The sequence below is a fragment of the Filicampus tigris genome, chromosome 13 (genome assembly GCF_054856515.1).
Source record: "Filicampus tigris isolate MCC_2025a chromosome 13, RoL_Ftig_1.0, whole genome shotgun sequence".
Taxonomy (NCBI): Eukaryota; Metazoa; Chordata; class Actinopteri; order Syngnathiformes; family Syngnathidae; genus Filicampus; species Filicampus tigris.
The window spans coordinates 16,672,419-16,744,507 of record NC_141229.1 but is presented as its reverse complement, the minus strand read 5'-3'; the positions used below and the strand labels follow the sequence as shown (position 1 = coordinate 16,744,507).

Below are 72,089 nucleotides of genomic sequence, written 5' to 3'. Positions count from 1 at the left end.
TGTGAGCCCAGGAGTGCTTGTTGATATATGTCTGTGTGTATGTTTGGAGGGAGGGAGGGGGCAGGCCTTCTTTTTATGTTGTATTTTGGATGTTTTCATTGCACAGCACTTTGAGTTTCATTTTGTGTATGAAAAGCGCTATATAAATAACATTTGATTGATTGATCGATTGATTGATTGCCATTGACTGTCAAGGATCAAGCGCCCTTTATTAACAACAGATTTTATATTCAGATCAATTGTAAATGTTATTCGATACATATACAGTTAAGATAAGAGCATTGTGGCAGGCGGAGTGTCAAGGAATCGAAGAATACTGCATCCATGTGGAAATGATCATAAAGTCTCAAGTATCAAAAATTTTCCCGAGATGTGGGGTGGCCAGACAGTGACCACCCCTGGCCACCATGTAGCTCCGCCCTATGTGTGTGCGTGTGTGTGTGGGTGTGTGTGTGCTTGCGTCAAGATGGACGGTGCGTTCTGTAACCTTCACTTAACATGTTTCATGGAAGCTCGCAAAATATGATTTCAGTGTAAAACTGTAAAAAGCCTCGGAAATGACCAGCCAGGGACACAGAGAATGACTGCTGCTCTTTTTTATACATCTGGCTTATACTTGTTAACTGCAGGAGCATGGTCCGAATTAGAAGCCAGTCTTCTTGGATTATTCATCCCATCTTCTAATTTAGCAAACCTGCTACTAATATTGTGCTTTGTTGGTTTTTTTTGTTTTTTTTGGAGTCATGCACACATGCAAACCATCGAATAAAATCAAAAGATCAATTTGCTGCGGTCCTGTAGGTGGCAGTAATGCACATAACAAAACAACTGGTGCAATCTTATTTCACTGGTGGGACACAAGCCCACATGACCCAGACAAAGTAGATGATGCACACTTTTATTCTCTTCTTCACACAAAATGAATGGATTCTTGCATACCTTGTCCGATGCACCACCTGTCTACTCAACTTGTCTAACACTACTGACTAAAAATAAACATGACCAGTCATCAAGTGTAATTCAACCATATGCTCAGTTTTGGTTGACACTGTAAACTGAGAGATGTTAATTAACTAACTAGTTTTAAGTCTTTTTGAGTTCAGATCAAACTGAGAGGGTACATGAGTGAATATTACATAAAATCTCAGTATTATTTTGCATCCCTAATGCTTCTTCAAGCAATGTGAGCAGGTTCCGCCAAACTTGCGATGAGTTTGGCTTTGAGAAATTTGATTGAAGTTGTCCACACAAATCATCTCTCGTGGTTCCCAGAACTGCAGGCTTTTCCCGTCCTCTCACGGACATTCACAGACACCGCTGGGACTTGAGTCACAGTCTTTTGGGGGGGTGGGGGTCAGAGGTCATAACGAAGGCTGCTCTACCAGTTGCTGAAGCCTTGGGGGAGGAGGAAACTCGAGTGGGTCTTTTTCAAGTTGCCGTGCAAGGAAGGAGTGACTCAGCGTAATGCGGAACCCTAGCAAGCATTTTTCCTCACTTGCTTCATGGTGAGCAAAGTGCTGACTGTCCCGGCCCACACACAGCATCACCCGTACAAATATGTAGTTGAAAACCAATGTGGAAGCTCTGCTCTTCATCTCATCACTTGTTATTTTCTCGTTCAATTTGTTGATTGGAAATGTTCCATACACCAAAGACTTTCATGATGATTGAGAGTTTCATAATGATCTCATGAACCTCTTATTCTCCTGATTGTTGGCATAAAGTATTACTTACAATTTCAATGGCTGGGATCATAAGTCTCTGATGGTTACATTTTACCATTGCTGCAATTTTAATTTAATTTTTTTTTTCTCTAAGATTGCTTCTCCGGGGATTTACTGTTTGCCATAAAAGGACACTACCTTGTTTATAAGGATGTTGAACATACCACAAGCAATCTTGTTGCTCGGTGGGAGAGGAAGAAATGTCAAGATCACTAATAACTGAGCTGGAATTTCCTTTTGGCATTTCTTATTTAAGCTTTAGTGGATGTGAAATAAACATATGATGTAGCGCCAGTTGAAATAAAGAATGTTGTCTGGAGCTTTCATAAGCAAAAGCACAGCTGACCTGTTTTGTGAAGTTGAGCCATGATTGGTCCTTATCTGAGTCCTGAGCATCTGTGATGTCATTTCCAGTCGACATAAGTGACAAAATGGCTGACCCTTGAGATGGCTAAAAATGGGTCGATTTTGCTGCTAACTCATATTCCACAAACACAATACTAATCAGAATGCCGTGTTTCAACTAGTGGGCCTGCATAGAACATATTCTTGAAAAAAATATGTTTTGGTTGATTTCCCCCTTTAAGTAACATTTAAACATACAATGTAATCTTTGAACTGTTTATTGAAGAGGGTGCAATAGAAGAGGAAACCTCACATCACAAGTATGAAATACTTGAACCATCACTGTAATATAAACTTCCAAACAGAAAACACTACCTAATTCTCTACACTCTATTCACACATAGTGTCTTACTATTTTAATTTTGTGCATCTTATTTTGCTTAACTATTGTTATAGTTTTTATTTGTTTGTATTTTCTCTTGATCTTATTCGTTCTTGGCTCTTAACATTACTTGCCGCGGATGTTTTGAAATAAGTGTAGCCTACTAAAAAAAAAAGAAACAAAGTGCCAAAGACAAATCAAAACGCGTGTGTGCCAGCGTTATTACTTAGATGGCGGACTAACTGGGCTATTATGAAGGAAGCCAAGATTTTGGAAGATTTGCTGAGTTCTCTCACAATTTGCGTGATAGCAGAGGTCTCCCAAATATTTTGGTCAGTTTCCAAATTGCACCTTTATAAATGTATGTACAGTATACACTGCAGCGCCAACTAATGTTAAACATTATCTCAAGACATTTTGAAATATGGAGCCGGTCCCACACGCGTTGAAGAGAACCAACAGAACCCCACATGAGCAAGCACTTTGGCAAGAGAGGCAAGGAAAATTGGAAGTCTAAGGAAGAAACCTTGAATAGAACCAAGACATAAAGGCCTGACTATTTTTTTTTGCCAATATCTGTGGAGACTTTTACAATTTAACAGACAACTTGAAGAGAGATGAGAAAGATCACTTGACAGATATGTTCCTATCCGATATGTTTGATGAAAAAAAGCCAACTCTGCAGCAACACTAACCTTGATATCAGCACACTGGAAAAAGTGACGAAATAGTTGACTTCTAGTAAAAGCAAATGAACTATTTTAAAAGCTGGAAAGGACTGTTTCAAGTAAGCTTTGTGGGGAGTCCAAAATGCACTCATGGGGAAGGACTGGTTAGCTGACTAACAGAAATGATGTCTAATGTTTGAGTTAGGAGCAAGGGTAAAGGCAAAGACAAAGGGATGACATAACTTCATATTGCACCGCCTACCCATAATGTTCACCCACTGTTTCATGTTTACGTGGGCGTCGCCCCACAAACCCTAACAAACAAAGCATCTGAGACCACCCTCATCTCACAATAAATACAATTTCCCAGCCGACGACCTTAAAAGGTCAAACATTTTGCAAACTCTGCACTGTTGCGGGCTCGGGCGAGCAAACACTTGTTGGCCCGCAAGCAAGCAAGCATCTCCACAGCTGCTTTCTTCATGTGATACTTCCCGTTGCAATGGGCAGAGTTGTGAAGTGACCAAGAAACCTCACAGAGCTTAATGGATACCCGACCCAAGATGTCGACATTAAGAAAGGGTTGAAGGTCGGATGAGGCAGGACTTGAGCTTGTCAGCTCCCTGCTGGTTGCTGCTTTTGACTGATCTTCAAAACTTTGGGGTAAAGCAAGAAAACAGTCTTTTGAAAAAAGTAAACTTTCAGTTATGTTTTTTCGTAATGACAAAACAGGAACCTTCTGGATCTTGTATACAATAAATGGGATATAATCAAAGTACATATTTACTATATATATATATATATATATATATATGCAGTATATATATATATGCAGTATATATATATATATATATATATATATATATATATATATATATATATATATATATATATATATATATATATATATATGTGCATGTGTGCGTGTGTGTGTGTGTGTGTGTAGGCGTGTGTGTGTTTGTGTCTGTGTAAAGGGGCCATACATTTGTGTGCAATACATAAGGTTTAAAAGCGTTTTGGATTTTTATTTCGTTTTGACTCGTTTTTTCAATTAGTTTGAAATAGTTTTTAGAGCGTCCACTGATAGTGTAGTGGTACACACGCCTGAGTTGTGTGTGGGCAGCGTGGGATCGATTCCCGCTCAGTGACGGTGTCTATGTGTGCCCTGCGACTGGCTGGCGACCAGTTCGGGGTGTAGTCTGCCTTCGCCCATTGACGGCTGGGATAGGCTCCAGCAACTCCCCGCGACCCTATATAGGATAAGCGGTTTGGAAGATGACATGACATGACATGTCCTCTAGTATAGTATAGTTTTTAGAGCAACTTTGTTAGTTTGTATAAGTTTATCTTTTTCAAAAATGCTTCATTTAAGTTCAGTTTTCATTCGTTTAAGTTTGTTTTTTTGTATTAGTTTTAGATTTTTTTTAAATATATGGAATATAAGTATTGTGTAATGAAGTAAACCAAACAATTCTCAAACAACAGTTTGGCCTTCCTTTTTCTGTACGGATGTGCAGCCACACCGAAATACAAAGAAAAAGATGAAAACTAAGGACATTTGCGCTGTAATTAGAGATAGTTTTAGTTAGTTTTATAAACAAAAGATATAGTTTCAGTTATATTTCTATTTTAACAGCATTTTTGTTTTTATTTTATTTTGTTAACGACAATTTTAACTTTAGTTTTGCTTCATTAGTTTTCTGTTTTTTGTTGCCTCAATTCGTTTAAGATGACTTACAAAAAAAACCATTAACATTACATTATATAAAAAATGCAAACCTTTGAAAGTGTAATATTGTACAACAGGTTCCCTCGTTTTTCTTTTCTTCTGCATAATGCAGGTTGTTTGTAGAGCCTGCCTTATAGCATTTTAATTTAGCAAAGTGAATTTAGCAAATCTTTTTACTGAAAAATGTGTCCAATTGTACTTTGAATTTTGATGCTCATTTTTTAACCTCATAGCTGCAGTCTCTCACTATATAGCAATGCTCTCTTGCGCTCTCTTGTCTCTCCCTTGTTCCAACATTGTGTGCCCGTTACCTCCATCTTCCTCCTTCTGATTAGTGAGAACATACAGGCGCCACCACACTTGAGCAATCGTATGCGCTTTCAACAGAAAAAAAGAAATGAAATAGACACCATCCTATTGTCATTATTTCACACATTTACATGCTTGCGTGCTTTAATTATTTGAAAATGAATCCAAGTGTAACTAAATTTGATGGCACCACTGCCAAGCCACTATGCTGTTAAATGTACTGTGCATATACAATACGAGAGTGTATGTAATGTCAAGGAATCAACACATAAAGGTGTGTTGTTTGGTTCATTTAAAACAAACTCTAGTGTGATTCCTTTGACATCATGCTTTGTTTTCTCAAGCGTGAACACAATTATATGATGTCATCCTGGTGTGCGCCAAACAAGTGGACCAGGGCCACCTTTTCCTCTTCAAACATTCTAAAACGAACTCTGATGCAGTTCAGATCACTTCTGTGCAAGTGTGAATGCTGCAAGGACCAAAGACAGGTACTGTGATTCAAAAGACAGCTTTTAAACGGCCGTCCGTTGGCGAATCCGACGAAACAGTCACTGGCACCAAACGTACATAATGACTAACTACGCCTAACATCTGCAACTAAAAAAAAACACAACAAAAACTGAAGGAGGGAATGCTACGCTATTAACTATTTGCTCATACACCGAATTTACGCAGAAAATACAAAACCACAAGAGCACCGACCTGAGAATGCGTGATTGTATTTCTAGTCAGAGAAAAAAAAAACATCCTCTCTCAGTGAGCAGCCTAGGTTTGCACAACTTGGACAAGCGGGGAAAGTTGTCCTTAACATGGGTTCCCCTCTTCATTCAGTTCGCACTCAAATAGTCAACATTTAAGATAAACAAAACGTCACAACAAATACCATGGCATCAGATTCTTCTCTTATTGTCGGCAAAAATATAAACATGAAGAAGATGTGACCTATGGCCTATATACTGAGTGCCACAGTGTAAATAAACCAAACGCGACCACAAAAATAGCAGCCTTTAAGGCAAGAGTGGGCAATTAATTGTGTAAAGGGACCACATGTGAAAGTGGAACTCTTGCTGAGGGCCAAGCCAATATGCTGACCTCAACTTTGTCTATAATATTTTCAATGTATTTAGAAAATATCTTGAGTTTAAATTTGACTTCGTGGTCACTGTGGGGGCTGGTCACTGTGGGTGGTCCCCGGGCCGTACTTTGCCCAGGTCTGCTTTAAGGGAACAGCACAAGCAGATGAAAAGACTTGTTGCTTTAATATATATACTGTATAACATTAGCCTCGACTTTTTCCCCTCGTGTCAGGCTTATCAAAAATGGCATGTTTCATGAGTCTCATCTTCATTGTGACATGAGTGGGCTGTAATTTGGTTTTGCGTTCATAGAAAGTCATCTTCAGTTAGGAGATCCAGGTTTGAATCTGAGTTGTTATCACATCATCATTCACACATATCTGTGTGCACGTTTCATCTCCTCTTCGTGTTTTGATGGGTTTTGTTTGGTTCTTGGGTTAAATAATGACTGAATTGTCCATAGGTATAAATGTGAGTGTTGGTTGTTTGTGTTACGTTACCTGTCTAGTGTGTCACATAGGATAGAGTCTCTTGTGACCCAAATGAGTACAATCACTGTAGAAACTGAATGGATGGGTGTTGTGTCACTATGCACTAGTATAGGCTGAAGGGCAAATTGATGAGCATAACACACCGGAGCACAGTTTCGGCTTTGTGTGAACACGACACAACAACTTGGCTTGATGAACAAGGAAGAAATTGATTCTAGAATGTGTACTAGTATATTATCATAGTAAGACCATATTGGTCCCCCAAAAAAGGAAATCATTCTATGATTTTTTTTTTTTTTTTTTCAGTTTGGCAGCTACACGTACATACACAGATACAGAAAAGCCCTTTTGTGAATGGCAATATGTTGTAAACTAGTACAAAAAGTGTATTGGATTACGAATGCTGACTGCCCCCTATTTCACAATGGGAAAATTCACACCCACTGGTATTTTTTTTTTCTTACGAGGTCAGCTGGAGTTGTTGGCGCCCCTTTCCGACACATTCAAAGGGGAGTCCTGCTCTGCTGTTGTTCTTGGCATCAGGCAAGATGGAAACCTACTGTATTGTCTGCATTCAGCTTGAATACTTGCCCATTGGCCATTTCACTCCCCTTTATGTTCAAAAGGGCATTCCTTCTCTGGTTTTGATTGGAATCAATCTGCTTCAGGCACGTCAAATCTTATACAATTATATACTGTTTATTTGACGCCCATAACCCATTGTAAATTGTCTATGGATATTTGGATGGGCTATTGTACTGACTTTGTACTGATTATCAGAAAATATGTGTTGTATTGTCAATTGTATGTCTAGAGTAAACATATCCATCCATCCATATTCAATAGTACGTTGTGCTCATTTGGGTAATGAGTGAGCAGCTGATTTTGAGCTGAGGGGTGAGATACACCCTGGACTGGTCACCAGCCAAACACAGGGCTCGCATAAACAGATACTCATTCACACTCATATTCACACCTACGGACAATTTAGAGTCTTGATGAAGCCTACAATGCATGTTTTTGGAATGTGGGAGAAAGGCAGATAAGAAAATCCACGCATGCACAGGGAGAATAAACTCCACACAGAAAGGTTGGACTCGAGATTCAAACACTGAACCGCAGAACTGTGAGGTAGACGTGCTCACCACAAGTCCACCGTTCTGCCCCATTAAAACTATATGAACTACATACTGTACAGTAGATCAGCCAAGGACATATTTTGGAATTATTTTTAAATATGAATGCACAGCAAAATGCACGCTCAATCAGGATGCAATGCCTCAACTAAATTTATGTCTGACATGACAGGATGTGTGCTATTGCAGTTGTCATTGCACACGATTGGCATTGTATTCCATCAGCCTGAAATGGTGCGTAAAAGTTGAGTAAGAGTTGACACTAAATCTTGATTATATGCTTACAGTGGATCATACATAGTTTGACAGTGATACAAAATCAAATGTCCTGCAGTGCCTTTTAACTCGGTAACAACGTAGCTTGACAGTCAATTAAACCGCTGTAGATCATTTTCTGTATTTAGACGTGCCAGTGCATATATCCCGTCACAGAGATGATATGAATCTACTTACACATGAAACATTGTGTAATAACCCTCCATTACACTAAAATCTTATCAATATATCAAGCCAAACACTAAAACACATGATATCAATGTATTATCACACTACCTCAGGTGTATCTTGTAAATTGAATGTAACTTTTAACTGTGCACGTCGCTCAAATTTACCTTTATCTGTTTTAATGTATATGTCAACACAACCCAAACATATTTTTTTAAGAATATGCAGGCCCACTAGTTGTAACACCGCATTCTGAATAATTTTGTGTTTGTGGAATGTGAGTTAAGCAACAAAATCCACCCGTTTTTCGCCATCTCTGGGCGCGGCCATTTTGTCACTTCTGTCGACTGAAAATGACATCACACACCCTCAGGGGTCAGATAACGACCAATCATAGCACAGCTTCAGAAAACCGGTGAGCCGTGATTGGTCATTATCTGAGCCCTGAGTAGTTGTGTTGTCATTTTCAGACAACAGAAATCACAAAATGGCTAAAAACGGGTGGATTTTGCTACTTAACTCATATTTCATATTAATCATATTGCCTTGTTTCAACTAGTGGCCCTGCATGGAACATATTCTTGAATAAAATATGTTTGGTTTGACTTCCCCTTTAAAGCGGAAGTCAAACCAAACATATTTTTTTCAAGAATTTGTTCCCAGCAGGCCCACTAGTTGAAACACGGCATTCTGATAAATTTTGCGTTTGTGGAATATAAATTAAGCAGCAAAATGCACTGTTTTTAGCCATCTCTAGGGGCGGCCATTTTGTCTTCTGTCGACTGAAAATGACATCACAACTGCTCACAACGACCAATCACGGCTGACCTGTTTTCTGACTCTGAGCCGTGATTGGTCATTGTGAGCAGTTGTCATGTCATTTTCAGTCGACAGAAGAGAAAATGGCCGTCCCCAGAGATGGCTAAAAACGAGTGGATTAATACTTATTCCACAAACGCAATATTTATCAGAATGCCCTGTTTCAACTAATGGGCTTGTATAGAACATGTTCTTGAAAAAAATATGTTTGGGTTGACCTTCGCTTTAAAGAGATCACATAACTGGGTGACAGAAAAAAACACTCCTCTTTTCCAGTATTGTAACAACGATGAACGGATGGAGCCTACTTGGATGAGCGGCAAAACATCTTTTAAGACCAACAGAGCAGTCTAATTGAGATCAATTCGATGCCCTGAGAGCAGCACATCAGTACCTCCAGCCTCTGAGATTTAGCTTCACAACCGGCACCGAGTGATGCATTGAAACGACACTAATAAGATATGTTTCCCCACAAGATGTTTGTTTCAACTGTGAATTACAGACATGGCGGCCGCGGAAGGGACGTGTGGTCTGCTGTTTGTGAGGGAACAAATCAAGATAAAACAAGGAGTTCCAACCGCAGACTCTTAAGTGGCACGATTGAATCCGCCTGCCACAAAGTGATCGCAGATGCATTGTGGATTGTCAGCAAAGAAGTCCGCAAAAATGAAGCACCAATGAAGAATATTACTTTCTAGGGAAACACGACATAATTGGTTCAGATGGAAAACGGTGACAACAGCATTCTAGGAAGGACAATATATTTCCAAACGATGACATCATCATCAGCTTTTAACAATCAACAACTTGCTTTATATGGATTTAGAGCGGAACCCAAAAGAAACATGATTACATTCTGAGATGTTGGTCAACCTGTGATTTGTTCAGATTTAGAAACAATTGTTCCTCAAATAATAATAATAATAATAATAATAAGAAGAAGAAGAAGAAGAAGAAGAAGAAGAAGAAGAAGAACAATCAGTTCCAACTGCCACCGGCATATTTTACTATGTTACAGGTAACATTTCAGCTTTCGTAACTTTCAGACAACTGTAAATATGATTTAAATGTGAAGTGCTCTTTTGGGATGTATTTCCTCTTATATTGTACTGAGTACAATACTGACTTTGTGGTAGTGGTGTCTTAAAAATGTTGGTCAGTCTGTCCAAATTTTCTCCTTAAGTAATTAATGCAGATATCTTCATTCGTTTATCAATAAATGCGCTTCGATGAGTTTCTGTCAACGAGTCTTCACGTGAATGGAAGCTAAATGCAAAGGTCGAACTTACAACTCCTCTGGCGGAGTGGCCAGGTGTCCTAATATTAGTATAGAGTCTCTCCCGTGTATTATTTCTTTGATCACAGTAACATACTGTCATGTGGTCCAAGTCAACCCGATTGGACACATCTCATGATGTTACACCATAGGCTTTGTTAAGCGTGTCTCATTCAATTCCTTTACTTTTGAGGCGTGCCAAAAAGAGAGTTTTTTGCTGTTTCATAGTACATATCATACTTTCTTGTCCATTAATCCATTTGAAACACTGCTAATCAGTGTGTGTGCATGTGAGCGTGAATGGTTGCGTGAGCGGTCCTTGGTGCAGTCGACCTTTTACCCGAAGTAAGCCTGGATACACTGAATAAAATAAGTGGTAGAGAAAATAAATGGATGATTTAGTTAGGTGATTCATGAGATTTGTTGGAAACTACTACCGACTGGTTTTGTTACACTTAGTTAAGAGGTGGACCGTGAAGTCACGACCAATCTCAGACAAATAGAACAAATTGGATGGAGGAAATGTAATTGTTGCCACATGTGTTGGTGATGATAGGCTCACTTATACTTGAAAGTTGAAGTCAACCCAAACATATTTTTTCCAGAATATGTTCTATGCAGGCATACCAGTTGAAACAAGGCATTCTGATAAATATTGCGTTTGTGGAATAAGTTAATCCACCCGTGTTTAGCCAGCTCTGGGGGCGGCCATTTTCTCACTTCTGTTGACTGAAAATGACATCACAACTACGCAGGTCTCAGGTAACGACCAATCACGGCTCAGCTTCAGAAAACAGGTCAGCCGTGATTGGTCGTTACATGAGCCCTGAGTGGTTGTGATGTCATTTTCAGTTGACAAAAGTGACAAAATGGCCGCCCCAGAGATGGATAAAAATGGGTGGATTAACTCTTATTCCACAAACGCAATATTAATCAGAATGCCGTTTTTCAATTAGTGGGCCTGCTGGGAACATATTCTTTAAAAAAATATGTTTGGGTTGATGACCCCTTTAATGGGTCTCCATTAAAACTCTCAGATGGGTCGAACATCTTCCTCAGGTCGAAGTCGTGCATTTCAGCATTGTACTTTGCACGAGCACATGGTTGTCTATATAGCAATGTAATCTCTGATGGCCAATATGTGTTTGTCGTCACTCCTGTATGTATTTAGAAAGTGATAGCCTGCCTCGGAGGCCTGTTTGGGTTACATGAATGTTGTTTCAAGATACTGAATTGATATCAGACTACAGACCCATGGCAGTCAGTTTTTCTTGACTGTTATTTTCACATCAGCCTCTTCTTTATACGGCAAGTGTTTTGACAGATTTTCGTCCTCCTGTGTTATGTCTAATATGAACCAGCTGTACACACTCCTACTGTACTGTACCTGCAAGTGATACCGGCTACTAGGAATAAAAGCCCTTTCAAAAAGATCTACTTCATATTTCCAGTCCGGTAATGGACATAATATTTCAGAGTGTGAAAATCTGAGGTTGGCAACTTTTTCACGAACTCTCTCTAATTTAGAAAAAAAAACCCACCATTATTATCTTCAAATAAGACTGAATGAAAAAGAAACTTTAAATCCAATGTCATCACACAGTAGTGTGCTACCAGGCCACTGACCATCATGAAGGCTGTGTAAAAAATGGTAATGTTCCCCACACACCTACTGTACAAAGAGATCACGTGGCGTTGACTTCTTTCAGTGCGCGAAAAGAGGCAAGTGTCAGGGCAACTGGTGGCTGCTGACAACGCACTTGCCCTGAGCATCTGACAGCTCCTGGCCAAGAAGAACATCTGGATCAACCTCTCTCCTCACTCGGACTGACTTTGTGAGTTTTTATTCTTTCCCAAGCTCAAGAGGGTCACCAAGGTGGCCTGTTTTGAAGACGTTGACGACAGCAAGTTGGCCTTGATGACAGAGCGTCAGAGGATCCTGGAAGAATCCTCCCAGTGTTGCTTGAAGGCGTGGTCGAGATGGCTGGGAAAGTGTGTTAGACTCCAGAGGGATTTCTTCTAAGGGGAAAACTTGTAGTTTGGATTTGAAAGATATCTTTAATGACAACAGTCTTGGAATTTTTTTGAGACACCTGATACAAATCCATATTCCTTATAAAAGACATCTTGTAAATGTGAAAAAAAACGACTTTTAATATAGTTTACTAGATATTTCTAAGTAAGTTTCTACAGTAAGGAACTAAGTTTTTGCTAAAAAGTTTCAGTGTCCTCATCAGAAAATAATGCAAATAATTAGGACTGGTATTTTTGGTAGTGACTTTGATACTTGACTCCATTCTTTATCGCGAGCGCAATTTGGTTTTATCGTACTTTAATCTGGATAGGAACTGCATCAATTGTTCCTTCCCTCATGTATCTCATATTCCATCTATTAGATATGGATGATTTGAGAAAATTTTAACAGGTTGTGCGTCAGCTCCATCTAATTTCTGTGGTGTCCTCATGTGAGTCTGTGCTTATTCGCTAAAAAGACTGAAAGCTGCTCTGACGACTGTGAAGCAAGTCAGAACAGTTAGGACTATTTATTTTCACACTCCCGCTTCTCTTTTCCTGTTGCACTGACATGACCTGACATTTGGGGTGGCTGAATATGTCTTTGGCTATCAAAATAAAGCATAGTTCTTAAGGCTTGAATGAACATGTTATGTCACTCAAACTGAATACTCATAACAATTAAACCTGTATAAGAGAACTCCCACTAGAGGAATTTGTAATCCCAGCACAAGATAAAAATCAGATGACACAAAAGCTACATTTTCAGTAGTTTTATTGAAAAATGCCTCTTCAGTTTTTCAGAAATAAATAAGAAAATAAGGCTGTGGGGAATTCACAACATATGTGCAGTTAAAACATGAGAACAGCAAATCTATGACCCATAGTCTTGCATCCAAATCTAACTGCATTGATAGAACACAAATATATTCTGACTTACAAATTCTCAGTAAATTATACAACACAAACATGCAAATTACACATCTGGTAGCAGAAACAAAAACATTTGTTGGAAAAGTTTGGCGCATTACACGTCAGACTGTTATCTGTTTTTATAGGCCAAAACATGATGCAGAACAAACAGATAAAATTAAAGAATTGTTTAATCCCATGGATTTCCTACATCTTTACATGAAAAGACCAGCTGGTGGTTGAATTTCTTTCTGCATTTTTTGTTTTCACAAGATTAGTGCATTCAACACGGGATTCGGATAGTACAAGCAGATATTAAAAGGAGCACTAAGTGTGATGAGCGAGCTTGTATTGCTAAGTTCTCATGTCAAAACAATATATGTTCAATATAACTATGGGTATCAAACCCATATACATATGTTCTGAATAGCACTTTATCCTCACATAAATGGATCATCAAAGTTATGTAAATACTACACGCTAAGAACTCCTCGTGGTAGCTATGATGCTAGTGTCTCTGTTTCGCCTCTTGGTAGCGATCGCTTTCTTCGCTGGTTTCGCGTGTAACCTGATGATTGTATTGTCTCAATTGCTCCAGCGGGCTCCGCGGGTAAAGACGCTATCTCCGGTTCAGGCTGGTAGTTGTTGGCTATAGAACATATGCGGCCAAATCAAACAAGTGCTGCACAATTTCAAATGGTATTGCACATAGTTTTTTTTCCCCTAAAATGCCTTGTGTTACACTTTTGCTTTAACACAAAGGAGTATTAGCCGTATTTAAAACAAATGAAATAAAAATAAAATATGATACTATGAGAATAAAGTCAAAATATTACAATAAAAATGCAATATGTGAAAAAATGTTGCAATTTGTGAGAATAAAGTCATAATTTTAGCATAAAGTCATTTTTGCAGGAATAAAGTTGTAAAATTACAAACAAATATCACTGTTGGGGATATTGTCAAGTTACACTTTCATAAAAGTTTGACCAACAAAGAAGAAGTCAATGTTTGGCACATTAACAACCTCATATCAGTACATGGACTAAAACACTTTTTTTTTTTGTTGTTGGGTTGTTTGTTTGGGTTTTGTTTTTTTGTTTTTTGAGGGGGGGGGGGGGGGTCCAATCATCAATCTGAAGTAATTGTAAATATTTAATGACTTGATCCAATTAATATATGTCTGATCTCTAAAGAACGCTGGTCATTCTATAAACTTTTGGGTTTAAGTTGATGTATCATTCCCTCAATAATATTACAACTTTATTCCTTAATACTTTTAATCCTTTCCTTTTTTGCCCTTCTCCTGCTATTATGACTTTATTCTTAACTCAAGTCCTTGCATCAAAAAAGATAAAAACAAAACAAAAAAAAAACAATGACAACTGCGCTCCAATAAACTGGCAGGAGAGCAACACTGAGCACCGATTTGTCCAACAGACGCACAAAATAAAACGATAATGGTTAAAGTACAAATGGAACATGCTTCAGTCTGGTCACTTTGTAAACAGAGGTTATTGCTGGTGTAAGTAAGTTAGCGGGGTTGGGGGGGTTATAAGGCACAAGCTCAGTACAGACGTTAACTTTGATTTAGTGAAGTGTCCGGGATCATACATCATTTACATAGCACAACATTAGTTTTATTTACAGTCTCACCTCTACATGTACACAGTTATGAAATCCTCTTTGTTAGTAGTTGTGTTGGATGGTGTTTGTACATGCTCCTTCCTTGGTAGGAATGCTCTGTCTCTGTTTTTGTGTTCCCAGCGGTTTTGTGGTTCAAGATGCAAACAGGCCAGCAGGTTGCCATCATGGTAGCTTATAGCTGTGAGATGATGTTAGTGCCAGTCCACTTCCATTTTGGTTTTTGGCTTTTTGTAATGTTTGTTTTAATGTTCATTAGTCATGTCCACGGTGCTTATCCTTTATTAATGCCCTGTAACAAATGGGCAAAGGTCTCAGAAACAGGACTTCAAACTTTAAAGATGCATAGTAGACTCAGAGAATTTACTATGCCAAACCTGCAAATATTCATATGGGGTGAGTTGTCTCTGTGGAAAAAAGGTACTATACCGTATGTAAGGAATTATACACTGCTAGATAGCTGGAGTGAATTACATGCATGTTTTAAATAGAACATCAAACAAATGCAGGTGGTGGAAAGTGGTGAGTCCCAACTGACCGATCGCTAAACACATCCCAGTAGGGATTGTCCAATCCAGGCTTGGCTAGGCACAGCTGGACTACTAAACTTTGCATTTAAATATTGGCTTGAGTGAGAGTGAAATGAAGAATTCCAAGTTGGCAATCATGAAGATACAGTGGAGTTAGTTTCCATGTGAGGAAGTCCATGTTTTTCTACCTGCGTCCAAAATCATTGAATGGACCATTGTTCACCAAACAGTGAAACCTCAAACGTCAAATGGCCCTAAAGTTGTTCAATTTGGAATTTGACCCAAATTTTAGGACCCCATCAAATACAGCAAAAAGGAAAATTGGGATGATAACCATAGAATCCCATTTTAGCACACAATATTATAAAAATAAAAATATTATCTACAGTTGGATCTGGAACTGATTTTATTTCAATGTTCATTATTTCCTATAAACATTGTTTTAAAAAGAAAATGCATTGGAGGTTGACCAGTATCCTGGAAAGCATAGTAACTAGTTCAACCTTAGAGGTTTCACTGTATTCGAATAATTCAATCATTGCGCATTAAGGGATAGAGTTTAGTGACTGGTCAGTTTTCTCGCATTAATGTTTTGTTTTCACTACCACAGAACATGCATGTTTCTAAATGTTATCACAGAAAGTAGTGCACTTGGCTGCGTGTAATTAGTGCGCTATGTCATGTAGCAGCATGCATCATCGTGACATTTTCAGCCTTACCTGGATATCCTTGTCCGTTGTAAGGGATGCCAACACACTGAGAGGAGTCGCAGTATCCTTGGGGTCCTGGTGGTCCTCTCACCCCGGGATTACCATTGCGACCTGGAGGGCCGCGTGGCCCGGAAGAGCCAGTTGGACCCGGGGGTCCCGTTCTTGACTCTCCTTGTAGTCCTGATACAAGAGCGAGCGAGAGAGAGCGTGTTTCGGATGGGTGCGCACAATTATGACATCACTCGTAAATATTGAATGGAAAGGGTTGTCAGCCCTGTAATTTCACAATTCCAGTTGCTCAATTATAAAGCTTGATCCACCCCCCCACCCACCCCCCGAAAAAAAACAAAAAGTTGTGTAGAACTTTTTGTAGGTACCAGCCCGACCCACCCGCCCCGCTCCCCCAAGCTCCATCTGTCTAGAGTCTAGACAGTGAAAACACAGCATGGAATTTTCCCCCTCGCTCTCTCTGCCTTAAGTGAACCCATGTGTTGTCAATGAAGCCACCAAAGAAAGCTCATTGTGCAACAAGCTGATTCTCTCTCCTTCACGCACACATTATAACCCCCCCCACATGCGCACGCACACACACCTAGACACTCTCATATTGGATTGAGTCATCAGAGTGGACTTCCTCCCACAGGCCTTTAGTTGTGTCTCACATCATTCAGCATTTGGTCTCGTGAGGCCGGCGGGATTCAACAGAACACATGGTTTACAAATGTCTTCCTCTGACCAAAAGCAAATCTTAAAAAGTGATGAGCTGTTTATACTACTCATGTTGAGATTGCACTATTTGTAGCGTTACAATGAAGACACTGTAACTCTACAAGTAATCTAGAAGTGTGCCATGACCATGACTGACATCTGGAACTTGTCAAAATGTATAGACAAGTAAAATGCTAAATTTAAATGCAGGCTACGGTATGTAATATTTCAGATGTGCACAATGTTTGGAGAAGCTCGATGCACATAAATCCTATGAAAGCTTCAAGAATATCCTAGGTGTTTTTCCAAGATTTTATGTGATGCAGCTGCCCAACAAAGGTGCCGGCAACACATACATTTTTGGTCAAAATGTTCACTTTTTTTTGTAAGGCCATTTTAATTTCACAAAGGGGACTAGTCCTTGTGTTCAAAAGCTTGGTGAAAAGAAAAATGTGAGAGTGTGAGTGGGATTTAGTGTAAACATCAAGTCGCACGACTGTAGTCGACCACTAGTCTGTCTGCAGCTGCTAAGGAGGGATGTTAAACAGAGACCCTACACGCTTATGCTCCTTACCTCATTGGGCGGAAGATTCAACAATGAAGGCCATTGTCAGATTAAGGGAGAGGAAGGAAGGAGAGCCTTACCTGGTGGTCCAGTTGCTCCTCTTTGTCCTCTGACGCCTGTGCCTGGAGATCCTCTCTCTCCCTTCTCACCTGGCGAACCTACACAAAGAGTGAAATCAGTTTTGTAATGATGAAACATTGGTGGGAAAAAAACGCATCCTGTAATGAGCTGGAATTTAAAGCTCACAAATACTTCAATTGAGCCATGTGCAGTCTACACTAGGTTGCTACGTAATTTAATCCCAATTAACATGACCTTAAAGTCAACTTTTAAATAGCTCAAGTACCTCTTTCTCCTTGACTTCCAGGTAAACCGGGACCTCCTGGGAAGCCGGGTCGTCCACTTTGTCCGGGCTCTCCGCGGGTTCCCGGTTCGCCGGCTGGGCCAGGTGGGCCCGGTGGCCCTGGATTGTTGCTACGGTAGCCAGAAGGAATCTGGTTGAGCATCTGGTCAATTCTGCTCATCTGACCTGGAACAAATAACAACACATGTTTAGAGTGGGATGATCAAAGGCGAACATAATAGGGTGAAGAATTTGCTCACTGTTCACAAGCTGTTCGCAAACTTGTCTCGCGATGGAACGCATCATGTTTTGGGATGCAAAGTCGCCCTGCGAACACAAAGTATGATTAAATCAATGTGACAGTGTTGTTCGTAAATGACCGATTCGATGAAAGCGTACATACCCGCTCGCCCTTTTCTCCTTTAATGCCAACTGGTCCCTGTTAATGAGAGGAACATCACGTTAACTCGTGCACCAAAAAGCTGTCCTTCTATAAGCCATGCGGCATATGACATGTTGGTGTCGTTCTCACATACCTGGCGTCCTGCGTCTCCTGGTTTTCCTGGTTTGCCTGTAACTCCTGGTACACCTGGAGTGCCAGGATTTCCCTGAAGCAGGGACGAAGAAAACAGCGATGCATAATGAATGAAAATTCATCTTTAACTGGAGCACAAGAAATATAGCAGTATTAAACAGAGGCGGGGGACTAAAGTCACATGACTCGAGTCAGACTTGAAACGGCCATTTTTAGGACTTGCGACAGTTTGGTTTCAACATATCAAAACCTCAACTTGATTCGGACAACATCATTGACAAGGCATTGTGTTTATAGTTAAAAATCGACTGCTTATTTTCAACATAGCGGTAGTGTTCCATGTTTTTCTAAGAACAACTATTTTTGTGCGTCATTCATGCAACCTGGCAAGCCACTGTATGCTATATCATGCGTGCGCAGAGGCCATCGGAACACGTGCAGTTCTGCATTAACCCATTAAGGCCGGGAGAGCATAGCAGCGTTTCTACCACTAGCTCTTGCGTCTTTCTACCTTTGAAACCGGGAGGGCATATACATCATTTTCTTTCTTTTTTTATCCAATTCTCAGTCTCTTAGCCAATGAAATGCATCAGAATATATACGTGACGGTGTCGTGAGCCCCGTAGTGTGTCCTGGAATTTTGATTAAGACAGGAGCTCCAATGAACGTTGTATTTGGATATAAAGATTAAGTTTTTAGTAAAATCTAGAAAACAGAATGGACCAATGCAGGCTTGCAATTTAAAGATAAGACACACAACAACTACTACATCTAACTTCATCCGTCTGTGAAAGACAATACAGAGACAGATTTGGGACCATTCAAAAACGATGCAATTCTGAATGTGGCAGTATAGACATGCATACATGCACACCTTGCTACAATGTCTGCACGTACGCCATATTGGATGTGGCAGATCTGCCCGTAATCTAATGAAAGTAAATGCACTGAATTTAAAGTGACAACATATAAATGAATGCCTCTCATTCACCAATTCACACACACACACACACACCCACGCACGCACACGCACACACACGCACACACACGCACTAATATGTTATATTTACTTCCATTTATATTTTAATATTTATCATCACACTACTACTATTACATGCATTAGTAGCTGTTAACACTCATGCAAACATGAGAAAAACAGCATATGTATTTTCCCAAATATCCATCCATTTTCTTCCACTTATTTTTCTATATAATAATAAGTAGATATTTATTTTATTGCATAATCACTTGACTTTTTAGACATAAATATGTTTTTTTCGGTTATTATGAGTGAAAAGCTATTGAATTATCAATCCAATTGCGACTGAGCAAAGTTGTACAACTTGACTTATAACTTGCTTAACTGATCGAATTGCTTGAAATTTAGTTGGGGCCCTAACTTGCTTCAATTTTGCCACAGAAACTTGGGACTTGCTTGAAATTTAAAAGTTAAGACTTGAGACTTGTGACTTGCACATATGTGACTTACTCTTACGTCCGCTATTAAAGTCCGTTCCATGTTAACCGTTGCATGAATTAATTTAAATTGGGATCTACACTTGGAACAACTGCATTAGAGGCCACATGTTGCTAAGGGCCCAAAGCGGAGATGGAAACACTCCCATTTCAAAACATCCTCTGCTAATAGCACTCATGAAATATACTGTGTATACTTATTTATTTATTGTATGGTGGCATGACGCCCGTCCTCGGCAGGGCTGGATTAATTACTTTCAGACATCCCCTAACCGCAGTGAAAAGAAATGGGACGACACATGCGGCATCATTCTGGCAGCCAAGCATGAAGAGGCGACAGTAGGAAAGCAACGGTTACACATCAATCAGGTTTTCTAAGCACATTTCATGCAACACACACTTACCATTGGTCCTGGCGGACCTCTGGGTCCAGATGATCCGTCCTTTCCTGGTGGCCCCTGCGGAGAAACAACAAACAATCATGCATGGGCTACAACACACTAGGGACACTCTCCATGCAATACGTCAGTATCATGACTTTATATTGCTTTCAGTCTTCAGTCTGTCTTATTCAATGATTTTTTTTCACCTAAAAACGAGCGCCTTGAATATCATTGCTGACACTAGTTAGAACATGCTGTGTCAGAAACTCATTACAACAGCCTTTTGGTATGCACAGTGAGTTCAGGAAGTGTGTGATCAACTTAAGACAAAACAAGTGAAGGATGCATCCATTTGTGACCACGCCAAGAGTGCACACTAAGCGGGTCTGGAGGTGGACCTTACCCGCGCTCCGCTTGGCCCAACAGCGCCCAGAGAACCACGTGGTCCAGGAGGACCCTGGGAGGAAAAAGCAGACACAGTCAATCAATGTGCAATGATCAAGAGCAACCTATTCATGCAGTTAGCAAATAGCTCTGCTTAAATGGACTATAAAGATAAAAAACTCATGCCTTTTCTGTTATTGCTCCAAAGTCAACATACTAACTTCTAAAAAACCTTTATTCTTAACTATACTTAACTACTGATGGTCTCTGCAGCCAACAACCTCTCAATTCCATTCCAGTGTTAGGTACCATGTGTTTTAATCTAAATCTCCTAATGGAAGTAACTTTGGACTGGTAATGTATTATGATAAAGAAGAAAGTGAGTGAAAACTCAATGTTAAGTTCAACACTTTTGACAGAGCCCAAATTATCTTCAGATACAAGGCTGGGAAAAGAACATGTTCCATTGCCGTTTTTCCCGTTTGGTAACCCGAGTCCACACTTAATAGTTTAACTGCATCACTGGTCTACCGTTTGTCAATCATGGCGCCCCTTTGAGAGTGTAGGTGTCCCTGAGGATGGAGGGTAATCCTCCCATTCCTGAGTGCGGTTTCCCTGCTTGCCGTGTCAACTGAATCTAGGCTCCAGAAGCAGCCATTCACTCGATGAATACTCTCTTACTTCCGGTTCATAAGCCACAAGAAGAAAGAGGAGGTACTTACTTGCAGACCAGCTAGGCCGGAGTCGCCACGATCTCCCTTTGGTCCGGGGCGACCCTGAATGTGGAGGAGAAAATACTTATTTTTACTTTTGCTGATGGTTGTGGAATTGAAATATTCCAGCCATTTGAGAATTGTTGCTCAGTGCTGTGTTTAACACTGATAATGAAGTCTATAGAACTTTGTGGTGTACATGAACTTACAGGTGATCCAGGTATAGACAGTCCGTTAGGACCTTGAGGACCTGGTGGTCCCATTGGGCCGACAAGTCCTGGCTCACCACGTGAACCCACTGGACCCTGACGAGATATAGAACACAACCCAAAACCTTTAAAAGAAAACAACCCTAAGCAATGAATAATGAATTTGAAAATAGAAAACTGATTTTATCATTTTGTGGTTGAAGAAAATTTCAGATCCTCGACCCCTATTAGACTGAGCTGAATGAGAATAAACGGCCACAGTGTGTAACTACATTCAGATGTTGCGCCTTCTGTTGGTGTGATTGAACATATTGTTGCAGCGCACTAATAGCTGCTTCTGGAAAACCACAGCAATGAGAATTGGTGTCTCAAATCTGGGAATTGTCTTTGTCACTGGCCTTTGTTGACTTGAAAACAGTTAAGGATTAAATGACAATAAAAACATTACAAGATGATGAAAAGTGAAGCAAGGTTTCGCTCACAGGTTTGCCCGGGTCGCCTCGATCTCCTCGTGGTCCCTTAGATCCTGGGCCGCCCTAGAAAGGCAAGCAATCAAAAGACACAGTGTGAGTGCAACAACGGGAGTACATTCCAACAGCCCCAAAATGCACAGCCACGCAAATAATCCTCACACGAGATGAGCGGGGTTATGAGCGCACATTATCCAGTCATTTTTCCAACAGGCATTTATCTTTTGACGCTACCCCGTAAACCCACATTTCATTGCATGTGACTGGCTTCATGCTCAATTGCTCTGCTTAGAGGAAAAGAAAATATCTCCTGAGGCGAGGGACATCCTCAGACTTCTTGAGATCAAACTGTATCGCAGGCAAATGTCAAGCTGCTCTTTATAGTCGCACCATCATAAGAATCTATGGCATTGTCATCATTGTCATAACACGTTTGACATATGAGAGAAGTATTTTATCAGCAGTAGAAGAGTTGAAGACAGGTCGGAGGAAAGTGGGATGTGAAGTGATTTTACCGAAGGACCGGGAGGCCCCTGGGGGCCGATGCTATCCTGTGTGCATGTGCAGGAGTGGGGGAGGGCCGGGCACTTTGCCTCATCTCGCTGGAAACAGAAGAAAAAGCATTAGATGAGGGAAATACACGTGTAGATAAGACCAGCAATTAGCGGTCCAAAAAACGAGCGGATGCCATCAGGATTGTTTCATACTAATCAGAGAGAGGTCGTGCTGCAAAACCTCACAATCAATGGAAATTAGGGATTATAATTGGGAAAACGTGTACGCATACTCCTGGTAGGAGCAACAGAATCTTAAGAAATGAGTTCAAGTGCCAGATGTATAAAGATCTATGATTGCAGAAGCACTCATTTTCTTATTACTTGATGTCAAAAGTTTCTTCTCACGTCAGCTTTGAATTTCACAAACATTTTCAGAAAAGTAGTCCGCCATGGTCGCACTGCAGAGTTGCAAGCACTGAATGATAATGTTACTGAACACAACTGTTTTTCAAATGAAACTTACTGTGGCGGGCAGGTCGCAGCATTTGTCTCGGCTGATCCAGCTCAAGCTGCAGATAATATCGAACATCTGGAGCTGGAACTAGACAGCGGTAGACAAAAACATTGAAAGGTGTTAAAAATGGCTTCCATACATGATGAAAATGCACAGTGGTTAAAAACAGACAGCAGAATACTGGAAACCGAGCTCTTTTACTATGCATAGACACACATGGGAATTCTTTCAATGAATCCATTTTTATTAGTTGTTCACTGAAGTTGTGAAAAGAAATGAGATGCTCTCGCACATGTGTTTTCTGCAAGTCTTGTTCCACTTACCGTTGCAGACTGCCTCCTTCCAGAGCGGGCCATCTTGCCAAGCACTTCGAATCCATCCAGTGTGATGTTGCTGGCCTCCTTGATGGGCTTCTCCCCCACCTCTTGACAGTCCAAGTTGAGCTTGACTTTCTCTGGGGAGACGGTGATGTGGAGCTGTCGGAAGAAGATGATGGACAGGTGGCACATTGTTATACCACATATTATCGTCTTTTCTAACCTTTGCAGCTGCCAAACTTGAGCTATGCTATGATTCGATAATGCTTCGGGCTTTTGAAAATATGGGTTTGACATTCACTCTTGGATTTGTCTGGGCTCTGACTGACCTTTTAAATGTGAAGGAAATGAGGAATTAAGGAAAAGTGCAGCCTTACGGATAAGAACAATTTCACTGAACCTTTCTCAACCCTTTTGCATTAATCTTCCAAAGACGCTCATACTTGAGTCCACACAATTGCTTCTTTCAGGAAACTGTTTAGACTTTCCAAAACTGCGCTGATTACCCACTACGATATTACCATTCAGTGGTTCCCGATTCAGTACACAACTCCTGTTTGATGTCTTTGCTGATGAATGGATAGACAGAAGGAAATATACACCAATCGACTGCAGCGTGCAGTGGTGAAACTGCAGACAGAGTTTGTGTAACAATACAGAATGACTTAAGTGTCAGATTGTGTCCAGAGAGCCCTGCTTGGCATCATGAAACTATATCATTTGCGGCATACCGAGCTTTCACTTCACCAGAGCACATTTTCCCCTGCTCAGCGGTTGAACACGCTTTCTTTGTGTTACAATAAGCAAGTCACTATTCCTTTCTACAAAACCTTAACAACCACAGGCTTGAGCAAAGTTCTGGGAAACTAATCTCCCGTTACTTCCTTAGTATCTGGGCCTTGGGTGGACTACACCATGACACTCTTATCTTGAGGATGATACTGTCTGAGCCAAAATGTAAATACAAATATATCTGTTCATCTATCTATACCACCGACATATAGTGACAGGCAGAATAAGGAAATGCTCTTCCATTAGATGGTAGACAGAAAAAGTCATGCCTCCATTATTTCACACAGAGTACGCACATTTCTGAGTTACGTGAGACAATATCAACATTATTTCAGGATTCCTACTTTGCGTGACATTTCTGTTTGGTGGTGTGGCATTGGCTCGAGAAACACTACTCTAGAGGATGACAATTGCAGTCAAAATAATTGGTGGTACTGGGAAACATCGTCATTGCGTTGCCACAAAAGTAGGCTACTGTGAACACCTCATTTGCATAATGACCATGTGCTCAAATTTCAGGCTGACTTTCGAAGATTTCTATCAGAATATCTTTTGTTACTCTTGGCATGCTCCAATCCTGAACCTCAACGGCATTGCACGTTGGAGCTGATGAGCAAGTATGGTCTAATTTTTTCTGATGGGAAGCTTTGTCGTCGGATCTTTTCATGATACAGCACAAGACATTTCCTGTTTTTCGAGTGTGGTTTCTTGAGTCATTAATTCTTCTTGTGTAAGCCATGAAAGGATGGGATCCTCACATTAAAACGAGATGAGGTGCAACCTCAAGGTGCACCCCTGAGAGACAAACCTACCGATATTTAAAGTGCCGAGACTGTTTTTGTTTTTAAATTGGGCCCAGTTCATTTACTGAAAAGGCTTTATAGCAGCAATATTCTATTAGTTAGATAACCACACATTTAATGCTGCCACTTACTTCTCAGGGATGACTTGATGCAAAAGATACTGTGCTTTACAGTGAGATGAACTGAAAAGAGCATTCGTGGATTAGCAGGACGATCCCGGCCGGCTATGGACTCCTACCCCTCAAGTGTGGGAGTTAGGGAGTTCCCAAGAGGGGTAGTGTGGCTCTCATCTGCAAAAGTCATCGTTGAGAGCTTTCCCACATGCTCAGCTAGCGGTAGACCACGACCTCTCAAGCCCGGGTTGCCCTTTATTTACAAGTTTGAGGGGGAAAGCCAAATGCAAGCACTCTATGACCCAGTGCTGTGGGTGGACTTGAGCCACATAAAATGACTCTTAATACATTACCAACAATGAAAAAAAATCCTAAAAGGGTTTGGTGTAAAGAAATAAAAGGAACATTGTGCTCCTTACCAAAATGAAATATACACTCAATACTCACTGTATTTTCCTTTTTCCTTGGGATGACTGTTTAATAGTACATTAAAGGTCAAGTTTTTACAGAATGACTGCACTACCTGTATATTGTAACTTTTTTTTTTGTCATTTCCACTTACAAAGATTGTGAAATCTATGAAATCTAATTCTGGAATGTGGTTGTTGGATTTAAAAAATGTTTGAGTTGTATTATTTTAAAATTTATGACTGAGATTAGTCATGTTTATACTATCCAGGACTGGAAAAGTCCTATTATTGTAATGGTTAAAGTTAGATTTATAGTATTGGTTCAATGTGAACTTCAGAGTACCAAAGGATCTAAAGTTTCATTGACAAAGTTTCAGTGTGGTCAACTTTCAGCCACGATGTTGAATACTTCTATGAAGGTCAAATAATGGTGTCTGAGACCCGATGGATTATTTTGGGGTTGGAACATTTGAACACTACCTACATTTATTGAAATATCAGAACTTCAGCTAAAACTTGAAGTAGAACACAACATGAGTGTAGGGAAACGTGTTTGACGAAAATGGCAGTCTATGCCATATGTTGTAATGCTGCTGGCGGCGTGCTTGTCAGATTGAGCCGTGGACATTGATAATTGAATAAGTCTCTACAACTGATACCTCTCTGCGCACTATTGAAAACATAAATCAACAAAATACAGTGTGACCCTACATATTGCCGGTGTCAGGCGGAATACTTATACTCCAAACTTATCACTTTTCTGGCAACCAAAAAAAAAGGCTTGTTTGGTCAACCCTTAACATTGCATTGTCGAAGAAAACAAGACATTTTCAACACATTTGATTGGTCAATAATTTGTATAAATAAATTAAAAATAGCAGACACACATGTGAACTGCCCAATAGTATAAATTTATGAAAAAATGTGAAGTTTACCAAATTTTGCCATAGGAGGTTCTTGAACCGACACCAGCAATTTTTTTAGTGGAGCAGTTAGTCTAATCAGCCCACACGCATATCTATTGACACATTTTCATGGCATACACACAGACACATTACATACTATACTATGAGGTGAGTCTGTAACTATAGTGGACAAAGTGTCAGGAAACCACTTCAGCGCAGTCTGCCAAAGCATGGAGCAGCGGCACTCAGTCAGCAACCCCAGTAAATAAGCAGTTAGGTAGACCGCTGTGCCACATGCTAGCCACCCAGTGTACATTCGGAATACAGTCGCCGCCATGGTCACGCTCTGAGGGTTCACACATACAAATTATGCTGTCCAACGATAGCATCGGTGATGTCATTAAATCACCAGCAAACATTTTCCAGGATATCATTCATTCAAGAAATCCCCCCAATTTAGTTTTGTGGTTTATGAATAATGACTCTGAGATTCCAATTTTCAAAACACTCTCAAGAGTTTTGATATTCGTTAAGAAAAAAAACAAAATATAATGGACTTTTGGAACATTTCATCCTTCTAGAAATTTCAAGCAAAATTTGTTTTGTTTGGCTCATTTGCATGTGTACATACTTTCACAATAATAACAATGATTTGAAGTCAAAACCCAGAAGGGAAAGTATGACGATATGAAATAAAGTTATCAACAAAATTAATCGAAAGTACTTCTTTATGTATTACTGTTAGCACTTTTTCCTTTTTGTACTTAAATGACAACAAAATATGCTAACTTTACTATTTCATAACTTAAAATATTCCTGACAGTATTAACAAGAAGAAGCACTGCATTCCTATTATTTCTTGTCGGAAAGATTTATTCAAAATCTGATTGTGTTGAAGTTCCAAGAGTCCACGGAATTGAGATTAGCCAGGCATGATTGGATGTTGCCATTGGATAGGTCTCCTGAACTTTATTTGGTCAGTCATCTTAGGGGACCTACATATTAGTCTTGGGGCGAAAAAAAGTAAAAGCAACTGGACTTGAAACGACTATTTTCTCCCGCAGTGTGGGATAAGCCATAAGTAAGAAAATATACTACGTTTCATTGTTGTGATCCCAACAGCCCGCTGAGTTGAAACAAAACAGTGGATGTTTTACAGTCGCTGCTGGTTTTCGTTGGATCTGATACAATCTGATTTCGGTCATCCCAAGAGGTGATACACAAGCAAGTGGGCCTAATGTAGTGGCAAACATTCTGAAGACAAAGGTTTCGAAAAAAGGAAAATAGTGGCTCTGTAGGCGGTTAGTTCAAGCGCTGAGTTGTTTTGATAGATTGTTAGAAGTCAAGCTTCTCTTAATGACTCCTCTAATAAGGATGGTTTAATTCCTAGTATAATTCCTAAATGATGACATCAGGGCAGCTGTGATCATTTTGGATTGAAATTGGAGTGTGTAAAGCTGTGTTTATGCAGTACCTAAATGCACCATGACTAATTCACGTTCAATCCAAATCAAATAGAACACAAAGCAATCCAGCCTCCTGTGTGCAGCGCTGATTGGTTTGGAAATCACTTGCAGAATATTCCCCCGTCTTCATGCGGTTATTGGATTGTTGGAGTAAAGAATTTATTTTAAATTGTATTTAGAAACTCCAGAGCTCATTCGTCAAGTGAGTAATTGAATGCGAAAATATCACTTGGACATGAGACCTCAGCTGTATAATGGATTGCAAATACTTTTTTTGAAAAAAACGAAGAAAAAAAATCATCAGCTTGACTGCTGCGCCGTCATAATCAAACAATAAATCGAAGTTGAAACATTTTTGATTATCTAAAGGGTATATGAATTGAAATGAAGGCTGATTGTCAATAATCGTCATGCACAAGGACCACTACAGCTTTTCCTTTCAATGATCGGGCAGTGTATTTACCTTGTGGAAACTGCCATGGAAAACGCGCTTCACTTGTTCCTCATTAAATGTGGCTCTCTGGATCTCTCCTCGGGTGTCCTTGTTGTAGAATGTGATTGTTTTGCTTGAAGCTGGAAAGAGAGGAGGCTTTGATGAACGCTATGATGAAGCGGCACGCAAAGCACAGACTGTTCTTCTATAGGGAACACATGGGGGTAGACGGATGAGGGGGATAACAGGAAGGTTACGGGGGATTTAATCCATGCTCCTAATCATTTGCATGCACTTACCACATGTGCTGTTAAACAGTGGTAAAAGATACTCGTTGAAAAATAAATGCCAATCTTAGAAGCAATCCCAAACCGAAGTTAGAGTAGAAGACTACAGACTTCTGGATGCATTTCCTGTTACCATTTTCCATTACTATCCATAACTAATCGGCTACGCAAAAGTTTAATTTGCTACAGCATCTTTCTGCTCCAGCAACAGACCAAATGAGAAGAGGAGCCTTACGGTTGACGGTGAGCCCGACCTCGGGATTGTTGTTTTTGTCAGCAATCTGCCAGATATCAAAAGGATCCGAGGGTGTGTCAGGTAGGAGTCGCAAGAGGAGGACAATGGTGTAGGACGGGGGAAGACCATCCGGATGAATCTCCCTGTTGGTTGGTGTTAACGAATTGAATGTTGTTAACTTGCTGACGAAGCCATTCGAAGATTGCTCCAACAAGAACGTTACATTCTGTCACAAAACCTTTAAAAGGTCAATTATTACCAGTGATCCCTCTGGGCGTGCAAAAATAACTTGGATGTTGAAAGCATTTTTCATCCCCTTTTCCTGACTACAATGTGAACTGTTTTTCATTTCGCAAATCCAAATAAATACACTATACTTGAAAGGTTCTGTAGTTGCCACACACCACTTGTGGATGCATAAAAGGACAAAACCTTGAGCTCAGGGGTGAGTTGGTTCAGTAAGACAGGACAGAACAGGAGAGGAAGAGAAGCCCCTCCAGCTGATATCACTTGTGCTTCATATTCTACAGTTACACCAATTAAGTTGTATTGCCAATGGTTCACTTGAGTAATCCCTTTGACTGCAGGGGAAATTGAGTATCATTATCAATAATGACTGGGTGGTGGCTGGACATTATTAGTGTGCATTGAAGAAGAAGCCAATCTGCTGATTTTACATTCACAGAGGATTTTGCACTAGTTCTTACTTGGTGGGATGGTTTAAAAAGGCATCCTTATGCAGCCTGTAGGCAATGTAGCTGTTGAATGAGCCCGGCTCCATGGACACACCATTCATGCCGGCGAAAGTTCGGTCTGTGATGTTGAAAGCCTCAAGCATCCTGAATCCTGAAAATGGGTAAAGAATGTTGTCATGTCAGGTAGTGAAATGCGCCACCAACATGCTAGCCATGCTAGCGGCTGTGTTGGGATCAGTCAGTGTGTGCCTGTGTTATGCTTACCGGGTGTGGTGTATCCATCCATGTAGATCAGAGGGCAAGCTAAAGCAAAACACAAAGTGGTAAATGGTTGGAAAATCACATACTATTCGGGTTGAAAGAATGCTTCCTGTGCAGGTGCTCCAATCAATTATTCCATACATTACAAAAGTCATGTTTAGCCCTTTAATCAGGTATCCAAAAGATTTAAAGGAGCCAATATAATCTCTGTCTTACTGGAAGTAGCTGTTTCACAAATGAAGGTGATCAGGTTGTCCTGGATCTTGGCAAAGGCATCGTAGTCATCTACCACAAACACGTGTCTTTCACTGGGCTTGCTGCCAATGTTTCTCAACTCTACCATGTCCACGTCGGCCACGCCAACCACAAATACACTGTAGCCTGTGGAGGTAGTCACACAAAACAATACATTTGTTAAAGCTTACATAAGAACATTTTATTCCAAGAGGTTAAAGTCTTAAGTGGGTGGATTGTTTGTTTGCTGGCAGGCTACTTCCTGGTTGAGAAAGATGACATATGATGTGACAAATGGAAATCTGTGGTGGACGTAACATTAACAAGAAGGGAATAAATCAAATTCCTTCATCCATTATTTCTGGCGCCATGGATCACTGCTCCATAATTTTCCACAGAACTTTGAGGCAGTGCATAATCCTATCGACAAACTATCCAAAATACAAATGTGATTAATTTGTCATCTTTTTCTCACCTTGTGTCATTAAGTCAGGTAAAAATGTTCGAATCTGCAAACAATTTTAGTGGGGAAAATGGAAATTAAAATAATTCAAGATACAAATACTTTCAGGCATACCGGCTTGCTGCAGCTGTAGGGCGCTCTTCTTGACATCATCCTGGGAGCGTCCATCTGTGACTACCACAAGAACCTTGGGAACATTCCTCCTCATTCCACTGTTGTAGGTGAACACCTTCTCGTAAACATGCTTCAGCGCAATGCCTGGACAAAGGAGCAGGAATCAGCACCATCATCAAACTTGATGATTTCACCTTGCTGATGCACACTTGTCAAATCAGTACCTGTCTTGGTGTTTCCTCCTCTGTAGCGGACATTCTGCAAAGCTGAAACAACGACGCCCTTGTCATGGTACGTGTTGAGCTTGAACTCAGTCTTAGCATCGTCGCTGTATTGCACAAATCCAACCTGTTCGAAGAGAGGGGAAAAAGTGACCAGAGAGACATGGAAATCGAAATCTTTATATTCGTCATAATCCAGATTGACGATTGAAATGTTCTGATCCAACAGACACTAGAGAATTCCTTCTGACCTGCATGCCGCTCGGGCTGATGACATCAAAGGCGCCAGTCATGCTTGTGACAAACTGGAGGACCTTGTGGAAACTCTCATCTCCGATACTCCAAGAGCCATCAATAAGGAAGACCAGATCTGCCTTGGCACCTCTGCAAACTGTAATTCAAGCAAATCACTGATAAATTACAACCAGACCATTAGATTAGAATAATTATTTGACAAGTGAAAGCTCTCCTCACCATCCAATGCCGAAGGAACTGTTGCTGGTGCAGGAGGTGGGGGTGGCTCGGTTGGCGCTTCGGTGGGTTTAACCACTTAAGACAACAGAAATGAAGTACATTTAAAAAAAAAACGTACTGGTGCAAATGGCATGTACATTTACAAAGAAGCATAATGGATGCCATCTTACGTGTTCGCTCTTTTACATTGACACCAGGCCCTTCCATGCTGGGGGTCTGGGTATACACAGTGGCAGTGTACAAGGTGTCAGGTGTCAAGCCCTTAAAGCAGTAGCTACTCTCAGTGCTTTTGACTGTGATCTCCTGAGCTCCACGCTGAGAAGCTGAATGGGAAAGAGAAATGAGGCCTAACTCGTCAGAGAAATAATATTCAACAGAGGATCTTCAAAAGTGGAAATTACTGATGCACTCACGGTTGACAGGTTGGACTTGAAGCCTGTAGGACGTTGCAGCTCTGTGCTGCGCCCAGCGGATGCAGAAGGTATCATAGTCCACATTGTATGTTGTCAAGTCTGTCACATTCAGGTACACTAAAAAAGAGCCAAACCATATTTGACTGGGATTGCCAACACACAATTTGGAATAGCTGGACCTCAGTTATCGACTTACATGTGGTGCCCTGGCCAATCAGAGGTCCACTGACACCTGTGTTGTACTGCGCCAACACTTTCAGATCATAGGTGGTTCCAGGTGTCAGGTTATTCAGTTGGTGGGAAGTGACGTCGCCGACAAACACCTCTGTGGACTCATCGGAGCCTGGGAGGAAACACGGACAGGACACAATGTGAGCAATATGTGTACGTTAACCAAAATACCCATCTCAAGAATGGCATAATCATATTACCATCAGGCTGGTAGATAAGCTTGTATCCAGTAACCCTTGACGGAGCGGGGTCCCAGGAGACCTTGAAGCGGGTGTACCATTCATCAGAAACTCGAAGGTTCCTCGGTCCAAGCATAGCCGCTGTAGGAAAGACCAGGCATAACAATCTAGACAGGATTTGGATCAGCAACAACATGCAGATAAATTTCCAAATGATTCTTTTACATCATCTTATCAGTTACCACTGACTATTTCTTATGAATTATGTATGGGGCATTAGGGAAACTACAAGAAGCAACCTCAGGAAACAGATGACTCAAGCTTTTGTTCTGTCAAGGGCCAAATTAGGTGTAATGGTAGCCAGGACTACTAGAAGAAGCAGGTGTGTCTGGAGTCCAGCCATTTTATAATCCTCTGGCAATAGCTTGTGGTTCTTTGGGCCAGTGTGACACAAAGTCCAAAATGCATTTTTCTGGAATTAATCAGAATTCAAATCAAGTAGGTGAGTCCATTCAAACATTCTGACCGACTGCTGTGAATTCCAAACGTTTGTGCCGAATCCAGTTAAAGCAGATCGCAAAAGCTCTCTAGCTCTCTCCCACAGCTAAATAGGACCTCCCTCCCGTAGGTTTATGGGTTGAATAGTCGGTACCTGTCCGACCATCTCCTTCCAGCTCTCCTCCAGGTCCTTCATCATAGATGGCAGTCACTTTGATGTTATAAGGGGTGTCTGAATCCAGGTTCTGCAGAACCACATTGTTTCTGTTCCCTTGGACTGTAGTCTGCAAGTCATATGACAGAAATCTAAAAGTTAACTGAAATAGTCAACCATCATTCTAATAGGTAATGGATGCAACTTGTAGTAGCTTTCACTAAGGACCATTTTTAAAGTGGTACACCTGGACAATTTAATAAGCTCCTTTATGTAATGGAGAATTTTTCAGGATATTATTAGACTGTGCGGCAAATCATAATAATGTGGTTAAGTGGGTGTGCGTATTCTTTAGTTGTAAATTTTAAAGCTCAACTAAAATACTAATTGTGCAAAAACTTACATATTCGTCAATGGGGTCTCCAGTGGTTGGGGCATAGGTGATGCGGTATTGCATGACTGGGCCATCAGCGTGTTCCCAGCTCACAGAGAGAGAGGAGGTAGTAGGGTCGTACACACGCATGTTTCTGGGGCCGCCGCGTGGACCTACAATTTGATAAAAGTCAGCATTACTAACCTATTATTACTGAAATAAGGACATCACGTATTATATGGTATTCACTAGGGATGTAACAATTAATCGAAAATTGATTAAAAATCAATTCAAACCGACTAATCGAGTAATCGATTTGAATCGAGATCACTCGAACTTGGACATCTCAGCACTCTCAAGTCCTTTACAGCAACACCTCACAAAAGACAACTTACAGTACCTAGGTTATTAGAAGATACTAATTTATAGTGCTAAAAAATGATGTCTTTAATTTTTCTTTCCATTACAGATGCATACCACATTTTGAATGTGTAGATCAAATGATGCGCTTGCGCCAAACATCATTGCGTATTGCGTTTGTGGATGGCTGCAGCACAGAGACAAGCATGGTAGTGATTTTTTTTTAAATCTAATCTAATCGAAAATCGGGAACTGAATATCGAAAATCGAATCGAATCGGGGCTTCGGTGAATCGTTACATCCCAAGCATTCACAGTGTTTTTCTAATCACGTTAAAATCCCAAGTTTCGTACGTGTTTTGCCGTTGTCACTGATGGTGGCTCCTTCACCATCACTGTATACGGCAACGACTGCAACGTTGTAATCAGTGTCTGGAACCAGATTCGGCAGGAATGCCGTGGTAGAGGTCCCTGGTACCATAACCTGCACGCGAACAAAAAACATCAATGTTATGTTGTAAGATTGCAATCGGCGGGAATTGTAAGTGTCTGTCTGTGTATAACCTCTTCCAAGATGGTTTTATTTGTAACTTTTTTTTATTCAGCAGTAATTTACCTATTACTCTACTTCTTACTCGCAATTTCCAACTGACTAAAACCAGGGCCAAGGTATAACATATGTGGTATTGACATTGTCAAAGACAAAATTCATACAGATTCAGAAGGTGAGTATCTGAGTAATTTAATGCTGATCTACGTTAAAAATGTTTGGCCTTGGCCGCTCTGTTAGGTGCCCTTGGAGTTTTGAATCCCATATTTCAACATTTTCCCAATTTCTGATTTCCTCCTTGTTTTTGTCGTTAGTTTAACCCTGTCTTATAAGATAATTTTTCCCCAAAAGGCTCCTCTTTTACATAATTGTCATCCCCGGCTGTTTAAATTGTACATGTGCGTGCCTATGTTTTCCTGTATCACCTCCTCCTTTTGTGAAAAAGAATGGAACAGTTATTTTGTCTACCCTCTTTTTGGATCCCCCGCTTAACCAAACACTCCTGTTCGAGCAAATGAGCAAACTTGAAGTGTATCAACATGACATGGCATCCTCCTGCCAATTGCTCCCACAAAGACCTTTCCCCTCTCCCTTGATACACGTGTGTTGTCCATTCTACACAATGCCTCCCTTTGACTCATCAGTCCCATTGCTGTCAGCACTGAGAGAAAGGAAGAGCCAAAGATTCTTTTGAAGTTGAGGAGTGTGTTTGACGGCTGCGAAGGCCACATCTTTCGCACACAATTTGAACAGTTGCGTGAGAATGGAGTCGTTGGAGCCTTATTCCAAGAATATATCAAGGCCAACAACAGGTAAAGCTGTCAACCCAAAGCCAGTTATGCCGATGAAATAGGCCATATTGCTGTGGTGTCATATCACATGCATCTCAGAGAAGGGCTGAGCTCTGAAATGCTCACTATTTGATGCAGACGGCAGAGAGAGCCAATGATGTCACATCAAGTACAACTTCAAAGGTTGTTTACATATTCCGAAAAATTCTTTCCACGTTAAGTTGCTGAAACATCCCTTCCAGATGTCACATACAGTGGTAAGTGACATAAAGAACTTCTCCTTTAATGAACCCAGTCTTGGTTTACAGTTCATGCTAATGTACACGTATAAATACATGACATTCGGTAAGCAGACTCATGTTTAGCTTTTAATATCCTATTATGAGGCAGTTACATTCCTTGTATCAAACGGAAGAGTACTTCAAATTCAAGTCAAAAGTGGGCTGTTAGGCTGTAAAAATACATTTTATACATTTGTGCACACTTGTTGGTCGGAAACTCACCGACTCAGTAGGCTTGACACCAGTAACAGGAGTGTAGACCACCCGGTACTGCAGAACTGGCCCTGTGGCATGCTCCCAGCGTACGTTCAGGCTGTTGGTCGTGGGATTGAATACCTGGATGTTCCTGACAGGTCGACGCTCCACTGCAGAGCCAGGAATGGTGGATGGAAGGAAGGTGGTTGAGGGTAGAGAGAGATCAAGATGAAGAATTAAGATGTCGGGGTCAAGAAAAGGTAAGACAGAAAGGAAAGTATGATGAGAGGACCGTTGGACAGAGTCAAGAGTGATGACAGGGCAAGGTTAAAGGGCAGTAGCGTAAGTGTTTGGACAGACACATCGAGAGAGGGTGAGACAAAACAGACTTAGTTAGATCTACACCGATAATCCACAGATGTCCCCTGAAGCCAAAAAACGTGCTCGGCGGAAACATGTGCACTTTGTCTCTACAAACATTAAATTACAAAAACAAAACTGTTGAAAAACTTCTTGACTCACTAATCATTTGGGGCATGAGCTTGACCCATCCATTCCGCATGAATCTTAATTTTTCAATATGCTAATAAATTTGGGACAACTCTATGCATCCAGCTCGACGGAAAAAGTTGGGGAAATTCCTGCTTCTTTGCATTCGTGTTATTGTACGTAATTGTAATCGAAAGGAGACTTGTAGTTAAATGGATTGAGAAGATTGTGGAGTATACTGCGGTGTACCAACTAAAGGCATGTCATTCTTAGCCATGTGTTGCGATGTCGTGATTTGGAATCTCTTCGAACAATGAGCGACCAACAATGGTCCAAGTATTGAAGATTGTACCTGTTGCTACATTTTATTCCAATGGAACTACATCAATACATCCCATGGGAAAAGGGGACAAACAAACTTGTGTTTAACTTTAAGTTGTTGCCTAATAATATTGCTTTCAACAGGAAACTTCCTGTCAGTGCCTAAAAGGTGAATGAGAAGGATTCACATGGTCTATGAGCAGATGCATGCAATCAACAATCCAAAGCACGTGTTTCAAGCTTTTGTGCCGCTCCTCCATTATAACCCCATAAATGCAGGGAGGGGGAAACGCAGCAGGTTAAACACAGAGAGAGTACTTCCGTACTTTCACAGGCTGAAGCTGGTTGCTTGTAGCTGCCTTTGAATTTTTAAAGCACAATAAATAGTTGGTGAATGGTTAGAGAAGATCCTGAAGTCGAATGAGACGGATAAAAAGCGCTGTAATTGACAATATAATAGCTGCAAAGTCAACAAAAGCGCAATGTAAAAAGTCTGTTTGTGCAGGCATATGGTTGGATTAGTTGCCCATAAAAGGGTTAGGTTATGAAAACCAGAAAATATTACAGACTATTTTAACAAAACGGAAATGATAGCAGACACTGTTCGTGACCTTATTCAAGTGAGTCTAAGGCCATAAAGAATATAAAGCTCACTATTCATTTAACCCCCCCCCCCTTGTTTCCTTTTCCCTGAAGGAGGGCAATTACTCAATCTTCCCCCTCCCCTGACACCCCAGGCCCACCATTATTGTGACCACCACCCTTCATTCCAACCTATAAATGGACAATATTACGGTAAAGAAAGAGGAGACACCATTATAAGGCTGCCAGCTGAGGAATTCCTTCCTACGCAATCACCCCACAAAATGCTGACTCATTCAAGGTTGGCGGTTTGAAGCAGTCTTTAGACTCGCTCCAAACTTTGCTGACTCTGCTGCTCAAGTTTTATGATTGATCTACTGAGAAGTTTATGGTATACAATCAGTTTGTCTTGTTTTTGGTGATATTAATTATATCTAGCTGCCCTGGAAGGGACTGTGGACAATAGCATTCACTACGTTCACTATGGCGAGACATGGAATGGATTCCTGGTTTCAACAAAGTAAAGGAGAAGGTCAATCTCTGAGGTCTTCCTCATTTCTCCAAGGATGTGACTATTGTGTGTAGTTACTGAACACAACCAGGTGGATGGAAGGGTCATTAGATGTTGGAGAACACATGCACATACATGGCAATTACATCCGTGTCGTGTATGGTTGGTTACTTCATAAGGTAATGGCGATTGCTTTATCATTCAGTTAAAAAATGATTTTAAAGCTGCAGTACTTATTATTCCATTGGCTCTGATCATTTACATCGATCAATCATTTTGTATATTGTGACAAAGGCATTTGTCATCAAAATACAACATAATACACACATTTGAATGTGAATGCGTATGAATATCAAGAAATGCAGCTTTACAGGAGAAAAGATCTGCTTTATCTTTTCTGATGGATTGAGTCTTTAGGCCTAGATACGCCAATCCGACGTCGGACGTCGGTAAGCGTCGGCTTGCGCCGTCTGATTGATGTGGTGAACATTGTCGTAGCATCAGACCTTGTTAGGAAGCGTCTGGTGGGCGTTTCAGCATGTTAAAATGGCGTCGTGAATCGGGAAATTCGGTCACTCTGATTGGCTGTTAGCTAGCGAATCAATAACAGGAAGTGACAAATGCAGATAAACGGTGAGCAAGCCTTTGCTACCTTAATCTTACAAGTACAAGAGCGAGGGTTGAAAATGTAAGTGTTTCACGATACTCTGTCAGGAGCGTGAGGGTTTGCTTCGCGTGGGAATTCATCGTGAGTGAAAAATATCGCTGAATGCATTGTTTACATTTTTATAATCCGCCCCTGGCCAATGGCATCCCGGTTGGCTTTTTCTAATCATGAGGAACTGCCGCCGATGATTTGGAGGTGTATTACTTCTTCACTTCATGCGCAGAAGGTACTTTGATGGTCAGCGTCGCTGTCTGTCGTTGCGGTGTATTTTTCCAGCGCGACGTGCCAACAGTCGGCCCGACGCCGCAGGGGGTAAGCGTTGTTCCTAGTTGGCCAACGCCTGATTGGTCTATCTAGGCCTTTTGGATTAATGAATGGATCAGTGAATGCAATGGATGGATGGATGAAATGATGTGTAAATGAATGATGAAGGAATGATGGAATGGATTTCAAAAACAAGGAATTCTCAACCCTGGGTGCTATGACATGCACACTTGAGCTCTGTCATCAGCCATTTAACATGACTTTAGTTAGATGATTCTCATGAGGAGTGTTGGGATAAGCAGCAGAGTGACAAGCACACAGACATATTGATGGAAGCTGGATAGCATTCCAGGTAACCGGCTGTGTCAGCGACAACAGGACCCACTAGAGTTAGCCATGGGCTAAGTGCCTGACATGATGATAATGATGACGGCGAGGATGATGCTGACGACGATGATGATAATGATGATGATGATGATGATGATGATGACGATGATGATGTTTGACCAATGAACAACGGTGCAGATTGGCCATGTGTATAAATAAAGCATGCTTTCACTTAATAAGGAAAAACTTAACTTTCCCTTTGATACATTTACTTACACGAACCACCACTCCCGGACACTATAGAGGCAAAAATACAAAGGTATAATGGGTGCAGCCTTTATCGAACATTGTACTTAGAATATTTATCAATGATTCATTCCACAAATACAAAGTGTCACGGAACTAGGACTAAAAAAAAGAATTAAACTACTGGAAATGTATTTCATTTGACATTAGTGTTCATTCACAGGAAGGACTTACGTGTTTTGCCATTTTCCGACATGCGCTGTCCCTCTCCAGCAGAGTAAACGGGAACCACAGTGACAGTGTAGACGGTATCGGAGTCTAAGTCCTTCAGCACGGTGTTATATGTGTTGCCTGACACTTGGACCTGAAGGACAGATAACAAAAGATAATTTAGAGGAAGATCTGACAAATGGAAGCAGTCTCATAAAAGTGGGGTATAAGAAATAAGATCTGGATAAAAGGTTCAATCCAAGAATGTTCTTCTTCTATTAACATTCCAATCTTTGTCATGACCCATCAATAAATTTTCTTTGGTGTTTTTCCTATATGGGTCACAGCAGGGACTGAAGCCCACCATCTGATTTAAGGCACTGTGAATGGGTGGGAGTTGATTCCACCAGAGAGTCACCTATGGCAAAAACTACACACCCAATTTTTAAACATTTATGTTAATATCTTGGTGAATACTGCATGAATCGTCGTAATATCCAGACATATGGAAGATGTGTGTATCGTTGCCCATAATACAAATAAATACGGTACAAATAGACATACACAAAAATAGAAATTGAAACGCTTATGCAAGAACTTCCTATCAATCCAGCAGACTTTTCTTAAAGGAGCCATATCATGCTAAATCAACTTTTTAAGCGTCTAGCCCTATTAAAATGCTAATTCCTCACAAAACCACATCCAAAGTGGTGTTTTCCTCCACTGCCCGGTGAAACTTGGCCAATTTAAAGTGGATTGGCAGGGAGATTAAATCTTAAAACTGGTGCAATTATCACAATCAAACCTGCTGGAGAGGCCAGAGCTGTAAGTGAAACAAACCACTAGCTAAATGATGGAATAGTATTAGCGTTAATGAACTAACGTTAGCTTTGTTGTCAAGCACGATATGGCAGATGTATTTTGTTGTTGAAAATAAAATAAAACGCGCTTGTTCCGCACATTACCGTGTGTATGGATAAATGGTATATAAATGCTGTATAAAGATTGCCACGTGACTGTGTTTTGAGGACGTAAGGCTCCACAGTATATCTTTGTTACTATTTACTGTTTCGTGGGCGGTGCGTTTGGAAGCCGGCTTTAGGACGTTATAAAAGGGGCGCTGCAGGCACATGGGGAGAGGCGAGGTTTTAATGAACAGGCGTCTTAATTCCGGATTGGAAAAATAAGCACCAAAACAACTGATTGATCGCTATTGTGCCATAGGTATAATAATAATAATACATCATCATATATACTGTATAGCTATAGTTGATGGTGGAAAGCTTAAAATAGCACGATACAGACCTTTAAAAGGTTTAATTCTAATGAACAAATTTGGCTATGAGACCCAGTGATGATTTGGTAGTAACCGCTCGCTTACCATGTCTTCTCGGCCTCCAGCTGCTGGTTCATAGAAGATTCTATACTGTCGCACGTTTCCATCAGCAGGCTCCCAATAGACATTCAAGGTGCTGGTAGTGGGGTCAGTGACCCGCAGGTTCCTGACACCACCCAGAGGCTCTGAGGTCAAAGAAAGCAACTTTATACTCATGTAATAACATTGTATTTAATTGTCCTGGTTCATATCCCAATTCAAATCATTTTTTGCCACAACCCACACGTGCCTCCGTAACCACTGTAAAAAATCATTAAAGGTGCTCCTGTTAATACTTGTTACTCAGAATCATCCAAAGCATAAACATCTTACTGGTCCTTCCAAGTCCAATCAGTTCTTTGCTGTTTCCCCGGGGGTAAATCGCCACCACACTGATGGAATATTCAGTGTCAGGGGTTAGCTTGGGCATGAAGAGATTGGTCTTCTTCCCTCCAACTTGGGCCTATTTGGAAAATAATGTACATTTTAGGCTCCATGGTTTATATTTGAATCCAAAAGTTTAAATAAGACATTGACACTATCAAATGTTGGCAAACTGTAAATCTGTAGGATCATTGCACTTCCAAGATGATTCATATACCACAAATATGGGATACTTGATAGGGGTAGGGAAATTTAAACCATCAGCTCAAAAAACGAGTGGGGTCTTTCTTGAGCAAATTTGTATCATCTTGATATGACTAAGGTTTTCCTTTCTTGTGTTAATAAGGTCAAATGTGCTTGATGTAATCCTGTAAAAAGCAACACAATATTTCCTAAGATACGGCATATTCACCAAGGTCCCTAAACTGACATTAACTTCCAGTTTTTCAGCCATCCTTCAATGTCATATTATGCAGCCAATTGTACGGTAACCACATTTCATCAGGTCCTAAAGAGCAACACAGTCCATCGAGACTGCAAATATAAGTAAAGCCATGTGAGGCAAAGCTTAAGGTGCAGACAGCCTCTGACAGAGCGGCGCATTACATGAAGAAGCAAAATATGTTTCCTTTTTCTATCCAGTTAATAATTGTGAGGATATAAGTGGAAAAGTCATGCATTATCACGGGGAAAAAATATTTTGTGTGGCACTCAAAACTCATAACTCTAACTCTATTAACTATAGTGGATAGTAAGTGACAAAAAAACTCACTCTTATGTATGCCGAGTAACAAAGTGGATCGCAGCATTCTCTGTATGCTGCTTGAATGCATGCATGAGTACAATTTAGATCCCCCGTAAGCCTGGACTGTGGAAGCAATGCCAACCAAGTGAAACCAAAATCAAACTGCCATCCACTAAGACTTTCAGGAAGAGTGCCTATGAACAGCAGGACACAGTCTCCACTGTTCGGAAACATTGACAGAAAAAACAAAACAAACCTCAGACGGGTTCCATCAAATCACGGTTGCCTTTTCCAAGCAACAGTTTAGGTGATTTGACTTAGAGTAAACTGCATTCATGCAGAACGAATGCTGCTGGGTTCAAGCAATGCACAAATATGGTGCTTGGAGGAGACTCTGCTCTTGAGGAAGGAACAAATCTCCTGATTGAGTTAAAAATCAAGAAAGCCAATTTGACTGCTCAGTGTTGACTCGAGTCCTCCAAATAATAAAGTATGTGTACTGGCCAAATTTTAACCCTTTCATGCACAGTGGTCACTACAGTGGACAGCTATTTAAAAGTTGCTTTCGCCTATATTAATTCATCTAAATTTAAAAAAATATTTTAACCCCTTCATGCATTAATTATGATTTGATGTAATTATTTAAAATCTAAATATATTTTTTAGATTACTAAATACTGTATAGGCGAAAGCAACTTTTAAATAGCTGTCCACTGTAGTGACCACTGTGCATGAAAGGGTTAATCCATACTTCTTTCCTTTTTTCATTTTTTGGTCTTCATTCTTTGGCACTATGACTACAAATACCGTATTTCCCCCAAAAAACAAAATGTTACCCCACCTCATTTGCTACTCCACTTGTAGAGCTACTAAAAAGTAATAGTAATTAACCTTAAGGTTTGGATTTATTTTTGCTTCTGTTAATGTGTACAATAATGGGTGTGACCAAACACCCTTCATTCCTGGTGCTTAGTGTTTGACTTACAGTCTGGGTCCTTCCTCCTGAAGTGGGAACATAGGTGACCTTGTAGTTCTGGACACGGCCTGGAGCTGGATTCCATCTGGCGTTCAGGGTTGTGATTGTTTCGTTGAACACAACCAGGTTGGAAGGAGGGGCAAGAGGTGCTGAAGACATACATGCCAATTATAACCTTGTCATATGGTGGGTTATCCTATAAAGCAACAGCTGTTGCGTCATCATTTCTTTAAAAATGCTTTTCAAGATGCTGTCCTTGATATCCCGGCCATTGACTCTAACTGTTTATAATGTCAATGAATCCAAATGTATGTGTCATCACAACAAGATAACCAACATATTGGAATGTGCATGCTTCATATGGTATGAATATCAAGGACTGCTGCTTTAAAGGTGAAGTCAACCAAAACATATTTTTTTAAAGAATATGTTCTATGAAAGCCCTCTAGTTTAAACAAGGCATTCTGATAAATATTACGTTTGTGGAATAAGAGTTAATCCACCCATTTTTAGCCATCTCCGGGGGCGGCCATTTTGTCACTTTTGTCGACTGAAAATGACATCACAACTGCTCAGGGCTCCGGTAAAGACCAATCATGGCTGATCTGTTTTCTGAAGCTGTACCATGATTGGTCGTTACCTGAGCCCTGAGCAGTCATTTTCAGTCGACAGACGTGACAAAATGGCCTCCCCCAGAGATGGCTAAAAACCAGTGGATTGATTTATTCCACAAACGCAATATCAATCAGAATGCCATGTTTCAACTAGTGGGCCTGCTGGGAACATACTCTTGAAATAAACGTGTTTGGGTGGATTTCCCCTTCAAAGGAGAAAAAATACTCATCCAAGGAATGGTATCTTTTCTGAAGCGGGGATGGATTAATTGATGGACTAGTGAGTACAATGGATGGATGATGGATGAAAAGATAGAATGAATAAATGAATGATGAATGATGGAATGGGCTTTAAAAAAAGGAATTGTCAATTCCGTGTGGCACAACATGCACACCTGAACTCCGTCGTCAGCCATGTAACATGACTTTAGTTAAATCCTTCGCAAGAAGAACATTGGGATAAGCAGCAGGGCAACAAGCACACAGACAAAGATGGGACTTGTGTAGCACTTCAAGTAAATAGCTGTGTCAGCAGCAGCGCAACCAGCCTTGCTTGATGATGATGAAGGTGATGATGATGAAGATGATGATGATGACAATGATGATGGATGTTTGACCAATGAACAACAGTGCAGATTGGCCAAAATAATGAATCATGCTTTCATCACTAAAAGGAAAACCATAATTTTCCTTTTGACACGTTTACTTACACGGAATACTTCTCCTGGGCACTACAGAGGCAGAAATAAAAAGGTATAATGGGCGCACTCTTCACTGAACATAACACGCACAATATTCGCCATTGACAAAACCTTACATCAAGATTCCACATGGATATACCGTCGTGAAACTTGGCCTAAACATTGAATGCACATTCATTTATCATTTCAGTCATCTTACATGTCCTCTCAGTGCCAAGCAGGTCTTCGCTCTCAGACTCATCTGGATAGATGGCGGTGACTGACACATCATAGGGGGTGTCCGGTTCCAGGTTATCAAGAACGTGGGTCGTCTCATCATTGTTCAGAATGGCCTGATGAGAAAAACACGTGAGACATTCTGTTAAAAGTAATTACAGGTAAGGGGGAAAAAAATAAGACAAGCAATGAAGTACACTTCCAGTTGCTCTTAAAGAGGAAGTCAACCTCCAGTTGCTAACCCAAGTAGTCAACCCAAACATTTTGTTCAAAAATATGTTCTCTGCAGACCCGCTAGTTGAAATAAGGCATGACATGATGACATCACAGTTGCTCAAGACTCAGATAACGACCAATCATGGCTCAGCTTCAGAAAACAGGCGAGCTGTGATTGGTCGTTACCTGAGCCCTGATCAACTGTGATGTCATTTTCAGTCGACAGAAGTGACAAAATGGCCACCCCCAGCGATGGCTAAAAACGGGTGGATTAACTCTTATTTCACAAATGCAATGATTACCAGAATGCCTTGTTTCAACTATTGGGCCTGCATAGAATATATAATATGTTTGGGTTGACTTCCGCTTTAATAAATGAGGGCAGACGTACATATTGGAAGTTGCTGTCTCCCCTCTTGGTCCAGCCAATGCGATAGAGAGCCACATCAGGAGCTCCATGCTCCCAAGTGGCTCTGAAGCTGGTCTGAGTAATCTCTGAGAATCGAAGGTTCTTTGGGGCAGGAACCACATCTGCAAAACGGAAGATTGGAAGTTAGGGTGCCTTTTCACCAACAAGTGAACAACTACGTTTTTTTGTCATTGTAGATGTGTTGTATCTTCATTCCTACCAGTGACTCCTTCACCCAACATGGTCTGACCAGGACCCTCATCGTAGATTGGAGTAACAGCCAGGGTATACTCAGTCTGTGAGATTAGGTTGTCTAGTAGTGTACTGGTCCTTGATCCCCCCACTTCCAGCTGTAAACATTATTATTGCATAACATTATTCCAAATTTATAAACTGGCTTCAGATTTTTGTTCCCAGTAGTTTTGCCAAGTATTGCGTAAGTTTCCAGTTTAACAAACTTCATTTGGAAGCCAAATCAGACAAAATGACATTTTTATGTGTCTGTGTTTTGAGTGGCATGCTGTCACTGAGTGGGTAGGAATCCCATGGTCCATAAAGCCAACATTTTGCTACTTTCTGGCCAGAACACTTTTTCCCCTACTCACTACATTTTTCATAATCAAACTGACAGGCCATGGGACACTTCCACATATGTTTCCAGAACAAGAATTCTCCCAAAAGGGAAAAGCAACCTTGTAGTCTATCTATTCAACAGCACCAACCCACCTTTGACCCTTGTAAAACCATACTGTCTTAACTTTTACATTTTGAAATTTCATTCACGTCGATGCTGACTGAAACATCAGTCAGCAAGTTATTAGATCCACACTAAACTCACCTCCTTTGCGTCTCCACCCTCGGGCTTGTAGGTGATGAGGTACTTGCGGACAGGACCAGGAGCAGCATCCCAGATGAGCCTCATGGTGCTATGAGTGACATCCTGGACCCTTAGTTCACCCACGGGTGGCAGAGGCACTGAACAAGAGAATAGTCACAACTATATGTTAGTCAGGCATAAATGTTGTACACAACTACAATGGGCCCAGTTGACATTTTCAGGATTGTGCCAGGTACCATCGAAATATCATCTGAATTCAGTCGGTACTTACAGGTGACTCCCTGTTGGGTCAATGGCTGACTGGCTGCCTCCCCATGTAGGGCCAAGAGGGACACCGAGTAGGCTGTGTTGGGGAATAATTTCAGCATCTGGACATCAGTTGTATCACTACCCACTCTAATCTGTGGGAACATAACAAAGGGTTGGAGGTAAAAGTGAATAAATGACAAAAGTCAGACACCAGTGGGCCGCATTTGGTTTCTCTGTTTTGAGCACCTCTCAGAACAAATTCTGACGCTCCCTCGGCTGAGTGAGATCATACATTATCACACCCACCCTTTTGTAACAATGTTACTTTTGTATTTCCCTTTTCCTTGGAGGCAATACTGGTAGCTATGTAAAAATATGACATCACTGTGTTACACTTGTTTTTCGTCAGACTGCTCACGAGTGTCGAGCACTGCATTTGTATGTACTTTGCTTTAAAAAATGCTTATAAGAATGAGTTTGTATGTTTGGAATAGCATGATATCAACAGCTGACAGGCACTTACCTCCTGTTCGACTGTGGGCTCCGTGGCGTTAATGGCGCTGTGGCGCAACATGTAGCCTGTAGCACCTGGTACCGGCTCCCATCTCACTCTCATTGTGGTCATCTGCTCATCAAAGATGTCCATCCTTCTCACACCAGGCAGGGGCACTGCAGAGTAAAGAATTATAATATTGTCATGGACAGTGTCTTCTTTGACCGGTGTCTCAACATTCTATTTTATTGGCACCAATAAACCTTGTATTTTTCTACAGAGTGCCAATAAAACTTCAATTAAAACTTAAAAAAACGGAGAAGTCAAAATGGCTCATACCACATGGCAAGTATGTACAGTCAGTTGTCTGTAAATGCATTTAATACAGATTTAGTATTGTCATTTTGCAGACATATAACTTCAGAAACTTACAGGTCCGCATAAATTGGGTCCTTTTTGCAGTAACTGCATAAGAGGACTAGCGTGCCAAAACTACAGAAATACTAAACAAATTACTCTTCCCAACCTTAACTTTGGGCCAACTGAAAGCTATGATGTGATTGTGACAGAACACAGAAATCTGCCATCCCTCCATGTGCAAGCATTTGTAGCTCTCTGACGCTCCTTTTTCATGTCGAGTTGTACGTGTGAGTCAAGGTCAGCTCAACAAAATATTTGCGGCTTGGAAGCACATACCTCAGGTCAAAGGTTTCCAACATGTTGATAAATTTGAGCGTCTAAATTTGAATCTCAATCCAAACTTTCCTAAGCAGCATTTTTTCACAGAGTACTCCGGCATCCTCCCACATTCCGAAAACACGCATGTAACGTTAATTGAAGACTCTAAAATTGTTCATAGCTGTGAATGTGAGTATGAATGGTTGTCTGCCCATGTGCCCGCTTTCCCAAACTCTGCTGGGATAGGCTACAGATAACCAACGACTTTCATGAGGAAAAGTGGTAAAGAAAATCAATGGCCACATACGAGTCACAGTCAAAGTCAGCAATTTACATGTACTGTCGCTACATATGTGATTCACTGATGTGAGGGAGCCAAAGGCAAATGTTTTTTTAAATGAGAAGGCTGAAAGGCCATGGAAGATCAGCAGACTGCTTAAATTGGCTGATCTCAATGAGAAAGTGTCTTTTATTCTACCCTTGTGAGGATAAGTGGTTTGGAATGGATGGATGCATGTTCCACACAACATGACCACAGCTATGATGATAAAAGTCGAGTGAGCATTTCTTTAATGTTGACATTATTTGGAGAAGACTATCGCAGTTTACATTTCCACTGGAAACTTTGAACGTAAATGGATGCTTAAAAGTCTCTTTATTCAAACACTCCATGCCGAGTAGTAAACCAAAACGCCAGAGAGCAAAAACCTACATGTGGTCTCGACGCCCTTCAGTGGCTCGCTGATCTCTTCTCCCACCACAGAGTAGACGTTAACCAGGTACTCAGTCAGAGGGTTGAGCTGCTGGAGTACCACTGTGTTCTGAGTGCCATCCACGAGCACCTAATAACAGAGAGGATGGTCTGTATTAGTATGGTCATTGGCACACTTCTATATTTTACACATCTGCACCCATTCTGATGAATTATTATTATTATTATTATTAATTAGTAATATAGATCTCTACGACTACATGAAGGGTAGTGGTTGTCCATGTACACAGTAGGTAGTGAAATATGCAAGTAAAGGTAACAGAAAGTTAATGTTTCAAAATTGCAAGCACAATAGAAAACAAATAAATGAATATAAGTACCACTTTCTCCGTGGCATTATTTTTTCCTTATTATATATTTGAGAATTTGATATTGGACACAATTGGGCCTTATTAGATTGTGCAGGCATACTTTATGCTTGGTATATGTATTGAAAGTTGTTTTACCTTGTGCTTAAAATTTTACATGGCATGGCCCCACCTCTGCTCTCCAACTTCTTAAACCTGAGCAGGAGGCAGACTTGAACTGCCTCCTACAATAATTTGTTAGTCCCCGCGAGGAAAAGTTACTTCAGCAAATCGGCCTTTTCAGTCAGAGCAGTTCATTTTTGGAACACCATTCCTCCCCATAGACATAATGTTGACACTCTTATGCATTTTAAAAATATGTCAAAATCATGGTTATTTGAGAAACAAATTTGCACACATAATGACCAGTGACTTAACTTTATTACTTGTACTGTTTTGTGCTTCCTGCCTGCTGCTATTGCAACGCCGCTTCTTTTGTTGTAGTAATGTGGACGTAATGTACCGGTAATATGTTTCTCTGTATATTATTATGTGTTTTTATATTAACTGATGATGTTGCTTTGTTTTCAGCCACTGCATTTGACACCTTGCACAGGGACTACAGTTGGAAACTAGCTTTTTAGCTAAAACTGGCGCATTTACAGAAATGTTCTTAATGTACACTGTCTCTGTTTAAAAATAAACAAATTAAAGTAAACCTTATCATATTAGCGTAAGCAGTTAATTAATAAAGGTGAGCCTGTCATCTCAATATATTTATGCATTTTATTTTTCCAGTGCTGCTATTGTTCATGAGGTCATTATATGTTTTCTGTTCCAAAATGAGACCCGTGTGTTAATGTTTCCTAGCCCTGTGTCCGATTATAATGTTATTTGACATCCATTCAGCAGGAGGCCAGTACAAACAGGAGGTGGGAAATTGAAGTTTTAGCACAGTATCCCATTAGACTCTGAAACAGTGGATCGTTACACACAGTATTTTAGGCCAAACTTCTGTCAATACCTCCACTCTAGGGAACTGCACTTAACCTTTATGTGTTTTGAGAATAAAATACTGGCTGCATTTTTGGTGGTCTAACAGTTATATAGTTACCTGTTGTGGGATTCCTGATTCAGACACATATTCCACACGAAATCTTTCCACTGGGTCCTCAGGGGCAGTCCATGTGGCTCGGAAAGAACTGTGAGTCACCTCAGATGTTACCAGATTAGTTGGCGCATCGGGCACACCTCCTTCAACAGATGGAAAGTGCAAGACAAACCGTCACGGTCAGCATTATATGCGCACAAAAGTTGTTTCCGACGTGTGTTACCACCTGCAAATTCTGATAAACTGGAAAGTCGCAACTTCCCTAGACCACAGCTGATTTTCAACTCTTAAATTGGATTGCGTTGCGAGCATTTTAATTAGTTGCAGGGAGGCAGACATATTTGTGAATAAATAAAATGATGCTGCATTTGAAGTTATTTCGAATGGTTTGACTCATTTCCTGCTTCTACTTTGGACTCTATTGCTAGCCAAACACCCTATTTTGATAAAAGTAATGGGATGGTTTGCCATTACACCATTTACAGGAACTGCGAACGGAAACAATAAACGGAATTGTAGCAGCTTCCACTCTCTCTACAAGATTTTGGAATGCGTCTGTGGGAATCTTTTTCCACTCATCCAGAAGAACACTTGAGGTCAGAGATCGCTGATGTTGGATGAGAGGCCCTGGCTCATAATCTCTGCTCTTGTTCTCATCCCTAAGATGTTTTATAGGGGTGGAAGTCAATGCTCATAAGGTTGATAGCAAAGTCATCCAAGTATGCTTGTTATGTGCACTGGGGCGCAATCATATTGGAACAGATAAGGGCCTGCCTTTGTTCCCAGAAAGTTATGTAGAAGTATGCTATGTTCTAGAATGCCTTGGGATCAATGAATCAATTATGGGGAACGAGGGGTGTAATTGTACCCTTTTAAACAGCCTTATCATGATACATTAGTTTAAAAAATCTGCAACTGTAGTAACCCCTAAAGAGAATGTCATGGTAATGAAAACTGATCCACACCTGCACCCTTTACGCTGTTACAAAGGTTGTCAGTTAGCCTGTCCACAATGTCCAGCAGGAAGGAGAAGTCGGCCACATTGTACATGTGAATGTCATCCGGATCCGTGGCAATGGACCTCAGCTCATTCTCATCAGCGTTCTTTACACCTGAAATATAATATAGAAGAGTGTTACGATCGTGAAAGCAATGTCAGTTATCATTGCATCATGGTCTATGCAAAATGTACTGACCAATGGCATAGAGCTCAATGCCCTCCTCACGCAGTCTTTGAGAGTTGACAATGACATCATCCTGAGACTTGCCATCAGTGATCAGCACACCAATTTTGCGAGCGTTGGGACGCATGCCAACATTTTCTTTGAAATTGTTCTGGAGCAAGTAGTTCAAAGCCAGGCCTGTAGGAGGTAAGATATGGATTTTTTGTATCAATGAATTTCGTGAATCTATTTGTTTTCATTCATTTGATTTCAATACATAAACTAAAGAAGTACCAGTCAAGGTGTTTCCGCCCTTGTAGGGAAGGTTAGAGATTGCATCCAAGAGCGATTCCCTGGTTGGGTGAGCATCCAAATGCCACTCAGTCTTTGGGTCTCCACTGTACTGAGCAAGACCTAAATAACCCACAAATTTTCATTATACAAACAAAAACAACTTTAAAATTGCTTTTATGAAAATGTTTCATCTCCTGGATGGACTCACCAATCTGGACTCTTTTGGGGCCGATGTCGAACACTCCAACCATGCGAGCGATGAACGAGCGAATTGTCTTAAAGTTGAGACGTCCGATACTCCAGGAGCCATCGACAAGTAGCACAATGTCAGCCTGCGCACTGGTCTTACACATCACATCTGACAGGGCAAAGAGGTCACTTTCTTCATTGGATGGCATATATTATGAGAACCAATTGCTCCTGCATGATAACGTTATTCAACAAAATGCAAATGTAGAAGGAGATCATGTTGATTCAAGATTTGGAAGTGGTAAAGAAAAGAAGGAAATGAGAGAATACTTTTTTAAAACATATCCAAACATAACCCCAAACATGCAAACATCTCGACAAGCAGGCAGTAAAGTGCTTAATATTTCTTTCATCCTTCTCTGAGGATTTTTTTCCAGGTGTCGTAATTATTGTCCTCTCGTCTTGCTGCATGTCAGGGCAGTGTCTCTCTTGGCTGTGTTTTTTTTTTTTGCATCTGTGCATTCATCCCACGGGCAAATCAGGAGAATAAAGTCATAATAGCCCATGACATATCAAAGGCTGAAGGAACTCCCTCGCCCTCCTTAGCAGCCGGGTAATGTTCAAATGTTGTTTTCCAACTGTGCGCTGGAATCCTCAGCACCTAAAAGGAGACTGCAGATGTGCAACTGGCACAGGCAGACGTTGAACTAACTGCCACTGTCTGCAACTGAACACAGGTTACATATTTGATTTACAGCCGGATCATTCACCCCCCCACACACAAAACAAAATCAAAAATCAAAACCCACAACAAATGAGCAGATGTCAAATAAATACAAATGTGATACAAGTGGGAACCGCTTGCAAAAGAGAAAAGGACTGATATCTGACAGAATAGATTTATTTTTAGCTGATGAAATGCTTTGAAGTAGACAGCTCTTTATCTATGTCCTTATCAGGAATGGCCCAGTCAAGCTGGCCTTCTATGCTCCTATGGAATGTGTCAGTTTTTCTTTACAGTGCTCATATTTGTGTGCTGCCCTCTGACTCAGAAAGTAATAAAACATTTTGAAACCAAAATAAATGAAATATGTACGGATCAAGTCTGCACTTGGGGCTGAAACTTGAAGGTGGGATCCCAATATGACACACTGCAGCCAGCAGGAAATTCTTGATTGATGTAGCGCTACTGTAGCTGCGAATCAATTGTTTTTTATTTCACGACAATGTCATGTAGTGGAACAGTAAGTAAAGTTACCTGCTAGTTCGACAGGAGGTGGCTCAGGTCCACTTAAAAGTGTGGTTTTCTCCTCTCCAGCCAATGGCATACTTTCTCCTCCCTCAAACACGCCAAACACATTCACTGTGTATTTGGTATCAGCTCTAGAAATATAAATAAATCAACAATTCATAATGTCATATAAAGTACATAAGAAGGTTCTTTAAAGTGACAAACATAAAACAAATGGGCCGCTACCTTAACTCCTCCAGTACCACGGTGTTGTCATAGGGACCAACTAGAAGCTCTCCCAGGTCAATATCATCCTCTGCAGGGTGGAAAGTGACTTTATAACCTTTCACCTCACCAGGCGCAGGGTCCCATGTTACACGGAAACTGGTCTTTGTCGGTTCTGAAGTCTGGAGATTCCTGGGACCTTTATAGGGGGTCACTGGTAGGGAGAGAGATGCAAATATTTATTTTATTCTATTTGAACTGTTGGCACACTGCATTAATAAGAAAATGACTGTGATGGACATTTACAAGGTGTGTCAGAAAAAAGTTTTTCTCTTGAGTGTAATTGCCCTGCAGTATATGTTGTAACTGTGACTCTTAGCTCCCTGCAACCACTGAACTTTTTTTTCACATGCTTATCCTGTATATATGTATCCCGTGTGCCAAGTGTGAGTGATAATGAGAACAATGAGACCAGACTTGCTAGGAATTATGGATCTTTAAGTGACAGAGACAAAATGCCGGAGTCTTCAGTGGAAGAGTCCGACATTGCCAAAGCCGAAGAAAGCAAGACAGTCAAATTCCTATTGGTCGTATTCTTCGATGTGAGGGTCAATATTTAAAATTTTTTTTTTTTTTTTCAGATTTTTCTGGGATTTTTTCCACGATTACCCCCGTTTTTCATGTAAATCTTAGATTGAGTGTTTATCTGCGTTTTGTGAAGAATTTTTAGGGTTTGTAAGACAAAAAAAATAGTTGTTAAAAATCGATATCTATTATGCTTCATTGCTGAAGGCAGCCTGTCTGCCAAGTTTGCATGCGGATTAATTTCCGCCTAATACACTGCCTACTCAATTCATCGTTTTTTTTTTTGTATTGCATCACTCATGGCTCTTAGGCCTTTGAAGTCAACTCTTGGAAGATGATCTAAACACAGTCATAAGCTTTTGTTAACTATGAAATCATTTTTTCTTGGTTTGCCGCAGACTTTGATGGGCATGGCTGGCGGCAATGACAGTGTAATAAAGAGAGTAATAAATTAGCGATTTTATTTTTTGTTGAATTAAACCAGCAATAGAACATGATTTGGGGGAGATGTTGCGTTGATGCTGGTGTGCAACAGTATATGATGGCAATTAGGGTCATAACGAAAACTGATTGAATCGGAAAATCGGTATAAGCATATATCACTGATTCTTGAGAGTTAGGACAAAACATGTAATCCACAAGAAAGTCTAATTAATATTAAAAAGTTTAAACGAAAGGAACTGTGTATATTTTATAATGCATGTTTTACCTTTTTTTTGTGTGAATTTGTTCGATTGTCTGGCCTGCAGTCAGGAGGTCTATGTTATGCAACCTGTCCTCAGCCAAAGGTCACAATATTGAAACACCCCAAAAATGTATTAAAAAAAACAAAACAAAAAAAAAAACTGTATTTTCCCTAAAAATCTACCTATCAAATGATGTCCTCAGCTTCTGTCAACTCCGTCAGATTTGTTCACAATCACCACTAAATTAGTCAATAGCATGGCCAGCTACAGGTATATCGCAGAGGATGGCCTTCTTCTTCCTGAATGTGATGAATGCAGCACTACCGGTTTTTAACTCATTCACTGCCAGACATTTCCAGACCCTCTTTTACCCTAATGTTTAAAAAATGTTGAAAAATATATAAATAAATGCCTGGGATTGAATGGCTGGACTGTGAAAAGACGAATAAATTCGTCTTTGGCAGTGAATGAGTTAATATTTTCAATAAACAATGTTGACACTACTATGATAGAAGCTGGAACATGTCAACGCCGTCTTCCCTTTAAGATGTGTTTTTTTAAAGCAGCATTGAATAGAATTTAGGCTGTTTAGTGAAGTTATTGCGAAAGCTAGCAATTGAGTAAAATTCAGCTAACTACAGTGTACAATGCATGTTTTGGTCGGAAAATACATTGCCTTTTGTCAACTCTGTCAACAGAATTGACGTGAAAGCTGACAGAGTTGACAATTATCACCTTTAGCCTCTAAATGTAAAAAGATAACATTATCTGTGGACATATTAAGGCATTAAAATATTAGAGCTATTTTTGATACATGTTCACTGATGTAGCCGGATAAAAATGTTGTGAGAAACACGCGGAGAGAACACTGGGATATGGGGATTAAGACCAAGTGATAGACCAACTTACATGTTGTTCCTGCGCCTTGTCTTGCTCTGCCCTCTCCGGAACGGTATACCGGCACAACAATGATGTCATAGGTGGTGAGGGGAGTAAGGCGTCTCAGCACTGTGGTGGTATTGCCACCAGGCACCTTGGCTGCCAACTGGCGCCCTCCTGACTGCGGTTTATAAGTAACACGGTAGTTGACAACATTTCCAGGTGCTGGCTGCCATGTCACCTTCATGCTCTTCTCGGTCTCCTCTGTGACATCAATCACTCTGCCAGCATCCGAGACTTTAGGGAAGAAAAACAAAAAACACTTGTGGTTAAAATGAGGGAAAGGATGAATTGAGGGTGATGGAAAATGCAGACCAAGTTCAGATTCAAATGCGCGCTAAGTGTGTGCTTAACAGCTTGTGTTTCCGCACCTTTGGAAACATATGCATCAGGGTTGTCCTGATGGTAAGTAAACTAAACATCAGAATGTCAAAGTCTTTCATCTGGATATCTACTTATGCATAGCCTGTTGTCTTTGGACTGAATGCTTGTGAGTTACGCAGGACTTGTTGTCCTTAGCAGACAAGGGCAAGTATACATTTGTGACATTCTATGGCTACAGAACTAGTGCTTGATTAGAACACAAAAATATGTGAGATGAGAGGCCAATGTTGTTGTTTTTTTTAATTGAAACCAGTCCTTTCTGCAGAGCATATGCAGGATGCTGTAACAAACTGGTATAAAGAAATCAAAAAGAGTTTGTAGATTTAAATGTAAAAAGCATATTTCTGGTCATGAGTATGTGACTTGGTCAATTTTCCAGCCAGTGCATATAAAAAGCCAATGACGGTTTGACATTGTGTTACATATTGCCATCCTTGCTAACCAAGGAGAAACTAAAACACATGAGAAACGAGGAACAAGATACAATTAAATTAAATGGTAAAAAAATAATAGATGGAGTTAAGGACAAAGTGACGATTTTTAATTATGTTGTACGGTGAGTTTGAGTGCCCTGAAAGGCACCTACAAATAAAATGAATTATTATTATTATTATTAAAGTGGAAGAGAGGTAAAAAAAGGGAGTAAATCAAAATAATGGACTTACTATCGGTGGTTTCCTCTCCAACCAATGGCTGACCTTCACCATGACCATAAATAGCATACACGGACACTTGATAACGTGTCTCTGGTGTGAGACCCTCCAGAATAGTGGATGTGAACTCTCCTGGAATTGTCTTTTCTCCAGACTCCGCGGTGTACATCGACTGCCAGGTGATCCGGTACTGACGGACTTTACCCGGGGCGGCAACCCAAGACACAATAAAAGTGGTGTCTGTGGGATCTTTGGTCACTAGGTCTCTGGGTGAACCAAGTTCTGTAGATGAATCCAGAAATATATTTATACATCAATAAAAAATAGAATACAGTACTTGGATACATTTTCAGCTATGTTTATTGCTTTCTTCCCTCTAATGGAGCACAAAGGTAGAAAACAATGACTAGGGGGAATTCTACAGTGTCAACATCTAACCCAAACAAGAAACCATCATCTGTCTTCCCTTTAACCCTGCAGGACCATGACCTTCTCCTTTTACAACCAAAGACTGTTGGAGATATCTGCTAAACTAATCACAAATTGCATCTCTTATGCACCTCTCCTTGTAGCACTTTAATTTTCCATTCAAACCAAGGGAACATGAGCCCTCATTCTACAATTGCAGATGTTGCACTACCTCATGTCCTCACTCATTTTACAGCTTGGGGATTTAGCTAGTGGTGTTTCACAAGGAGCAGCCAGATGTTGAGAGTGGTGAGTCCATTTTGAGACTCACCACTTCCACCTGGCTGAAACATTTAGAAGCCAGAACATCCACGTGCCCTAAGACAATTTACACCAAAAAAAAGCCTTCATCCCTTCATGCTGGTGCTGAATGACGGAGGGGTTTATCTGGGTGGTCAATGTTAATCACGTTTATCAAACCCCATGGGAAGCAAAAAATCTGAGATGTGACTAAGCATAAGGAGCAGCCACTGGGTCTAATTTATTACTCCTTCTTAGCATTCCATCCATCCATTACTGAGGGCCTGGAAAATCATTTGAACAAAAATAACAGCAGAAGATGTTCCAGCCAAGCAGAGGGAGCTGCACCTTGAGAGTAGGCTTCAGAGATGAGGAGTTCCAGAGTTTGAGGACCATGAAAACAGTCAAGGCTGCACATACTATATAGCCAGACCATCCCAATAACTAGAGAGCCTTTGCCAAATGATAAACTTGGCTGACTGTTCCGGCTGTGTGTGAACCGTGGGTGAAGGGAAGGAACACAGGATGATTACTTTTGCAGACAGTGGCCCACTTTTCAACATTTGCACACAAGTGAAGGGGCCACTCCAAAAGGTAAAGCATGCATGCATGAAACACATGGTTCACAGATTTAGCATCAACTAAATCCGACTTTTTCCACTCTGAAAAGATAAACCTGCCAGACAGCGATCATAAATCAAATCATGGGCATTCCCGGTAGCACCAGGAATAATTGTATGCTAATAAAAACATCCTTGCCTCAGTCCTCAGTGATATAAGTGGTATTCTCAAATTAAGACCTTGGACATAACACACGATATAAAGACGGATAATTTGCACGAAAGCCTTACCCACGTTCATAAAACCTGATATGACACAACTAAAAAATATCATAAAAGCTTTCCTCGTTGGGTGTGTGCTGAAACAGCCTTTACATTTGCAACCAAAGATGCCTAAAGATAATATTGTCAAAACAAAAGAACAGTATCCACAAAAATGCGTTGGCATTATCTCATGCACTGAAAATGACCTTCATTATTTTAAATGCCATTAGGCCACTGAAGTTTGAACTCATCACAGGCACCAAGTCCTGACTTGTCGAGTCTGCACTTTCCTTAGTTGAAAGTCACACACACACACACAGCTCTGCATGTCACCCTTAATTTAGCTTACTTCTTCATTTATTACTTTAATGATATGCATCTGAAACACAATCATGACTTGATTTTCGAAGCTTGGCTAGTCAGTTTATTGTACTGTTGACAAACACTGAGCTGGCGAGTCCACAGATAGAACATTCCATTAATGGAACAGTAGATCGCAGGTGTCAAACTCAAGGCCCAGGGGCCAGATCCAGCCCACGATATCATTTTATGTGGCCCGCGAAATCAAGTGTCAAATCAAGTGTGTTGACTTGATATGTGTCTATGAAATTGACTTAACATGTTTCTATGAAATTGTCTTCACTCACAACACAACATATGCGATATTGTAATCATTTGTTACCAATTCCTCCTTTAAAATACATTGAAAAATAGTTGAGCAAACTATTTACTGGCTTCTGATTTCAAAACTAGTTATTCATCAATTTGTTGGTTATATGTGATAAGGTGATCATATATTTATATGGGTTCACAGTCGTAACGGCCCTCTGACACCGTAACTATAATGTTGCCCGCGACAAAAATGAGTTTGACACCACTGATGTAGATAAAAAGTAATTTATGAGAACGATATGATATGCCGTAAATTACAGAAACCAAAGAAATATGGCATTTCATGTGAAATGCAACTCTATTTGATGCCAAGCAATTTTAGAATGTCCAATGATGTGCTTGAAGGCCTGAACATATGACCTCCCAAAATACAGGCTGAGCCCTCAATCTTCTAGGACACCCTCAAGCATTTTCTCAATGCAGCACTCCTTTCTATTTACCTTCACTCTCCCAAGACCTTGGAAGTCATTTGCCCCACCCTTGAGACAGCAACTTTTTCCCCATTGGCAACATCTTCCATTATGGACAGAACAGCCTCTTCATAAGTAAATAACCGTGTTTGTTCATGGATGAATGGCACATTTCATCATACCATTTGCTGCTGCACCTGGCGAGTGTGCTGCTCTCTTAGACATTTCAGAGTAACAATTCTGCCTAACCCGTGGCTTCTGTGTTGGCTACCAACATATGGGCCTTGCCATTAGAGCTTGCTTTGTGTAACCCACCTACACGGACTTCACAGGGAGGGTCACTCAAAGCAAGTGACCCCTGAAGACAATGAGATCAGTGTTCGGAGCATGCTGAGATCATGACATGTTAATAGAGCCGCCTCAACAAAGTGCTTTGTCATCAGGCCTTTTCCTATGGGGGTGTGCAGCTAGTGACGGCACATATTTGACTCGTGGAAGTTAACTCTATAATACCTTCATTTTGCTCAAGAGAGAAATACAACGGGCAATTTGTTTAAAGTTAACATAACACAAAATTAAACCACACCACAAACAAAGGCATTTGGGCTGGAACAACATGATTATGTTGTCTAGCAATATGACATTTTTACATTGTTGACACAATGGTTAGGAAAGGAATGGAAAGCACTTCATGTGTTTGCAACTTTACGTCATCATTAGATGAAGGCTGAGGCCATTTATTGCAGGGCCAGGTATAGTTTTGTTTTAAAAAACGAGAATTAAAAAACAACAACTTAATGCGTAACTGACGTTCAAAGTATGGTTTGACTATTAATTTCCATAAAATCTCACTATAAAATAGAACTGTATACAATTGCTTTCTCACTTTAAATCAACAATAATGAAGCCACTGTTGCATGAGTCCTTACAGCAGCAGAAAGCTATGATGAATGTTCTCACTAGCAGAACACAGACCCCTCTCGCCTCAAACTACCTTTACTTTAATGAACATTTTAATGGAACTGACATTCCTCTCTGCTGGAGATAATGTGTTACTTGTTGTTCATAATGCCACAACACTCTTGCCATTCTTCTAAAAACTACTCTTACTTTATTTTACTTCATTTCCTAAGGCGGTGGGCTCCAACATTACACTCTCTGGCAATGATGGAGGACTTGATTTATATCTCAAAAACTCTCTTAGCATATTAAACTGCATCTGAAGATAATTGTATACAAATATGTTCATACTGTATTGTAGACAGTGTATACTATGCAGTACATACCCTCTACATGGGTGTATAGTGTATACTTTATATACCCATCCATGTATAGTGCACAATTGGCAGACAAACCATGATGTAACAGGATCAGAGTGCAGGCTCTCTACTCCAAGCCAATCATAATATCCGGGCCCAACACACATAGATTTCCCACACATAGATTTCCTCGTCATCACACCTACAGTTTGTGCCAAAATAATTAGGTCCAATGCCGCATTCCAAGGATTTTCTCTGCAATCATAGCTCATTCAAAAATAAAGAAAAAAATCAAGAGGACGGCACCACTTTTAAGAGTTCATGTCTAATATGGCTAATAGAGATGCATTGTAGAACACAAGTAGAACTATGGTAGCCCTAAAGAGTCAAAAAGGCTGATAACTATACTGGTGGAAAGGACCCACCACCAGCGTAAATATTTGACTAGGTTTCTGGTCAACCATACCACACCTCTGATGGCACCATTTTCTAGACTTAAATTCAGACTGAAAAGTGAGATTCTTTCTTACCTTCCAATGTTGTTCCTGTACCGAGAAGAGGATCACCCAAAGCAGAAGTATAACGTGCGCTGACAAACAGCTCATATTCAGTATCTGGTTGGAGGTTCTGAAGCAAAGCCTGGGTTGTATCGCCCCTGATGGTGACCTCCCTCCTTTCACCTGCCTCGGCAGGTTTATAGGCAATGATGTATTGGAGCACATTTCCTGGAGCAGCCTCCCATGTTAGTCTCATGGTATTGATGGTTTCATCAAACACCCGAAGGTTACGAGGAGACCCAATTACTGAGGACAAACAAAAATGAAATAACCTATGATCAGTAATCATTGCACCGGAAGAAACATCCTCAGAATTGATATACAGTAGTTATAAATTGTCAATATTGTACTTCTGTTCTTTGCTCACCTTCTTTGGTTGTGCCATCCACTTGCATTTCATCCCCCATGCCTGTGATGTACTCAGCAGACACAGACACACGGTAGGTGGTGATGGGGAAAAGTTCTTCTAGTACAATGGTGGTCTCATCTCCAATAGTCTGTGCCTCCAGTATTTCCCCAGCACCACTAAGTGGGACATATGACAGGCGATATCTGAGAACTGATCCTGGAGCAGCTCTCCAAGATACTCTGAAACTGCTGGTCGTCTCCTCTGTAACTCGTAGGTTCCGTACTCTCCCAGTTTCTGGAAAGATAAGATACATACATGTTAACGTTAACTTATATGAAACAAGTGAGCGAATCAGCTTCAACCCACACAGAACAGCTAATATTTACATTTGGATCCACAGTGGAATGGCATAGAGTGATCTACCCTGACTAGGTCAGTTCAGGTGGCTGTTGAAATCACAGCTTTACCAAACCCTCCAAACGAAGACTAGTATCTTACCTTCAAGGGTAGTTTCTTCACCAGTCAAAGGAAAACTGTCTCCCTTGTCATACTGCCCAAAGACATTGACCTCATATGTAGTGAGGGGTGTAAGGTGAGGCAGAACAGCTGTGGTAGTATCAGCGGGAACGGCCAGAGTAACAAAGTCCCCGGTGACATCTTCAGCCTTACGGAATCGCACCAGGTAAGACAACACATCGGAAATAGGTGCAGTCCAGGTAGCGCGGAAGCTGCGCGAGGTAATCTCGGAGAATTCCAAGTTTTCAGGTGGAAGCAGACCTAGCAAGCAAAACAATGACATACTAAGTGGGCTAAATCACATTACATTTGAAAATTGGGAGCACTATGAACATATTTTACTCTAGTTTTGTGTATTTGTCAGCCTCAATTAATATACTGTACTTTAATTACTGTAACCACGGTATGGAATTTAATTATTTTTGTAATTACAGTAAATGTAGTCCATAGTAATAGACAGTCATGTGGTCTTCTAATTATGTCCAGTGTGAAAGGTTGAAAATATAAGGCAATCAAGCACGGCTGCATCCTTCAATTTTTGTTGTATGCATGCTCCATAGTCGTCTACACACGTATTGTATTCCGACTAAACTGGAAGCTCAGAAGTCAAATACATCCTGGACAAAAACTGGAGAGAAAATAATTACGTAGCCTAATTTTTGCTCAAAATTGTATGCTAAGATCATTTGTCCTGGAACTTACTCTTCTTTTTAATCTTGAGCAATTCCTGTTCAATCCTCAAACAGATGGACTGGGTAAGCTCTTTGGAAATCCTCTGGAAGGCATCAAAGTCCTCCACCTCGTAGACATGAGTATCTGACGGTTCATTGGCAATGGCCTCCAGCTCTGACCTCACTGCATCTTTCACACCAACAGCAAAGATCTCCACATCATTATTTCTCAGGTTGGTTGCTGCGTCCTTAAAAGAGTCTGATGACTTTCCATCCGTGATGAGCACCATGACACGAGGGACATTATGTCTCGCGCCACGTGTGCCGATAAAGATCTTGTCCTTCACGTAGGCCATGGCCTTGCCAGTGTTGGTGGAACCTCCACGGTAAGGGAAAGTGCGGACAGCTTTGACAACCGCATTAATGTCATGATGGGTGTTGAGCGCAAACTCAGTGTGTGGATCTCGACTGTACTGCACCAAGCTAAGCTGGACCTTGCTGGGGCCAATGTCAAAGGAATTGACCAGTACCTCCAAGAAGGCACGGACTTTGGCAAAGTTTTGTAATCCAATACTGTACGAGCCGTCCACAAGCAGAACCACGTCAGCCTGCACGTCCACTCCCAGAGAGCATTCTACAATGACAACAGGCACAATTAACATCACGCCACAAAAGTAACATGAATGACAGGGATGACAATAAATCAAGCAAACAAATCTTCTCACCTGTTCTCACTTTGACAGGCTGTGTCCTCTCTATCGCCATAATGGGTTCACTGGGTGTCAGACCCTTGAGGGCATACAGGCTTATCTCATACTGAGTATCAGGAGAGAGATCCCGAACATTGATGGACGTCTGTGTAGCGCTAATGTACAACTCTTGCCGATTAATGCCAGGCAACATTGGAACAAGGACAAGTTTATATCCTGTGACATATCCTTGTGAGGCATCCCATGTCACTCTCATTGACTTTGATGCAATTTGCGTCACCTGCAAGTCGGATGCTGGCTCCACCACTGATGAAAGCAATCAGACCAGACAAGAAAAGAATTCAGCAAGAGAGACTACTAGAACTTTCCACTTTGTGTTGTGAACAACATTTTCCAGGCCATAATTAATTATGTACTTCATTTCATTTTCAGAATGTTACACCTACTTTCTTCACCGCTGACTAGAACGTTGAGCTGCTCATCAACACCAGAGCACACTTCTGTGATGATATTTCTCTGGACATCTTGGATCATATCAAAATTGGGTACATTGTACACATGTTTGTCATATGGAGTGGAAGCCATTTCTCTAAGTTCATCATCATCTGCGCCTTTGATACCTGGGATGGAAAAAGAGAAATGTTCAAAAAACGTGTAACTCGGAGGGTGCTCTAGTTATAGTGCAGCATATATGACAGGCATCTTACAATGAATCATCAATGGAAAGTCAAGAGGTTTCCAAGAACAGGCCGATAGGACACATTGGAGAGCAAAATAAAAACTCGCTTTGTGAAAAACATACCTAGGACAAATATTTCCACTCCAATGTTCCTAAGTCTTCTAGCATGCTCCTCAACTGAATCCTGGGATTTTCCATCAGTGATGATCATGGCTATCTTTGGAAAAATTTTCCTGGCTCCAGCTTCCTCCGTAAAGATGTTTTGCAGCAAGTACTCAATGGCATCCCCTAAAGACAGAGGTATAAAGACATTGAACATATTTGTCTTACTTCATTTTTGTGTGAAATATACTAGACTGAAGAGCTCCTCACCTGTCATGGTGTTTCCTCCCTTGTATGGCAGCGAGTTGATGGCTTGGAGCAAGTCTCCTCTCCTGGTATAACGTGTAAGAGGGAACTCTGTGCGAGTGTCCGTACTGTATTGTACCACAGCCACTCGAGTTTTGTCCTCGCCAATGTCAAAGGCCCCAGCCAGGCCAGCGATAAAACTACGGATGTGCTTAAAGTTCTCTCTGCCCACGCTCCATGAGCCGTCCACCAGAAAAACCAAATCTGCAATTGCACTGACTGAGCACTCTGCAGAAACAAAGAGCAGAAATGGGTCAGAAACAGGAGTTTTATAACATCACATTGGAGCGTTTGGACCGACCTAAGATGGGGATTAGTGTAAAAATATTTTTACAATAACTATTTTCTTCCTATTTGGATTCTGACACCAAAGGAAATGTGCATGTGTGCCAAAGAGTGGGTTTGGTATAGTTATTCCGCCCTGAATCAGCCCTGTGGACTAAATATTTACCAAAAGTCCCAGCTGCAATATTCACTTTTATATCCTTTAAAATTCTGCATAGCTGTTCGCAGTAGATGGAATTTTCTATTAGGATCATGTTTGTCTTTTACAATTTCTGATGCTTTTGTGGGAAGACTTGAAATTCAATTGGTCTAATTCATTCCAAATGTGTCCCTCTTTTTCATCTCAAATTCTCTGACCAAATGTTGAAATTGATGGAATGTGAAAGACAGCGAGTGCTTAGCCATGAAAAAGGGCAAAGTGAAATCTGGAAGTCATTTCCAGAAGAATCAACAGGTGGGGGGATGTTAAAGTGTTAAAGATGTTTAAATCCCTATGACGTACTTTGTCAGATGGTGCCTGTTTCTATGGGGTACAATGAACATGTCATAGGAGGGTCACCCTCCCCTTCCTGCTCTCTTTCCCCTCCATGACGCACAAAAGAAACCTTGTGTCCTGCCTTGAGGCCTGAAGCCTCCCTTTTCCTTTTTTTTCTTCGTGTGGAGACTGCTGTTAATTAAAGGAATCAATGCTTGCCCCCCAAGCCACTGTTAGGAACGTTAGGCCCTCACTAGCAACTACCCAGCAGAAGGTAAAATGACCAAATTATTCCAAGGGAAAAATGTACTATGAAGGCTGTCATGAAAACATATTTGAGAAAAAGAGAAAAGATGGAGAAGAAGCCCTGTAAATATTTAGATTGGCACTATAAAAAAACACTCACTGATTGCTTCTGCCTGTGGCCTCCTGACACGTCCACTGGAGTTACTGGACTGGACTGAAAGACAAGAACACTTGGACAGTCAGCAAAGAATATTGTCGCTTTGGTCCTACTGGGTTATTTTCTCAACAGTAGAAGGCAAGAAATTCAACACATCATAAAACCAAGCCAAGACAATCAGAACCAGCTGCTTACACATACTGTATGGCGGTGCATTAGGCGTAAACAGTAGCGGAAAAAAGACATCATTCTAACTTCTCTTCCCTCAAGAAGATGTCATTGGGAAAAGGGAGAAATCATTTTTCTTGAGTATGGCTTTAATTACAAAAGTGCATCATTTATCTCTGGAGGTCTCCAGATAGCTTCATTAGGCCCACCCTCACAATCTAATGTGTGAGCTAATCAATCATAATCATAATGCTCACTTTTAATTGAAACGTCCACAGAGGTCTTAGGTTACATATTCTTTCTTAATGTGGATTGTGTATACAGTAATTAGTATGAATGTCAATCAAAACTGAGCACTGTTTTCATACAGCTGATCATTAACAGTGCAGCGCTTGCATTGCATCTCATTAGTTTGTCTGTAGATGTGCCTGCTAGTTTATACTTTCAGATTAATCAACTGGCAATAAAAACACACACAAAACAAACATCAAACATCCAATTTTCCAAAACAATGCACTTACTTGTGAGTCGACCAAAGATGGGAATACTCTCCTCAGATCCATAATAGGAGTTAATGGACACTGAGTAGTCCAAATCAGGGGTCAGGTTAGTGATTGATGTGGACGTAGTATAAGCATTAAGGGCAAAGTCTCTTGTCGGCTCATCTGCATAAGAAAAAGGTTAAAGGATGTTATGTTGCACTGTCTATGTGTGTAAATAAGGTGTGCATGTATTGACTGTTTAAATGATTCCAAAATATGCAAAATATTTTGCACTGACCTGCCTCTGAAACAATTTGTATTCTGAAGCCATCTATCCTTGTCGAGGGCCTTACCCACGACATTTCCACTGTGTTCTCATTTAGAATTTTAAAGTTCAAGTCCGAGGGGGGATCCACTGGAAACAACAGATGAAGCAGTATTAAACACAATAAATATGTAAGTTATGTATGCTTGAGGTAATATTTTTGATCAAATATAAGATGGCATTTCTAGTCAAGCATTCACATTGATCCCAACGACAAACACTTCACGGCTGAAGTGAGCTTGTTTTGTTGTTGGGGAACATACACAAAGCACTGATGTCCATATGTCACATGACAAGTAAAGAAATGCGACAACACTAGAAATAGTGAGAGAAGCCATTTTGGAGTAAAAATGGCATTTGTTTGAGTTGCCCAACCGTGGAGGCCAACAACTCAAGCACTGGCATACATAACATGTGCACGACTCAACCATAACCAAAGTGCAAACATGAACGTGAACCATCCAAACAACATGCTGAGTGCAGTCATCATCAACGCATGCAACGACCACTTAAACCAAAAAGGTTGATCCCACCATGACAAAAACAAAAGTCAACTGCAAGTTACTGATTATACAATGGAACTGAAGATGCCATTTTGAAGTCTTGACACAATTGAACACCATGTTTTATATACGCACAGTATATAAACATAGTCAATGTTATTTATTTGGTTCAAGAGGCCTTATATGAGCCAGTGGCACACATCCATTGCAAACCTTTTAAAAAAGAATACACAATTCGTCACATGAGACTCTTGTGTACTTTTTCCACTGACAACATCATCATGTTTGTTACATGTGCAATACATACATAGTTTAAAAAAAAAAAAAACAACATACAGTACATTGGGAAAGAAGACACATTTGTTGGATCACAGCGTCATGCATCATGTACATGTGAAAGTTGTTTGGCTCAACAACTTTGATGGGCTTGCTTCTCCATGTACAGTTGGGACCACACAGACAGATGACAAATATATTTTAAAATGATATTCTCTCTTATAGGTGCCAGCCTAACAGCCTAAAATGTACATCAATGTTAACAGACGGAAGTGCCTGAAAATCTGCATGCATAAAGGTCCTCTCAAAGTGATTGTTTAATTTGTCCTTCATATTAGTTGTGTTATCATCTTTATAAACCAACTCATTGGCATATCTTATCAGTCATTACCCTCGGATATGTGGCAATATGGACGTGGGTGAGAAAATTTTTTATCATCATCAATGAGTTAGAGTGACTTTTGTTTATATGTACTGTAGCACTGTAATTAACTCATTCACTGCCGGACATTATCAGGCCCTCTTGTCCCCTAGCGTTTGAAAAAATTTGAAAAAAATATAAATAAATTCCTGTAATTGAATGGTTGGACTGTGAAAAGACGAGTAAATTCGTCAATGGCACTGAATGAGTTAAAAAAAAAAAAAGAGACGCCCATAGAAGGGAGCATGCAGACAATTTTAGGAGAGGGTTTCTACATGAGGCTGCATAGTAGCTGTTAATAAGAGTTTTCCATGAATATCATTGTAAAATACACTTTGGGGGAAGGAAGCCATAGTTTGGGAACACACTGAATGCAAAGGCAGATGACGAACAGGAACTCATCAAATAGGTAAAGACTGGGATTGGAGGATCACCAACCTGGCTTATAAACTCAAGGAGCCCCGATGGACTGTGTCCCCACTCATTTCTCCACGAGTTCACTGCTCCAACAATGGTATGAAGGTGTGAATATGCGTGTGTGCTCAGGAAATGGCTCAGTAAAAATTGTTTAGGGAAGTCTTCACTGGCAACCGTTACCACCCTTGTTGATGTAAAGTTTCTTTTCCTGGAGTTTGAATAGACTTGAGGACCAAAGGTGGTCTCTGGTGTGTTTTTAGGAACTTGTGGCTGTTGGTGTTATATCCCATCAGCTACTAATAAAGGACACCCGCTCTGTGTCTGGCTACTGTTCTCTGAGTAACCTCAGTCTCCAGGCAGTCAGCCACCCTGGTTTGTACGACTGCCAGAAGGGGAGACCATGGAGAAGGGGAAAGAACACGGACCCTCCCAAGGAGGCAGGGAAAAATGCCAAAGTCATTCGGCAACATGTGCTGACATTAAACATTAGTGCATATTCACTTTCCATACGTTTCGCAAGTCAGCGTTTTCGCAAAAGCCCGCAAAGAAGGCCTAGAAAGGCTCTTTGTGTGTCTTAGTGCTGTCTGAGGATTCATTTGCTATTCTCCTATTTCATCTTTCCATTCCACCAGTGGAGATATGTGAGAAGAGAGCTTAGACTCCACTCACACTGCCAGAAAGCTTTATAAGGAAGGGAAAAATGACAAGGTTTCCATACCATATTTGACAGGATTTTCGATTACATGTTTGCGTCAAAAGTCACTTTTCATTTTCCCCCTTCATAACCTATAACGAATGACATTGTGTGTACAGGACTATACCATTCGTATAATCTAACATAAGTACGCAGAATGAATGCCACATCTAATTTCTTATGCAACTAAATAAACTCGAGTGAAATCGTGATGGAAGCGGAATGCTTTTTAATGCTTTTACCCCCACTGAAATACTTGATGTCTTGTAAATCATACTGATTTGTTTTCACTATTATAAGTAATGTAATGACTTCAACACACTGAGAGTTACTGATTCAAACACCATTTTACAATTGTCTAACCATTCTTTCCAGTGACCTATTAGTTGGGATTTAGCAAATGTCACCATGGAAAATAGCAAAGACCTACTAAGATATTTAATAGTGAAACACTAAACAATAAAATTAGATTTGATGACGTCTTAGTGTTTGCCCTGCTGTTTTAAGACATTTAATTAGAAGTTGGAAATAAAACACAATTAAGTGTTGTTGATTTGCAACTATTTACCAGATTGTAACATTTGTTATTAATAGTTTAAAATCATTTGAATTGCACCCTAAATGTGATCCAATATTGAGTCATGGCTTTTAAATCTGACAGAATACACCACAATGGCCGTGGGTCACACAGTCAAGCATACACAAAGAATAACAACTTTATTGATTTCACCATTACACATTGTCATATAGTCAGTTACATTAAAATAAAGGGCTAGCCCCTGCAAGATTAACAACTGGAGAGAACTGGTGAAAGAAGTGAGAGAGGAGCAAAAGAGAGAGAAAGGGTAAAGTGTGTCTCATTAGAGTGATTGACGGGTGTGTTTGGTTTACCTTGAGCATCGATGGAGGATATCAGAACTGCAAACAAGGCAGCCGCGGCCAGAGACAGCCCTTGCTTCATGTTTAGCACTTGGGATTTAGCAGGGCATCAATGGGTCTGAATAAGAGCCAGGCATTCAAGGTTAGGCAAGTCAACAGCGCCCCGTGTGGCATAAGTATATACTGCATGTCATGGATATATTTAATTGGCTGCCTGAAGGCTTCCAAATGGAAACAGATTGGCACAGGCACAGACACAGTCAGCTGCAGGTTATAACCACAAAGGATGCAGCCAATTTAAGACACGCTAATTTAATTATTTAGTACTTAAGACATAACCATACTATGAGATATGCCATTTATTAATTCACCCCCTTAAACCACATTACTCCAACATCCATCAGTTTTCTATACCGCTAGTCTTCACAATAGGGCGTATGAGCTCGAGCTATCCCAGCTGACTGTGGGTGAATGGACTAGTCACCTGCCACAATTAGACAAAAACCAACAAAATCTACAACCGTGGACAATTTATAGTCTTGGATTACCCTAACATTCATGCACAGAAAGTCAGGGTACCCAGAGAAATACACACAGTAACACCAGAGGGGGGATTCGAAGCTAGAATCCCGGAAATGTGAGGCAAACATGCTAAACACTAGGTTATCATGCTGGCTTTTAAAACTGATTTGTTGAATTATCTTCTTGGTGTTTATCATAAATCGGATGCTGTGCTTGAACAGCCATGAATAGAGTGGCAAAATTGTGTGGATTAATCTAAAGTGCATTGTTTTGTTGTTGTTGGTGTCGTTTTTTTATTTAATTATTAAACTGGATAGAAATTTACAAAAAAATGAACTTAAAGGATATGCATTAGGTTGTCTCAAAAAAAGGACAGCTGAGAAATAAAAGAAAAAAATAGAGAAAAAGAGAAATAAAATTAGGCAAGTTGTAAAATAAATGCTAGTTAGATAGATAGATAGATTAGATAGATAGATAGATAGATAGATAGATAGATAGATAGATAGATAGATAGATAGATAGATAGACAGATAGACAGATAGACAGATAGACAGATAGACAGATAGATAGATAGATAGATAGATAGATAGATAGATAGATAGATAGATAGATAGATAGATAGATAGATAGATAGATAGATAGATAGATGGATGGATAGATAGATAGAATTACTTTGTAATTTATAAATGTTATTATAGTTATAGATAGAATTACTTTGTAATTTATAAATGTTATTATAGTATTAGATAGAATTACTTTGTAATTTATAAATGTTATTATAGTTATCTTAAGAATGTTTAAAAAAAAAGTTCAAATGGACAACATGATTTGCAAATGACAAAAACAATTAACACCACTCAAAATCGACAACTCTCTCGGTCTATTTAAGAATAAACTGTCACTAAGTCTTTAGCATGAAGTTGGACGGCTCACCTACTGAAGAAGCCAAAAGATGGAACGATGAGAATTCGAGAACAGCCTTGCGTGAAGCCTCCTTGTGTGCACCTTCTCTCCTCTCTGCCTCCTGCGCGATCCACCAGCAGATGTCCAAGGAGGAAAAGCTTCCTTCCAAGTGGGAAGATTCTTTCCACCACCGGCTACTTAATAGGGGGGCAGTTCCCAACTCTCAATTTACCATCATTTTGCTCTCTGACGATTTTCCCCGCCTGTTACTTGATATATGTCCCCCTGCTGGGACTGCGCGATTCCTTGGAAATTACATTTTTTCCCTTCAAATTCCATTGGTCTGGCGGTTTATTAAGTTTCCAGCGCCAATATGACCTCACAGTAGTTTGGCCAGACGACACTGCGGGGGTTGTGCGAGCTAAGAAATACAATTTATTTGGATATGTGTCAAGTGATGAGTCAAAATGTTTACTCTGGGAAAAGAAACCGAGAGGCTCTTTAGTGATCCATCGCCTAATGCTTTCAGACATCAACACCGATGTAAGAAAATGAAGAGCGTTGAGCTCATTCGTCGTTTTTCATGGGAATTTGGACATTTGTGGAAATGTCAGTTTAGTTAAAGAAAGTTCAAGGACTTCACCCGCGTTGTCCCGGCATGGTGTCACTGACTAGTTGTTCTTTGGTGCTCTCTAGAGCTCAAAACTTAAAACTGCAAATGAATACAGGTCGCTGCTGGAGGAAATCTTGCCTTAATAAGCAACAAAAGCACGTTTCTACACGCAAAACTGTTTAACTGTAATACACTTTTTTAATATAAAGTACAGACCAAAAAAAGTTGATCACACTCAAGTGTACAGGATGACCCTGACATGCAGCACTGAATCATAATCAGAATCCTAAGTATCCTAAGTAATTTGTCGCCAGTAGTTGATGTCATTCAAATACTATAGCACGAAAGAAAACACACACACACACACCCGCACGCACACACCCACACACCCCAACCCGCACACTCCCACACACACACACACTCATAAAATAAAAAATGCTACAAGAAGATTTGAATTGTGAGTTGTCAGGACCAGCAAGGTCTTCTCTCCTGGCCTAAACACTATCAAAAAGCACTGACCTACATTTATAACCTTCATTCTAATATTTGTGAAATTGCATTTAGTAATTTAATAATCCACATATCTGGTGAGTAGGACATATTTTATTTACATATTTACCCTGTTTGTCATGTTGATAGATACATTGTGATTCCGAATTGCTCCAAATGATGTACGGTACATGGCACAGTTGTGTGCTCTTATATTGTGTTTTTGTATAGTATTGACTGTCATGATAGAGGTGATTTAAACGGTGGAGACGGCTAAATCCCATGTGCCAAATACATGGCCCACCCCTGCAAAATATACTGTACATTTAGGACATGAGTGAGGTGTACAAATAGCCTAGTAATACTGATCAAGAATAGAAGTGGGCAAATGATGCTAAAGGACAGAGCTACGGTTGATTAGTAGGCTTAATAATGGTACTAAATTGATAGGCAAAAAATGTCAACTTGTCACTTTAATGGCAAGCGGAAATAAGATGTGTGAGTGTGGAGTACCATAGTTTTGGTGCATTGTGTGTGTGCAATTGGGCCTACGAGAGCGATGGTCATTGGTAAAGAAAGGGGGTGTTCGGGGTGGGATGAGTACAAGAGGATTTGTTTTTTTTTAGTTTGATACATTAGGACACAGTTCTGCAAACAAATTGGACTCAAAATGTTTTTTTTCTAAGCAGACATGACCCATCAAGTCTCAGTGAGGGATTTTTGCGTATTAGACATTTGATCCACCCTTTAGATGACTAAGTATTGCCATCCTGTTCAAACAGGATTAAAGGGTGAAGGCTTCAATATAACACTCACCGATGTTGCCACCCGAGTTTATTTCATTTACAGGGGAAAAAAATATAATAAATTATAAAATGGAGGTTATATTGTACCCTTGGGTTTGTCATGGGGATAGTGCCCTCAAAGCTTTGGTACGCTTGACGGTGACACTTGCCTTTCACAGCATGGTACAGCACATTTTTGTATCTGGGAAAACAAACGTTGCATTCCAAAACTTTCTCTATGCTATTGGCCACATATAGTGCACAGTATATTAGACTGATAAGGAATGGCAAAGATTGACTCTTGCTGTAACTACATGTGTATGATTGGTTTATACAAAGCATCATTCTGCATAGTGTCACTTTTAAAATCAGTTGTTCACACCAGCTTGTCAACATGTGAC

General features: G+C 40.5%; 1 protein-coding gene across 1 annotated transcript; it reads right to left on the bottom strand.

The window, feature by feature from the left end:
- Positions 1 to 13,173: 13,173 nt before the first annotated feature.
- col12a1a (collagen, type XII, alpha 1a) lies at positions 13,174 to 69,963 on the bottom strand. Its single transcript, XM_086049462.1, has 67 exons — positions 69,832 to 69,963; positions 68,389 to 68,494; positions 65,160 to 65,276; positions 64,901 to 65,044; positions 64,215 to 64,268; positions 63,013 to 63,276; positions 62,764 to 62,928; positions 62,408 to 62,581; positions 61,977 to 62,267; positions 61,283 to 61,885; positions 60,563 to 60,841; positions 60,083 to 60,358; positions 59,689 to 59,961; positions 55,298 to 55,567; positions 54,219 to 54,485; positions 52,060 to 52,252; positions 51,841 to 51,965; positions 50,602 to 50,751; positions 50,394 to 50,513; positions 50,133 to 50,297; positions 49,902 to 50,048; positions 48,940 to 49,079; positions 47,479 to 47,608; positions 46,119 to 46,264; positions 45,618 to 45,747; positions 45,347 to 45,483; positions 44,729 to 44,858; positions 44,491 to 44,630; positions 43,867 to 43,999; positions 43,677 to 43,697; positions 42,362 to 42,501; positions 40,581 to 40,710; positions 40,254 to 40,393; positions 38,897 to 39,026; positions 38,693 to 38,713; positions 35,283 to 35,425; positions 33,793 to 33,922; positions 33,110 to 33,252; positions 32,707 to 32,836; positions 32,076 to 32,195; positions 31,841 to 31,987; positions 31,645 to 31,761; positions 31,402 to 31,554; positions 31,232 to 31,306; positions 31,009 to 31,148; positions 30,761 to 30,884; positions 30,537 to 30,680; positions 29,942 to 30,106; positions 29,729 to 29,767; positions 29,477 to 29,615; positions 28,770 to 28,912; positions 28,278 to 28,387; positions 23,332 to 23,484; positions 23,018 to 23,095; positions 22,513 to 22,599; positions 22,010 to 22,063; positions 21,528 to 21,623; positions 21,328 to 21,381; positions 20,625 to 20,678; positions 20,243 to 20,296; positions 18,364 to 18,435; positions 18,231 to 18,266; positions 18,088 to 18,154; positions 17,831 to 18,013; positions 17,565 to 17,642; positions 16,221 to 16,391; positions 13,174 to 13,976 (listed from the first exon to the last, which is right to left on the bottom strand). Exons 2-67 carry the CDS (start codon positions 68,456 to 68,458, stop codon positions 13,828 to 13,830), a joined length of 9,363 nt encoding a protein of 3,120 aa, XP_085905588.1. The 5' UTR covers positions 68,459 to 68,494; positions 69,832 to 69,963; the 3' UTR covers positions 13,174 to 13,827.
- Positions 69,964 to 72,089: the final 2,126 nt, after the last annotated feature.

Bases quoted from the DNA above. Each gene is read 5' to 3' on its own strand.
- col12a1a (XM_086049462.1), bottom strand. From the start codon at position 68,458: ATGAAGCAAGGGCTGTCTCTGGCCGCGGCTGCCTTGTTTGCAGTTCTG. The intron at 60,842-61,282 runs GTAAGTTCCAGG...TTTGCTTGCTAG, and splicing joins GCTCAAGATTAAAAAGAAGA to GTCTGCTTCCACCTGAAAAC. The intron at 39,027-40,253 runs GTAAGCGAGCGG...TCTGTCCTTCAG, and splicing joins CTGGAGGCCGAGAAGACATG to GTCCAAGTGTCAGGCAACAC.